This window comes from Osmerus mordax, chromosome 2, assembly GCF_038355195.1.
Source record: "Osmerus mordax isolate fOsmMor3 chromosome 2, fOsmMor3.pri, whole genome shotgun sequence".
Classification (NCBI taxonomy): Eukaryota; Metazoa; Chordata; class Actinopteri; order Osmeriformes; family Osmeridae; genus Osmerus; species Osmerus mordax.
The window spans coordinates 7,397,647-7,469,228 of NC_090051.1; the positions used below are offsets into that span (position 1 = coordinate 7,397,647).

General features: G+C 42.9%; 3 protein-coding genes across 10 annotated transcripts; all 3 read right to left on the reverse strand.

Moving 5' to 3' along the window:
• Positions 1-10,229: 10,229 nt before the first annotated feature.
• Positions 10,230-27,367, reverse strand: ppp2r3b (protein phosphatase 2, regulatory subunit B'', beta). 2 transcript variants are annotated; one of them, XM_067227556.1, is made up of 14 exons: positions 27,277-27,367; positions 25,299-25,684; positions 16,554-16,739; positions 15,376-15,479; positions 13,843-13,945; positions 13,470-13,544; positions 13,176-13,262; positions 12,854-13,010; positions 12,617-12,665; positions 12,392-12,481; positions 12,130-12,305; positions 11,938-12,050; positions 11,725-11,828; positions 10,230-11,195 (listed from the first exon to the last, which is right to left on the reverse strand). In XM_067227556.1, exons 2-14 carry the CDS (start codon positions 25,650-25,652, stop codon positions 11,054-11,056), a joined length of 1,740 nt encoding a protein of 579 aa, XP_067083657.1. In that variant the 5' UTR covers positions 25,653-25,684; positions 27,277-27,367; the 3' UTR covers positions 10,230-11,053. The 2 variants fall into 2 exon arrangements, with proteins under 2 accessions (XP_067083657.1, XP_067083658.1); XM_067227557.1 differs by lacking the exons at positions 25,299-25,684; positions 27,277-27,367 and adding an exon at positions 19,562-19,857.
• A 158-nt stretch (positions 27,368-27,525) lies between these two features.
• On the reverse strand, positions 27,526-41,587 carry si:ch211-269e2.1 (cohesin subunit SA-2). Of its 6 annotated transcripts, none has more exons than XM_067252624.1 (30): positions 41,380-41,587; positions 39,843-39,906; positions 39,539-39,703; positions 39,095-39,191; positions 38,876-38,952; positions 38,679-38,750; positions 38,239-38,443; positions 37,948-38,099; positions 37,737-37,810; positions 37,505-37,628; positions 36,742-36,840; positions 36,505-36,584; positions 36,319-36,426; positions 36,114-36,231; positions 35,884-36,028; positions 35,590-35,693; positions 35,141-35,233; positions 34,722-34,808; positions 34,341-34,541; positions 34,176-34,252; positions 33,970-34,057; positions 33,767-33,847; positions 33,449-33,541; positions 33,197-33,371; positions 30,142-30,269; positions 29,713-29,814; positions 29,384-29,538; positions 29,115-29,243; positions 28,748-29,026; positions 27,526-28,458 (listed from the first exon to the last, which is right to left on the reverse strand). In XM_067252624.1, exons 2-30 carry the CDS (start codon positions 39,843-39,845, stop codon positions 28,341-28,343), a joined length of 3,429 nt encoding a protein of 1,142 aa, XP_067108725.1. In that variant the 5' UTR covers positions 39,846-39,906; positions 41,380-41,587; the 3' UTR covers positions 27,526-28,340. The 6 variants fall into 6 exon arrangements, with proteins under 6 accessions (XP_067108725.1, XP_067108734.1, XP_067108751.1 ...); XM_067252633.1 differs by having other exon boundaries at positions 35,905-36,028; positions 39,843-39,910; XM_067252650.1 differs by having other exon boundaries at positions 33,970-33,982; positions 39,843-39,910.
• A 22,453-nt stretch (positions 41,588-64,040) lies between these two features.
• si:ch211-218d20.15 (uncharacterized) lies at positions 64,041-68,603 on the reverse strand. Of its 2 annotated transcripts, none has more exons than XM_067261664.1 (8): positions 68,366-68,603; positions 67,969-68,078; positions 66,422-66,482; positions 66,186-66,253; positions 65,582-65,684; positions 65,237-65,355; positions 65,001-65,146; positions 64,041-64,857 (listed from the first exon to the last, which is right to left on the reverse strand). In XM_067261664.1, exons 1-8 carry the CDS (start codon positions 68,427-68,429, stop codon positions 64,749-64,751), a joined length of 780 nt encoding a protein of 259 aa, XP_067117765.1. In that variant the 5' UTR covers positions 68,430-68,603; the 3' UTR covers positions 64,041-64,748. The 2 variants fall into 2 exon arrangements, with proteins under 2 accessions (XP_067117765.1, XP_067117757.1); XM_067261656.1 differs by having other exon boundaries at positions 67,960-68,078.
• Positions 68,604-71,582: the final 2,979 nt, after the last annotated feature.

A 71,582-nucleotide genomic window follows, 5' to 3' on the forward strand; every position in this document is an offset into this window, starting at 1 on the left:
ATACTATAATGTATAAAATAATCTGCACTATAAAATAAAGAGAAAAGAGAATCCCATCTGGACTCAACCCAACCCAACCTAGCCTAACCCATACCAGCCAAGTCCAGCCCAACCCAACCCAAACCAGCTTCTCTTCCAGTCCAGCACAGCCCATCCACTCACACAGCCCAGCCAATTTGCGTGAGAGTGTGTGTGTATCCATGTGTGTGCTTGTGTTTATACTCCTCTTGTGAGGAAATGTAAAACTTCTTGCTATGTTATTTTCTCCCTGCTGTTTGTTCTTTTGATCTGTGTGTACATTATCCCCCACTCTGTCATGTACACTCTTTTCATCACAGCCGACGCTCATTGCTCTAATAATATTCGACTTTTAAGTCACAGTGGAATGCTAATTAGATTGCTATTTTAATTAATATGTCCCTACAGGTTTCCGTAGCAAATCAGTTTTAACACTGGATCGTGCACTTTGAGCCAATAAATTACAATAACACTCAAAAATAAAAAATACTTCAAAAAAGGAGAGAATTTTTAGGTGTACAGGAGCAGAGCTCATTTGAACTGTGTTTACATAAACTGCTTATTGTTGTCTAATAACCTGCATAACATTACCCACACGTCGGGATGCTGAAGATGCTGATGGGGTGAGGCGTTTTAATACTTGTTTCTATTTCCATTGATAAATCCATCCATGCAGCTGCTGTTCAGGGCAGAGTGCTGTTAAATGTTCCTTAAACAGGCAGAGACACATGGAGCCTAGTACTGGGGCGTGTGTGTTTGCAAATAATTGTGTTCATGTGTGTATCAGTCTGAGTTTGTTTGTGTCTCTGTGCGTGCGTGTCTGTATGAGTGTGTGGGTGTCTGTGTGTGCGTGTGTGTGGAGGCAGGCCTCCTTAAATGCTAGTTTTGTCCAGCAGCCGTTCTCTGTCCCATTCATCATGCTGTACTTGCCCTGCTGCATCCCTCTCTCATAAGCACAGGTCACACACAGGGCTGGTTGTTGAAATTGCTTTACTTCACAGAGCAACACACACACACACACATACTTGGATGTAGAAAAGGAAAAAGGAAAAAGGGAGACAAAAAACATGATGAGGCGAGGATCTCACCTGGATATTTACTTATAGTTTGTCTATGATCTGGTTTTTATTTTGTTGATAATAATCCTCCCTTCTTTTTTCTACATTGGATAATCATTACACAGATGACTGGAAATGATTTTTACAATTTTTTTTTATTAACTGTCAACGGTTATTCATAGTAGTGTCATTCAGACGTTATGCCAGGCGTCATGATGAAATATATCAAGTTTCAGACAAATATTTGAAACTTTTAAATCCAACATCTGTTATGTTTAACATACCCCTTTAAAAACATATTGGGCCATAAACATAATCGTGCCATATTTCTCCAGCCATGTCCAGGTTAGCTATGACCTAGGTCCCGAGCTCCAGTCTTACCTGATAGTGGAGGCTGCTGCACACACAGCTGAATTATATTCATGGACAGGGAGAAGAGAAATACTATTTGGGTGTTTATTAGACTTTAAAATGAAGTGTGGTGCATTCTGCTGTGAGGTAATTAATCCTGGGAAATGTTGGATTAGTGGAGGGGTTTCTGACACTGTGGCAGCCAGGGGGGGTCGAGGGGCTGGGGGGCTGGGGAGGGACACTGGTCTCCGAGGTCTGGAATATTCTCAGCATATCCCAATTAACACCATGGATCTCCTTTTATGTTAACTTCAATTAAGAGCCTTTACAATTTTTAAGTTCTTTTCTTCTCTGTAGTTACAGGATGTCAGAAAGCCAGATCAAAGCAGATGCAGGCTAGCGCACCATAGGTAACGTTGCTTTGCATAAAGGAATCTGCATATTGCTAAGAAGGTTTCCATTTCATTTTGCATGAATTAGAATGCAAGTGGATGCTTAAGGGTGGTGTATGTGTGTGTGTGTGGGGGGGGTATTCCTGCTCAAACATGCAAACACACACATACTGTACAGGTACACAGTGCATGATACACATGCTGTAGTGGTACAGTAGCAAATTCTTCTTTCTTAGATTTTGATTACGGAGAAAGAAGAGAGGAAAAAATTAGGACAGCTCTGTTGAACTGGTTTGTAACTGTATTTTTAAATACTTTTTAGTTGCAGCCTGTCACTGGCTATTAGGTGTGTCAATAATGTTAGATAAGGAACTCTGCAGAGTTATCACCCTATAACACCAGCTTTAAAGGTAATCACACACATGTTAATGGCCTTGTTAACCAGACCTGGACTAATAGCCCTCACTCCCCTCAGTTTGTGTCTCAGTTTTCCCTTTCCCCCTCTCCTTTCTCTCGTCCTCCATCCCTCTCTCCTTATCTGTGTCTGTGTTTCCTTTCTTTCTCTCCATTCCTTGCCGTGAGCCTTAGGACTGCAGGTCCAGAGTTGGAGTGGAATGGAATACAATGAGTTCCTCCCCTATCTCCTCCTCCCATTAGCTAGATTCCACTTGCACTGCCTTTAAAATAGAAATGTGCAAAGAGTGTGCAATTGTGTTTGAGTGTGTGGGAGGGTGGGGCTACAATAATAAACACTGAATGTGCTGCTACAGTCTCAGATAGATGTTTAGGACAAACATTTTATCAGAACTCTTGTCAGAAGTTTTTATCCAGCACACAGATCGCTGATCACTTTCACATTAGTGAATTTAATTCTGAAGCCTGTTTTTGGTCAAATTTCACTTGTGAGTGTGTCTGGTACTTTGAGAACATGCATTTTATGCATGGTCCAAAGCCTTATAAAGAGGTGAATTGATTATTATCAAACGATTTTGTCAGCAGTTATTTCTTTGTTTCCTTGTTTTGGTGGAAACCCCAATGTCTGGAAGCATTAACAACTGAAGACTTCTGCTGTGTCTCACCGTGTCAGAGCTGGATGACAGCACTGTCCACAGAGGATATACCACCATCTAGTGGTGGAATTATGCCAATACATTCTCAAAGTTCTGGCTTTGTACCTAATACTGCATGCTGTCACTTACTGTCCTGGAGAGATACCGTTTACTAGGGCTGCTGAAACATATTATTCAACAAATGTGAAACTGAAGGTGTTGATGGTTGTTTGTTGGGGTTGGTTGGCACCTGACAGGGTTGCCAGCACACACCATACCTTTCAGAAACATACTGAGCAGATCAATGAGAGGGTAACATCCAGTGGAAGTCTTAATCATTTCAACTGCAGTAAAGTCTTTTCTTCACTGCTTTGCAGACATTAATAGGCATTAACAGACAGATCATGTTTATATGTATTCCACAATTTTTTTGCATTTTCCTTACTGATTATGTAATGCAAATGTAAAAAAAGGCATGTTACATCAACTGTATTCTACGTTTTTTGTGGCAAAAAGAAAATATTCGCAAATATTTAATTATTTCAGACTACATTTAGGGGACCCACAAGAGGGTACAAGCTTGTTGTCACAGGGGGCCCTGGTCAGCCATGCCCCCTGCCCCCTGCCTCCTGCCCCCTTCTGACAGAGCCGCATGTGGTAACATCTAGGGAAGATTGATTAGGTTACAGGTTATCTAGGTTACAGGTAGCATAGTTACAAATAATAACTGGGAAAATAATTGTAATATATGACTAGGTCATAAATAATGTCTGAGTAATGGAAGATGAAGTTATACATAGAAAATGTTTAATAGATAGATAAGGACTAGGTAACAAAATAAAATTTGGGTTATAGAGAATATTATCGTTAATAGATTATGGCTGGATGATAGATACAACAGCATGATAATAAAACAATAATGTCAAGATAATCAGCAATAACTGGGTAAATTGTAGACCATTGTTGAAAGCGTGCAGTTCCAACAAGCCTTTAGAGACAGATTGACCTATCTCTGTGAGAGGTATGTATGACAAGGCATCAGCTGGTAGAGTTAATATATCTGGTAACTATCCACACTGTCTGTGACTGCACTTTCATATTGGTCTTTTGTTCTCTCCCATTTACTGTACAATCATTGGAAATTGTGCTGCAGTTAAAATATACAACCCAAATAAACAACAACAGCAAACAAATGTGTGCATACAGCAAACATGAATATGTATCTGCCTTCAAACAGAGACTCAGAGGGAGGCCCAACCTGTTGGTCGCTCAACCCCTTTTCCCCTGCTGTGAAAACCCAGCTGTTTTAATAATAAACCATGATTATGACAATGAATTGAAAACACACACACCAAGCAGTACTATTATTATTAATATTACTAGTAGCCTACTATTACCTTGTTTTCACACATAGACACATACATTCATGCAGCACAAATACAGTATATTTTCTTACCGCATGTTACGGTACATTTTTGTTAGAATATCCTTCACAGTATGTTTACCCGTAAGTCAGTATGGGATGTTACATTTGCACCCAGCCTATCAAGTTCAAGTAAACACAACAGCATATTTTTTCTTCTTCCGTATAATACTGAAACTAAAACCACCAAAAATTTAAGACAGACAAGCAGGCAGAAAGGCAGGTCAGGGCAGCTAGGTAGGAAAGCAGACTACCCCCTCCTTGGCCCTGTAATTCTTTTTATGCAGTCTGATCATTTTGGTTCCTCTCCAGATCAGTGTCTGCGTGAGATATGTGGTGTCTTTTCAGCATGTACTATAAAACAATCCTTTCTGTGTGGGACAGTACTGTACACAGAGGAGGGAATATTCAGCCATTCTGTGAAAAGATTCCACCCCCCAAAACAGGCATGTAAATTAGCCCATATTAGTGTGTGTGTATATATATTTAGATAGAGGACTACAGACAGAGCATGGGGCATCACCGGAGACTCACACACTCGTAGAGGCAGTACCAGCAGTGGAATAGGAGGACAGCCAGTGACGCTGGTCCTGTTAGGACGTGAAGCTGAGCGCCTCAGTGAAGTGAGGCCAGGCCCATGTGTTTTGGCAACCGCTTCAATGCTACAAAGAGCTGGAGGAGGTTGAACGATCCACTGGCGTGTTTGAGTAGGGCTGCTGAGCACATACCTCCAGAAAGACATGTACTCAGAGGCTTTCACTGTGGCCTACCCCCCAACCTTACTACACTGGAGCCATCTGCCTGCAGTCTGGCACACACACACGCATATACACACTGTATACACTCCATAAATCATACTTAATATGTGGTCTAGTTGGGGAGAGTATCAAATCAGTCTTCTCCTACTCTTCCTTTCTCGTCTTCCTCATTCTACTTCCTCCCCCTCACACCCAGCATGCGACAATGAACAGGTTGCATTTAATGAGATGTAAAATGACTGATGAAATTCAAGGAGCCCAAATGAAAGACAAACTTGAGTGTATATGTGTGTTTGTGTGTGCAATCATGCATGAGTATCCACGAGTGTTTTACTATGTGTGTTCATTTATAACCTGTAATGTTACAGTAATGTGTGTGGCTGTGTTATCCTATGTGGGTGAATTAATGTGTGTGTTTGCATGTGTGTGTGTCTGTGTTCAAAGATGAGGCCTTGAGTGATATCGTATAGGTTATTTTATCCCTCAAGAGCAGAGGAGGGGGAAAAAATAGCTGTGATGCCCTTGGTATAATGAAGGAGGCTGATTTCCATAAGTGCTGCTTTTAAGCCAGTGTTCCATCTATGAAGTATTGGGGAACAGAGGCCTTTGTCTGACCCGACGTTAGCAAACCTCTCAGAATTAAACCCAAATCAAACACTGACTCCCATGTTTGAGTCGTTAAGGCCCAGATTATAATCTCCAGACAAAATAATAGATGAAACACGATTTTCTCAACGGGTTTCTTGATTTTTTTAAGGGCACCAATTTAAGTGCAATTGCCCTAATTCAAGAAATTTGGAAAGTGATGTAATGCCCATTTCTTCTTATCTTGAAAGTAAGAGCAACATCTGGTGTGAGACATCCAGCCATTAGGCCTTCAAAGCAACATCTCATTCCACCAACGGTTGATGAAGAGAGGGGATTGACCTCCAAATGTGATTAGACTGCAATTAATAGAAACATAACAGAGAAATAAACAACTCCTAATTTCTGAGCTTTTCTGAAGAGATGCCAGCACATACAGTATATATGTCTGCATACACAGTATTAAAAAAATTATTCACAAAAACTGACTGAACCAAACCAATCATTTGGGTTTGCTAGATTGTATTTGTGTGTTGCGGGTGGCCTTACACCATGGCCTATAAGGGTAACCTTAGGCAAAATATGAAGTCTTCAAGTCACAGTTTTATATTGTATATTTGACATATAGACCTGAGACAACACAGCCAAGAAACTTGAGAGGTTCAGCTTAATACATTTTCAGCCAGGTTCTCCAGGAGCAGAGGAGAGTACCGGCTGCAAGACTACAGTGGTACCTCCACCATTAATATGTGATGAGAGACAACGTCTCAGCAGGCCTCTACATGCACAGATATTGTTTCTCTGTTTAAAGTCATGTTAGATGGAAGGAGGAACTTCAATGAGCCACCGGGCTCCACTGAAGTGTCTAATGATACGAGTCCCTCCTCTGCGCCTCTATCTCACACGAAGGATTAGGAATCTAAATGTCGACCGAAGAGGGTTTGATTTGAGCTCTGTGATTCTCCAAAGGAATAAGAGAAGTCTAGTGTGTTTAAACTGTAGGAGGAGGCCGCCATCACACAGAAATGTGGGAGGGTCTAAGTGTCTCACCACTTCTCACACAGAACACAGCACAACATCCTGGAGGGAAGATCAAAGCATTTACAGTAAAAACAGTGGTAACCAAACATAGATTGTAAAGATTATTCTCAATACGATCCGCTAGAGCTTTATGTGTGTGATGGTGTCTGATTTGTATTCTTTATTTTGCCATAATTTAGATGCATATGTCTCTTGTCAGAAGTTATCCTATGAAATACAGATAATACAAATACATACATTTCCAAGCAACCAAAGTCAACAAGAAACAAAAAGAAACACCAACAACAAGTAAGCTTTGGATAAAAGTGTCTCCTAAATGATGAAATGCAATGTAAATATAAATGTGAAGGACTGACACAATCAGGAGAAACATGATGTGAGAGCTCAACACAGCTACATACTGTACATCAGACAGGTGCCTTGCCACCATCCTCTGTAGAAATGAGGACTCGAGATTCCACCAAGAGCGATGCCAAAACCAAAAGCCATTTCCAATGGAACAATACAGGGGAATGTCCAATGTGTCGCGTTCTGTGGGGTGTGTAAGCTGGTGTGTGTGTAAGGGTATGTGATGGTGTGTATTTGTGAGGTGCAGGTGTATAAGGTTGTGAGTGTGTAAGGGTATGTGATGGTATGTATAAGAGAGGGTATGTGATAGTTTGTGTGTGTGTAAGGGTGTGATTAAAGAGAGAAGTCCTAAATACCTCGGTTGCTCATCAGTAATTATTCTTAACTGATTGTCCTTTAGGCTTTTGGACGCATGTTCAGTAATAATCCTGGCTGATATTTCTCACTGGATGCAACACTTGAGTGTCCTGGCACATTATACTAATGTTCATCCCATTCTATGGAGGCTCAATTCTTCATGTTAATGCTAACTCTTTATGATTTTCTGACTGTAAATGTCCTAAATCAACATTTCCAAGCTAGTTTTGCATGCATCTTGTTGAATACAACACTAATCTGCTGCAAAAACCTAAACATTGTGTACACAACTTTAAAGGAAATTATCTTGGAGTCCTCAAAAGGGATGAACTCTTCAGTGTTCACAGTCTTACATACACATAACCATGAGGACGGTGCTTGTCCTACGCACCAGCCTGTGTGTGAGGCTGACCAACATAACCCGCTCAACAGGATTGCTATATGAAACAACAAGGCAGATGTTTCAGCTGACCACACATGCCTTATTAGAGCAGATAGCTTCAGCCTACTTCAGAGAGTCCACGGTTTAACCGACGAGGAGGGAGCTGTATGCACGAGCCCCGTGCTAACACGTTCCTACGGTAACCAGATGTCCCCCGTGGATTCTGCCCAGGCAAGAGCTTTGAAATGTCCTTCAAGGCCTGAAAAAACACAACACACACACAGCATTGGGTAAAATCCTATTTGTACACTGTAATTAGGCTTTGAGAAGTTACAAAGTTTAAGGTTTCAAAACCTTTACTTTCTCTTCTCGGGTATCTGATATTGATTAGGGTCTAAATGAGGTGCTGTGTAGCACAGAACAAAGAGTGTCTGATTACGTCCCTCGCCTCAGTAAAACTTGGAATGTTTCAGATTTTACTGACTGCTGTTATCAAGGGAAGCAATCAGAGGAATTCTGTCAATAATTTTCAAAACAGTGAGACAACATTATATTGCTTTTGATAAACAAGCTACAGGCACTGTGGATGTGTGTGTCTGTGTGAGAGAGAGAGACCTTGAGGGATAGAGTATAGGCATCTTTTTGCTCCATTGAGATATTTATAAGATAACAGAGGCTAAGTCTTCTACATACTGTGTGATCTGCTGAACCATGTTCACACATAATAAATCCTAAATTGAATGATTTCTCAAAATAAGGAATGTTCAGTGCAGTTCAGTCACCTTTATTGTCATTCAATTTCACTTTCCAGTTAAAATTTGAACTAAATGTTGTTTCAGTAGGCTCAGGATAGTGCAGGAATGCGCTTACATAAAAGGGTATATACACTATGTATCAAAAACTATGTCTACAAATATATTTACATATATTACAGCCAGTTAGTTACTTTAATTATGTAAAGAAATGCTAACTAATTATATTATTCTTGCACAGTCCAGTGAAGCAGTCCTGTAAGGCTGTGTGAGAGGGGGATTTATTTAGGATCACAATGCTAGGTAACATTAAATCTAACTAATATTGATAGAACATTAATCCTGGTATGTAAATACGCTATTGGCAACAGCACTGATTAGTATTGATAAGGATTTATATTGGATTTATACATTCCCTTTGCATTATTAAAAAGAATGTCGTTAGTCACTCTGATTTTAACTAATATGTTGAAACATTTAGACTATGATCTACTGACTTGCCCAGAGAAACTTTATAGTAAAACATTTGTCTAATGTCACAAACATTATTGCTAGATATATATATATATATATATATATATATATATATATATATATATATATATATATATATATATATACTGTATATCTTTGGGGATTATTGTTAATTATTAAGATACACAATGTCAAAGCCTGTGTATAGTCTTCTTTGACCTCCAGTAGTTGTCCAAGTGATATAGGATGGAACCTTTGTGTGCGTTGCCCTGTTTCACAGTCCCAAGCTTCTGCACTGGCAGGGCTGGAAGGCAAGATGGAGGGAGCCAAGATGTCTGGACCAAGGGGCTTCGATGTTAATGGTCTGGACCCACACATCTCTCCAGTAATCAATAGGAGTCTGTAAGAGTCTAGCAGCTCCCAAGCCTGCTGAACCAAACTCTATCTGTAAGAAGAATTAGAAGAACAAAGAGAAGGGTGAATAGAGTGAGAGAAAAGAGAGTAAGACATGGCAAGAGAAGTGGAAGAAGGGATCAGACACATGATTCATTGTTATTCATTCAATGAAGCAGGATCAGATTTATAAGGAAGAAACTGAAGGTCCTAGGATGGATTTAATAGATAAGTGGGGAGCAATTAGGGTATAAAATAAATCTGGATTATGGCAGACACAGACCAAAGCATTACAACACCAGAGGCATGTTGGTGACATCAGAAAACACAAAAATGAGGTTTATACATGTCTCCACTCCCTCACATTGTCAGTAGAGTATCTAACAAGTCAACATGGGGCCTGCTGTAGTCTACCATCCTAGCAGTACAACCTATGGTCAGGGGTATCCAACATGATCCATTACCTCTTCTTCCTTCATTTGATTTACACATTCTGTCTAATCTTCCTTTCTGTTCACTTTTAAATGGCCCAATCAGTGAAGTGTGTACCAAAACCCCTCAAGATAAATTGTCACGATACTTTTTATCATTACAATAATTTATTTTTCTCACACAATAACTTCACTGGGCAGTCTGATGCACTTATAACCAAATAGATTCCCTTCCTTGATGGAATTAAGGTGGTTTACCTGTCTGTTTGCAAAATAAATAGACACAAATACATTTCCAGTTGAATGTAGAGCAGCTGGTAGAAGACCATCAGTTGCTGCCCTCTGGTGGCTACAAACGCATTCACTCACATTGTCATTTAATTTCATTACTGAAATAAAAACAGTCATACATTAATAATTTGTATTCTTTATTTGGACAAAAAAATAATAATTAAAAACGGGTTCCTTCTTGACTGTATGAAAGTACATTGTTAAGTATTTTTCAGAAAGAAGAAAACGTGAACATGATATATCTAAAACAGTTTACCAACTCATTTGCAACACAGCAAGCACACAATAAATATTTACAGCTGTTTATAAATATGCTAATAAAAGGTATGCAACCCTCACACATGAACATCTTTGATACAGAAGGAGAAAGGCAACATTATTACTCTTCATTTGGGAGATTTGAGGGATACTTCAAAGGAAGTGTGTGTTTATGCATCTGGTATTTAGAGTAAACTTCAAGTCTTACCCACAATACACCTGAGTTAGTAGTGGTTTAGTTACTGTGGTTAAAATGTGTGTATGGCACCGTATAAGATACTGTGTAGCACTTCTGTGGCTCGTGTGAGTGACCGTGCAGGGAAGCAGCCCTGGTGACAACAACCTGGCCTCACGCTGCTCCAAGTCACAATATCTATAGAGGTGAAGTTGGTTGGGTAAGGAAACAGGAGAAACAGGGTGAATTTGTGTGTGAGGGTGTGACGTCAGTGTTGACTTCTATCAGAGGCGGAGGGGCACACACAACTCGTGGTCTGACCCCACAATAAAGATCGAGGAGTCACTTCCTGTCCACCGTTGGAAGTTTCCTGTGTTGATGTGTTTGGCTGTGTTGGTGTCAGTGTTTCCTGTCCTGTGTGCAGGGGAAGGCATGTTGTGCTGCTGTCTCAGTGAGATATTTCAGTTGGACTAGTTTCTCTGCCCTAGAACAGAGGGGACGTAACGAGAGGAAATGATCACTCAAAGTCGTCCTGATATTTGTACTGGTCCAGGTCACAGTGAGGGTTGGGGATCTCAAAGAAGCACCGTTTGTCCATCCTCAGACCCAGATCACTGGAAAGATGCTGTTGTTGCATAGGGCTCAGAGGAGGGTCATACCTTGGGGGTGAGAAACAGCAAGGATTGTAAAAGACTTGTTAGAATCTCAAACTTCAATGGATTCATGTTACTGAGGTAGTCAGAAAAAACAAGGGAAACATCATCACATGACACCCTTCAAAGCTGTGGGTCTGTTCAAAGGAGAGTGAGTGAGCGTGCAAGTAAATGTGATAGTCCTCCACACTTCTATGACTGTCTCAAGATTATCAAGAAATTTCACTACCAATGCAGAAGCCATGTGGCTGGAGTCCGGGGTCTTAGAACTGGGCACACATGGAGAGATGGAGAATAGAAGAATATAGTCTGGATCCTGCTGATACTTTGTGTGTCTTACCTGCCCAAGTAAGCAGCCAGTCCCTAGCCAGCTTGTCTTTATAAGTCTGTGGTGTTCCTAAAAGCGCCACACAACACACCAATAAGAAGCTGTATCCCTCAACCAGCACTTGGAGACCTTGGTAGTGATATCCTATGGTACGACTGTTCTTTTAAGTCAGAGAACCAGCCCACGCTGCCAGAGGGTCAGGCTTACCCATCATACTGGTCGTTAGCAGTCTCCTCTGCCACCAGGATGTCGTATTCCTCTGCTGCATACTTCTCCCAATCAGACATGTCCTGGACATCAGACTCTGCCTCCTTACAGAAACACCAGAGAAACAGTCAACACCTGTATCTGTAGCTGCCTCAGAATCATATTCAGGTGCAGGGATGTCAAAATTTCGTCACATGCCCCTATTCCCCTTACAACTGAGAAGGGGTCCTTCTGCTCATGGTCCAGGTATTTCACGATGTTAAAGAAGGTGTCGAAGAAGATGTGAGTCATCTTGCACCTCTTGAGGTCTCTCAAGGTGATTTTACCTGCAGACACAGACGAGTGCCCTCAGATACAAGCTACAGTGCAAAGACGGATTAAGTGTGTGTGTGTGTTATGACGGACCTTCCACCTCAGGCTTAACCAGGTCTAGCATCTGGCAGAGGCAGTCTTCAAAGGGCAGGGGCTCTATAGCCATGTTCTCCAGCTTCTGACACTGCTCCTCATAGAAATACTCCAACTCATACATGCTCAAAACCCCGTCTCCATCAAGATCCATACAGCGGAACCAGTACTCTATACTGCAAGAGGGGATGATTATTCAGCACTGCACAAGTACATTCACAGAGATGTATCAGGACCACCAAGTGTGTGTGTGTGTGTGTACCTGGTGTTGGTCTTCTTGTCCTCCTCTGAGATGAGGAACCACACAAAGTCAGCGTAGCTGATTCTGCTCTCCTTGTGCACTTTTCTGTCCCTGAGAACACCAACAACAATCCTTATGTCAGCATGGCTAAGCTCTAACACTGGAACACCACAACACTAAGCTGTTGAAAGACAGGAGCTGAGTCTGTGCGTCCAGGTTCTGGACAGTGACGGCTGGATGACTAGCCTGGAGACACATCCTGAGAAGATCCTCTGGACCATCCTGTGGGAGATGGCTGGAACACACAGAGCAGAGAAGATGTGTGGAGATCCAAGCAGGCCTTCGGTAAAGGCTAATGTAACAACGTAACACATCTGTTCCACATACAGGGAGCTTCAGTCTTAACTCAAACACCAAAAATTACAAAAGATTGTGGAGGAGTGTGAGAAAGGGAACATTAAGGAAAAGCTATTGTGTGTGTACCTTGGTCATTGTGTCGTACAAGGTCTTTCTGGTGGATGTATAGGTCGTGGTCTGTGTCCAGCTCCCAGAATTTGCAGTAGATGACATAGAAGTGTTCATAGGAGAAGAATTCTGTCAGCTGGTTCACATCCTCCTCCTGCTCCAGTAGAGCCACATTCTAGAAGGACAATGGACAACCAACCAGTCATTTAACTAAGTTAATCAATTAACAAACCAGTTAATAAGTCAATTAACTAGCCACTCCACCAGTCAATCAACTCAACAAATTAACCCACCAATCCTGTCTGGCAGCATTTGAGTTGTCACCAGAAGTGTGTCCTACCTGCGGAAAGCTGCTTCTCCTAAGTTCTGAACAGGTGATCCTGCCACTCCAGGATCGGTTCACATTGTAGAATATCCTCTGGACCACCTGTACTCACACAAGCACACCAACACTAGGTTCCAGCCAGGAAAGTACTTCTGACAAAACACAAGTGAACTCCCAACAAACTATGCTTTAGCCAACTGGTGGAGGAGAATGGTGTTAAACACTGAGGAGTGAGTTTAACCAATTAAGCTCAGTGTGTGTGTGTGTGTGTGTGTGTGTGTGTGTGTGTGTGTGTGTGGTACAACTTACCGTGGTAATGTAGCGTGAGTGAAAGTCAGAGGCTTCCTTCAGAAAGGCCAATCCAGCATGAGAGTTTACCACATCCTGAAAAGCACAGGCAGAACTATATCTGTCTGACTATGTTCGCATTTGCAACACACAGGACATATCCATCCCAGCACTGACAACAGTGAAAACATTAGTTAACACTGTGAAATCCATTTTCAGGTACTGTAGTGTGGAAGACAGTCTGCAGTACCCCCAGCAATTCAATTGAATTCACCTTAATGAACCAAAACAAAACTCAGGCGTAATCCCCACCAATAGTTCCACATCAACTACATTCAGCACTCTCCCCTCCACCCAAGGTCAGAGAGCTGTGCCACCCCACACACGTACACACCTGCAGGAATGGAATAAAGTCTTCTTGTTCCAGATAGTTACAGCCAGGTTTGGCCAGGAGTTGCACAAACTTAGACACCTCGTCGTGACAAGTCTGCAGCGTTCTGGAAACGGAAGAGACAACAGAGACATCAGGCTCTAATTTATCTGTCTGTCACTCTCCCTACCTTTCTCTCTCATTAGGAGAGTAGTACTGGGAATGCTCTAAGTGTATTCACGTATTGAGAAGGATTCTGTGAGCCGAGGTGCTTGGTCCGAGTTCACATCATCTTGAACCCTGCCATCCCGCAACCCTTCCAAGTAGGCCTGAACGATTAATTGCATTTGCGATAATATTACGATGTGACAAAACGAGATTTTGTAATCGCAAAGGCTGCGATTTGACTTTGGTCACGTGACACGCGAGAGTAACGCAGTTTGCAGACAAAGGATCAACTTTGCACGTTACGCTTTACCTTGACCTGTACGATGACCTCAGGCTCGACAGAACCTGACACTAGCTGCGCAGTGTCAAGTATAGTGCAAAACCTGCCTGGCTAACGTTGCTACCTCACGGGGCAACGTGAGGTAGCAACCCCCCCCCCCCCAAAGCCTAACCATATTAATGTACTACTAAATTACTCAAGCAGTAACAGCGTTCATCACGAAAGATATGATGCCCCTCGGTGATACACATACAGTAGGATCACTATGGCTGATCGTGCCATACTGTTTTTTTTTTACTTTGTGTGTTATGTTGCTGACTGGAGATCAGTAGGCTAGTATATATCTATATTAATAATAGGCCTACATCATATAATAATCGCATATTAAATCGCAATTGCAAATTAATTAAGATTATGTTATTTTCCGAAATCGTTCAGCCCTACTTCCAAGTCAGGGAGTAAGGTCAGGGGTCAGAACCAGTTCTATGGATACTGACAATAGTCCTACTGCAAAATCTAACTGAGTGTGATAATTTTGCTTTTAGATTGTATATCTAGTTGGACTTGCTTCGAGGATAAATCAGAATCAGAATGGGATTTATTCGCCATGAAAGTTTGCACAGACAAGGAATTTGCTTTGGCAGGATGGTTTATCTAAAATGGTCTATCTAGTGACTTATTTTAAGTTAACATCACATAATTTTATAAAGTGATAGTTTCTTACTGCACTGGCAGCAAAATGTATTTAATGCAAGTGTTAAGCATAAGTAAGCTTATATATAAAAAAAAAAGCAATTTCATTTGATAGGGAATTTTTTCAGGTACACAGCAAAGATAACACAGCTCAAAGCACAGGCCTGCACTGCTTCACCAAGCCACAGTCACACACAAAGAGCCTGGACTCTCCAGTCTCACATTCAGTCCTTTGCAAGACTTTATCCCTGGAGACGGACCACTGTAGAAATAACCAGGCCTCTGAGTATTGCTGTTCATCTCTGACGTGGGTTTAAGGACTGCAATGTGTCCTGTAGAGGCAGTGAGGACACCTACTGTGGGAGTCTGTGCACACATTGTCTTACTTTCCCCACATAGCAACACCATTGTCTTACTTTCTCCACATCGCTATAAACTTGTGAACGGACACAAAGCCCGTCCTGTCGCCTCCTGCAGAGTAGAACAATGGAGCCTTCCAGTAGAGAGGACACTCACACGCCTGGAACGGGGGGGGGATGGAGAGAGAGCGGTGGGAGAGGGAGAGAGAGAGAGAGAGAGAGAGAGAGAGAGAGAGAGAGAGAGAGAGAGAGAGAGAGAGAGAGAGAAGAGGAGGGAGAGAGAGGTGGGAGAGAGAAAGAGATGAAGTAACACAGACAGAGAAACAGTGGGAGAACCAGTTTTAGACAAGTTGTTTAAATTCTTTTTTACAAGGCAGTCACACCAGGGCAGGTCAAACGAAAGGCTTTAGTCGCTTTAAAAGTGATGACATCACCATAAGGAATAAGCTGCATAATTTCTGATGTGAGCATTCACAACAGCTAAAAGGGGGTCAGATGGCTGAGCGGTTAGGGAGTCGGGCTATTAATCAGAAGGTTGTTGGTTCGCCAAATGATGTTGTGTCCTTGAGCAAGGCACTTCACCCTACTTGCCTCGGGGAGAATGTCCCTGTACTTACTGTAAGTCGCTCTGGATAACAGCGTCTGCTAAATGACTAAATGTAAATGTACTTAATGTAAGTCACTCTGGATAAGAGCGTCCGCTAAATGACTAAAAATGTAAAATGTAAATGTTAAAATGTAAAATCTAAAAGGAAACAGCATCAGGCAAACAGGAACAAGCAGACTGCTTAGCAGACAGTTATCTAAAAAGTACTTTAAAGACTAGTGTTTCCTAACCCGGGCTGTACGTACCCAAGGGTACATGGGCAGTGTATAAATGTTGCACAAGACACTAGGAGCTGTCAACATCACAAGTAGAAAGATGTGCTTCACATGTATCAAGCTGCTAGTGTGGTCACAAGCTGCTAACACACAAACCACAGCGGGCAGAACTAGTCTGGTCAGTTGACGAAGTTCATCCAATAGCACAGCTCATGCCGACATTCACTACCTTTAGGAAACCTATCTGGCGTCTCTCAGGTACCATCAGGTCATGGCTTATGAACCTCAGGGGGCCAGTCATAATATTACTTTATGGGTAAGGACAGTTTATTCAGCTAACATTGGTTCAGTCAGGGGGGCTAATGGTGCTAATGAAAACCATTAGCTGGGAGGCAGTGGAGCATCACTCTCACCTTGGCAACCTGCCCCATGTCCTCAATGGTGGCCCTTTCATTGGGGAATTGGGAAAATGTTTTTTCAATTTTGGAAATGAGGCTGTCGATGTTAAGGTTGGCTTTGGGCCTCCCCCGCGGGAAGTAGAACTTTGGAATGCTTTCACTCAGCGGTGTGGCAACAGGCTCCTCGGGCTTCACCTGGACCTGAAGGGACAGGACAGAAATAAACATGGTTAGGTCCAGAGGCCAACATACACACTTCCCAGGCCCTTCATAGGTTTAATATGTCATAGTTGAGACACCAGCATCATCACACTGCACAAGTTTCATGGGACCAATGGTAAACACCAGAGAAAGCATGGAACTTATCACTTATAGCTAGCAGCGACAGTAGTTAGCTTAATTGTTTAATTGTCTCGATAAAAAAAACAACCTTAACACCCAGTTATGACACATTTCCTTTACAGAAATGTATTAGATACAGTGAAATTATACACTGTGGTGTGACCGTATTTCTACATCACCGTAATTCTACATCAACCGTAATGCGACTAGCGACATGGGACTAGCTTTCAATTCGTGAAAGCTTGTCCCATGACAGTGTCAATGACTTTTGCTAAAAACGCAAACCCTCATGGGTAATTAATTTACTTCATATATTCAACTTAAGACTAGAGCATTTACTAACACTAGCTACTAAGACTCATCTTAACACCTAACCCTCTTTCCCACAGGCCTTTTAGAAGGCAGTTTAGGTTTCAAATACAGTCATTTTCCATCTATTTTATTCATTCTAAGGTTGTGATAAGGCCCAAAGGTTCACAGAGTTAAAGCAGTATCTGTTGAACGACCTGCACGGCTTAGCAAAGTGACAGATAACAAGTGACCGGATAACCATTGTTGCTGTGACCATGGCCATTTGACCAACACAGAGGGGAGGGGGTAGAAGATCTTGGCTAGTCCTAAATACCATGTTAAATTGGGGACTGACAGCAGTTGCTAATGACAGCTGGAGAGATCTAGACCAGGCAGGAATGTAGTGCCTGTCTATAGAGACGTTTCTCTCATTGGCAGGACCAGGTAAAGAGCCCGGGCTAGTTTGTGTTCGACAACACCCTTGTCTTTGCCCTCTGAGTCTAGCATTCCTAATCCTAACTAACTCAGACTGTCAATGTCATTCCAAAGTACAGCAGCCCACAGTAACTTAAAACTCCTAGTATGCCAGAGCATAAGCACAGCTGTGAATGTGTGTGTGTCCAATCAGGACACAGAATAACAGCTTTGTCTGCTGAGACCAAGCCTTCACTAGGCACCGCAATGTGTGTGTGTATGCGTAAACTATAATCATGTCCATGGAAACAAATCTTTCTCCTTTAACGTATCACTTTACAAAGATGACATCATGCAACATCATTGGATCTGGCCGAGCTGTCACGATCAATTTGATTCCAAATGTAGCCGTATGATTTACATAGGCATAACATTCATGACAAACGTGCAGCAAGAATATCATGTTTCACCTACGCCCACCAGCAGTCAGCCCAGGGTTGTGCTTACCCAGCCCCTTAGTTAAGTGTAGTAAAAGAAGCATTTTTTTTAAACAGAAACTGTCTGATCTGTGTTGTTGTACTACTCACATCTCTCTCTTGTACTAACTGGGAGCTAAACACAGTCTGGCCAGCAGAGCAAAGCTCTAAATCAAGGTCTGATTCCCACACACTACTTACACAACTCAAGAATGTATCAACTGGATCAGTCTTTAATATGTTGGGTGTTCCATGTGACTTGTTACCCCCCCCCCCCCCCCCCCCCCACACACACACACATGAAGGACTCTCCACTTAGAGATACAAAATGGCATGCGTTCTTGTGCCCATTATCAGATACATGGTTAGCTGCTTCTCTCATCATCCCACAGGTCTGGGCAAACTTCATGTTCCATGAATACAAACTTTTCGAAACGATCCTACTATGGCCACACAGAATTAAATCCTACATAGCCTACAGAGCCATATAAGAGGTACATCTTACTCAGCTTGAAAGACCTTTTTATGGCTGGTGCACGCATGTTTGCGTTGAGTGGTTGTAAATGTTAAGGCCTTCAGTCGGAGGGATTCTGTTCAGTGTTAAACACAATGATGCATCTGTGATTCTCTCTTACCCCTCTCTCTCTTTCTTGTCTCTGCGCGGGTGTCAGTTATGGCTATAAAAGGACACGCACATCTCCTGTTGGCTTGCTGAACCGCATGCTCTCCACTTTTCTCTTTTTTTCAGTCCCTCTTTCAGCCCGTCCCCCCCTTTCCTTTCCCCTCTCGTCACCGTCTCTCTCTTTTCATGCTAACCACTAGCAGAGCTTCTAATCCCTTTGCTATTCCACACATTTACAAGGAGGACAGCATTCCTGTAAGGATGCTCATAACCAGGATGAAGGGCACCTCCACAAGACCAAGCCTGAACTCAAAACATTGCCTATTTACTCCTACAATACCAGATATACAGACCTACCACAGTGCGACTGGGGCTAAGGTTGCTGTAGACAATGCTACAGCTGTGCTTTCAGCTATGGGGACATGCAATCAGAATCAACTTTATTCGCCAAGTAAGTTTGCACAAACAAGGAATTTACTATGGAAGGGAGGTGCAATAAGCCACAGTGGGAATGTCTGATAATGTAGTGGTCTAATTTGGCCTGGTCCTACTTCATAAAAAACTACCAGTCTGAACACTACGGTATTCATAGTGCCATGTTGGTTTTGGGACATATGAGTAGAGCAGACTGTTTCAACTATTAAAAAGCCCAGTCCATCAGTGGCCTGCAGCCAGCACATCCCCTGACCCCTCCAACAACAAAGCCCAGTCCTCCAAGACCACAGGCTCACAACCAGAAAGCATTGTACCAGACTGGCACACACACATGCTGACTAATAAAACCATGGGCAAACATGCTGAATTTGCAAAATTAGACAAAGATGCTGACTGACAAGACAGAGGGAGAGACAGAGACAGATTTAATGGGAAGCACCTGCCTGTCCTTGCTGGAAGGCTCGGAGCCTCTTCTTGAAACGCGAAGGCAGGACAAAGTCACAGCCACGCGCCAGCAGAGCCAGCTCCTTCCTCAGGTCAGGGTCCTGACGCAAGTTCAGCTCCTTCATCCTCATCCTTGCGTCAGATAGGATGGGACTGCTTAAACACGCACAGGTACACTCCTATGTACCGATCCAGTTGCAGCAATAGGCACGATTCCTCTGTGTGTATGAGTGTGTATATGTGTGTCAGTGCTGGTTCTCTCTCAGACTGGAAGCCTCTTAATGCCGAAGAGCAGCTGCTGCAGTGACTCTCAGCTCAGCTCTAACCACACTCTGCCTACCGACTGTCCTGTCCCAGAGTACACACACACACACACACCCACACCCTCCGGGGTCAGGGAGCCCCAGCCTTACTGGAGAGATAAGGGAGTGTGTCTCCATGCCTTTTTGGCCTTTTCAGTTAGCATTACTCAACTCTCGTAGAAGGTTGGGTAAAGAGAAAGACTTGTGGCTACAGCAGATGCCGCAAATTTGGGGATGCAGCTGAAGGAAAAGATAACATGTTGGTCATCACCGCTGCCTTCCCATTTTATGAGTCAGAGAAAGATGCTTCCGAGATGCTGGGTGTACATCTCCACACCACTCACCTGCTAACCAGTCAAGGCTAATAAAAAGCTGAGAAATCCAGGACTGACTGGCAGACCATCCACCTGAATAAGTAATTGAACCACTTTTCAGGGGACTGAATTCATCTGACATACCAGGTCTACTGAGTGAGATGAACCCAAGACATGCTGGCCTGCTCCTCTATCACTTAGACAAAGGTGTACAGTACAGTAAAGAAGAGAAGAACGGCATCCTTAAGACAACTGATTAAGAGGAAAAGCATTAAGGCAGCCGTGTTCTCCCAGCCCTTTCAGCTCTGCCTGTGTTGTTCTTCCTGTGGCAAGCTTGGGCTGCCAGCCATTCCTGCTCTCATTCTAGCTGACTGCCCGTGTCGGACACATGGGGAAGTGTCACATTCAAAGAATGATAGCCAAACCAGTCTGCTGGCCTATTAAAAGTGCCAGCCTCGGTTTGGGAGGAACCAAGAAACCAGATCTGGAGAAACAAGTGTGTATCTTTAGTCCCTCACACAAACATCCGCTTCTGTCCTGGACTGACAGCAATTATATAAATTCCATAAACAAGCTGATCCAACAGCAGCAGCAGGCTGTCTGCCCACAACAGTGAGCAGGAGAGGGACCAGCAGGGCTGAGTGCAGTTAGAACACACACACACTTTAATACACACAAGAGGTTGGGAGTGTAGCTCTGTGGTGTGTAAACATGGCAGGTGTGAAAAAAAAAGTATTTTTAGATTACAGGATCACAGTCCACATTCTTCCACTGGTTTCAGCTCAAACCCACTTCCTGTTGTCTCCCTTTTGCAAGATGCTGTAGTCCTTTGGTAAACCATTTGTGTGATGGCAGTTTATGCTATGGCCTTACGTTGTTCCCCTACACTAGTCAATTTACAGTAAAAGTTATTTAAAGACCCCCTGCTCTGAATAATTCGTTTTTCATATGTGCCCTAAAATGTCTGACCTTGACTAATTGAATGATATCTGTGCAAAGTCTGTCACTAAAGAGGTTTTTTCACAATCCTCTAATGAAGTTGGAAGTCTACTGTGCACTTCTGAAAAATCTGATTGAAACGGTCCTATGCTATTGAGACTTGTGTCATCATATATTTGAGCCAATCGCTAGTCATATTGCTAGCCAATCGTCAAGTAATATGCAAATAATGCAAACCATCCCAGAAGCTCCAGCGCAGAGCAAGAGTGGAATTTTTAGGAAAGGTTTGTGATAGCTGCAAACTCGCACATAATTCACACCGTTTACATACAGTTAGCCGACTGGTTTGCCTTGGTAAGTGTTGACATACTTGTAAAGAGCATATTTGCATATTCATAGAATCCAGAATTGTTCAATGAGGAACAAAGAGTAGATGTGCTTCTAGCCATATTTCTGAGTTAAATACTTTTTATGTGGGGAAAACCATTTTAAACAAAATATGAATCATAACAGAGTATTTTTGGATTGAAACAACTTAGTCCAACAACCTGAACAGACAGATTGAAATTAGTCAGTGTCTAGTGCAAACATCCTCTAGTCTATGGTATCGTCTGTAGCAACAGCCAGGCTAATAAACAGAAGGAGGCTTTTATTGCATGCAAACCTAGATACATTTTTCAATAAGTCATTGACCGAAACACAGTCTAACACACACAGAAGAGAACAACAGTCTGCCTTCGTAGAGCGGGAGCAGGCCTACTAGGCTAGTACCGACTATGAGATTCAGGCATTCATTATTATTAAATGAATGTGTCCTGTCTGTGTGCACAGAACTACTTGATTTTGACACTGATCCACTGATCCACACACAGGCACACAAAAGAGAAAGGAGTCCAGCCTAAAAACTGGTGAAGCACAAGCCCTGGAAAGACAGAGGATAAACAAGCCCAACATACAGTACCAATCACCAGTTGAGCCCAATCACAGCTGAGCACCAGAGATCATACAAAGAGACGATAGACTAGCAGACTACAAGCACCAGGCCCGAAACCTTCATCTTCACCTTCACCCTCTCACACACACACCTCTGGGGTTTGCAGCAACTATCAATACAAACCTACATAGAGTGACCCAGAATAGTGGAGTCCTCCTGACTGTAGTGGATCTACCCTATGGTACAGACCTGACTGGGAACCACATGGCCTTTCAGACCGTTTGGTTTGGAATTCGCTAAACCTAGGTCTGATTTCTCCATATAGTTTTTCCCAAATTGTGAAAGTTTTTTCCCCCCACATTTTAACCCAAAAAACGAATTGATTCTAATTGTTTTGGAGGTTTTTGAACTTTAGAATGACTTATTTCAACATGTTTGTCCTGCTTCTTAAAACAAAAAAGTGTAGGCCTATGTTGTGAACCATATGCTCACAATTTAGATTTGATTGCCAAGATAGGGACAATAGATGGGTTAAGACATCACCTACTGAATTGAATCCTTTAGAATGAAAAATATGAAATACATTTGGAGCACTGATATTTCCAGTAAATAACAACTAAATTCAGTTATTTTCAACATTTACATATCAGATATTAGGGGTGGGAATCTTTTGGTACCTCATGATTCGATTCTCGAGGTCACGATTCGATAAAAAAATCGATTCTCGATTAGTCAATTTTTAATAAATAAAAGAAAAATCGATTTAATCGATTACAAAATTTAATCAATTTTTGAAATTTGTGAATCGCTTGAAGACTGAATCACGATTCATATGTGAATACATTTTTTCCCCCACCCCTATCAGATATCCATTTTAATGTCTGGATCTTGTGATTCTATCCACATTTTGGGCATCGCAGAATATATAGGGCCCTACGGGGCACAGACATGGTTAGAAAACTGAGCAAGTCTATGGGCAGAGGTGGTTGGAGGCCAAACATCTACAAGCAACATGGGCACAGAGGTGGTTTGAGCACATATCCAGAGAGCCGCAGCCCAATCCTCTCCAATCTCAATGTCTGAGACTAGGATTTGAGATACATGTGAACCCAGGCCAAAAATAGGGCCCGTTTCACTGGCTGCCTGGTGGGCTTAGAGACCGGCACCTAACAGAACATGATGTGATCACAAGAGCAGGCTTACATAAGAGAGATAACACCAGGACGTAGTCTTCATGGAGGGCTTCACTTCAATCCATAAGGCTAATGTGACAAACAGAACTGGAGCAAAGGAACAAGAGCTGGCAAGACCAACATCAATAGATTGTAGGACTGTTGCTACCTACTAAAGAGCTACACAGAGATTACAATATATTTCACCATAATATTTTACTGATATAGTACATAATACAGTACATGATAATAAAGACTTTCATCACTTACATAGGTAAGAGCCTGAGCTGATTAGAGTTTGATCTTGAGTGTTGTCAGCAGGGTGAGGGAGCGAAGAAGCCTGTTTAGCACCAGGTTGGATAAATCAGACTGCCACTTACATGACCCCTTGTTATGGTATTCGTAGGAAATGAGGAGGCAAATGCAGTTTTGATGGTTCTTTTAATGACCCTCAAGGGAATTACGATAACGGAGGCACATAGCTCAGAATAAACAAAAATACATCGGACATGAGAAGTCAGTAAGTAAGTGTAACGCATAATAACCGACAACCAAGTCACAGAAAAACGCAGGCATAGGGGAACAAAGGCTATGTATATCAGTGTCCAGTATCAAACTTGGACCAGCTGTTGCAGGCAGCACCCCCATGACTGACTCATTTAATTTCTTAAGGATTTGTATTCTGGAATTCCACTGTCTGTCTTTAAATAGATCATTACTCTAGTGCTGACCCCAGACCTGTTCATAATGCCTCATGTCACATCAGAAGACCCAGTTGCCTGTCCTGCAGTTGTCTAAGGAACAGAGACATCACCAGGAGAGGCAGAAATCGTGGCAAAATCAAAGCATTTCTCTCACATGTTTAATCTTTGACCATCTCAACACAGAGCCCAACTTTAGGGAACCCCACAGAGACAGCCTGTCAAAGAGATTCATTGCCAACAGATGTCTCTCGTGTGTAAGGCTATAATCTGAAATCCTCAGAAATGCAGCCTGTTGTATTACTCGTTCTCCCCTCCTAGCCACCATCAACTATTCAAGCTGTAGCTCTCAATACTTCAAAAAAAATTATAATATACAAAACCAAATGAATGCACACCCTCTAATTAATGTAATACTAATGGTACAGGAGAGTGACACAAATGTACAATTTGTAAAATAGTGTACAGACTAGAATGTTGTGAACGTAAGTCTGATCTCATTGTGGTTGTGTGAAACCACTTCTGAAACCATTTCTGAATCAAAGGCAGGGTTTCCCGCAGCACTTTGTAGCTAAGGCGGCCGCCTAAGCAACACACGCCTGCCGCCTTAACAACGTTGTCACCCTTTCATTCCAAACCGTAACCAACGGCAGTCTCCCTTCTCTGCAGAACGCATTAGTCTAACGCATTAGTCTATCGCACAAACTAGCCCCCCCGCCGGTCTGACGGCAAACCGTACCACCTTAACTAACACATTTTCTGCGGGAAACCCTGAAAGGGATGGATATTACAACAAAACCATGTCCGTGACCCAAGGAGAGCCAACTCTCACCTCTGTAACATGCTAACAACATATGTGAGGCAGGGACTCCTGGCACACACAGCTGACCTCAGCTGTCTGAACCTCTCACTGTCAACACATCACACCCTCCACTACACTGCGCATTCAGGAATGTCTTCCCCTCCACAGCCCCACACTGCGCATCCAGGAATATTTTCCTCCTGCTTTGCCTTTCACTGCCCTTCCACGAATGTTTCCCCCTTCCCCTAGATCCCTAGTTTGGTAGCGGATTTCATCTAGTATGGGAAGAGAGGCCCTCTCTCATTGCTTGTTGATTAAGAGCTACTTATTAGCATTTACTAGTTTTTAAACAAAGTGGAAACTTGGGAAATTATGGATAATAATGAGCTGCTACCAATATTCAAAGAGGCATAATTTGTAGGATAATACTATTGTAGTTTGAACATGAGTTAGCAGTCAACTCAAGGTACTGTCTCTCTTTCTCTACATGGACAGATAGTGCTGACAACCAGCCTGCTGTGAACAAGGCCAGTGTGGACAGATCGTAAGTCACGAAAACACCCAGGCATTACCTTCTTGGTGCTGAGAGACCTGCGCAGGGCCCTGCCGTTGGCCCCCACCACCCTGCCACTGCTACCACTCCCCGAGGGAAGCGTGTGTGAGGAAGGGGGGCTTGAGGGGTTGCTGAGGGGGGCAGACCCCCTCTCTGCCAGGCTCCTCCTGGACACCCGGTTGTTGTTCTCATTGAAGGACAGTGACCGCTTGTCCCTTGCATCCCCCAATCCTAGGTCAATGCTTTGTCCACTCTTGATGAGGCTCAAATAGTCTTTCAGCACACCAAGTGTGGCCGGTTCACTCAGCCAGGTGAGGAACAACTGGTCCACCTTCATCTCCAAGACAGGCTCGAGCACCTGATGTGACGGCATGATGACTCCACTTCATCCACTAACAACTACACCTGCAGTGAGAGATGAAGAAGAAAAAAATAACGACAATTAACTGACAGATGGAACATTAAGGCTATTCCCATTAAACATCTGCTTGGCAATGGTATCACTGCCAAATAAGTAATGAAAAACTAACAATTGCACCACAATAGTAGTAGACTAACAGCTAATGAATGGGACTTCCTTATTGACCATATAAATACCCCAAATTCAGCATTGGGACAGCTACAACTAGCTGCTTTATAGCTCGCTGTCAGTCATTTGATCCACAAAAACAGCAAGTGTGTTTAGACGGTTGCTGCTATTACAAATTTGCACTTGTTTTACTGTTTGTCAAATTGACAATTTGCCAAAGAAAATTTTATCCAACAACAATAGCAATTACCAGATAGTTCTATACTCTGTACACCTACTTTTAACAACCTACTACAACAATTTGAGGTATTTTCCAGTACACCATATAATGTAGGTATTGTACAGCTCGTTTTTTATCACTAGTTTCAAGCTTATTCGTATTCTAGATAGAGCTTATATATACAGTAGGGTTCAAAATCTGAAAACACATTGAATTTTTAATAGGGGAATTAAAGACTGAGAAAGTCAAGCATTCTGTGATATCAGAAGAAGTTCTTTAGAACATTGTCAAATCATGTGTCCATGTACGTTTATATTAAAGCAAAAAGGGGGGTGCGTATATACTGTGTGTATACTGTACATATATATACGTTTCTTGGCTCTGGCTTTCTGTGCTCTTCTGACAAAGCCAAGAAACTAGTCACCATCCTTCTCCTTTTGGGAACCAATGACCAGGACCATTATCCCACCCAATAAGCATATTAAGTCACTGCAGTATTTCCTGTGCAGAAATGTGATGGTATTGATTGGCACATTAAATTAGCTCTCAATCTCTTGTTGCTCCTTGGTTGTTTGAATAGGCCTACCCATCTGCAGTGGGGATGGAGAAGAGACTGTGGTGTAACGAGGGAAATAAAGAGTCAGAAAATGATCCACATGTAGCGCTGAGGAACTGAGTTCAATCACTTGCAAGTAATTGCAGCGCGCGCCAAAAAAATCTAATGTCAGTGAAAATTCTAATTGGACCTAAATTACAAATATATCTCAGTTTTAAAGGCCAATGCTGCTACTTAACGCTGAAGGATATAGTTTGTCTCAGTACTTTTAGTAGCTAGTCACATTTCGTGACGAAGTATTAACTAGTAGTAGTAATAATGTTACTAACGACCCCATATACGCTGGCTACATACGAATAGTTTTGCATAAATGTATCCATGGCTACCTAACCTAACTAGCAAATTACTGTACCGATTACCACTAGTTAGCTAACGTTACAGAAGCTACGACAAGAGACAAGTAACAGCTACAGCTAGCGCCAGTTTTCCTAGCTAACTACAGTAGCACTAGCTAGTACTAGTAGCCTACTGTACAGTACTGTTGCACGTCTAGCTAGTGCTACCTAGCTCTAACTGCTAACAAACCAGCTAGTTCAACTCATTAGCAACAGCGAGTACGTTCTTTGGGCAGAAAGTTCAAAATGCATATTATTAAAGTTATACTCAATTGCTGATAGCTTACAATAAATCACCTGAAAGTTTGTGCTATCGAAGTTGACATTGGTTTTGTATTAGAATCACCGGTTAACCCGCTTCAAGTCAAGCACCAAATCTCGTTCCCTTGGTAACCAGGAAGCGTTACTAACGCGAGAGCCTCTTTCCCACCTCCCTACCGTAAATGTCCTGAGAAGGGTCTATTCGAGAGTCAAGGAACAATATATTTTTTTATTCAATTTAGATCTAAACCCAACGAACCTTAATCATTTACCCAATCATTTTTATCATGCCAATATTTATTTAAAAGAGTCTGACAGGACTTCTATTAAGTGTAACAATATTAATTTATAGAGTAGTTAAGACCCAGATGGATGAGTTATTCTTCTATCAGTATAACACCTGAAACATCATAAACAACACCAAATACTCAGATATAAAGAAACTATGGAAACATGGCATAATGTGAGGTTTGCATTCACCGAAAAACACATCTTGGGTCTGTCATTTGAGTGGCACAATGTGATGTGATTTGATAAACAAAACCAAAGACATGACTGATATAAACAGTGGAAATATAACTGTGTGCCATGGGCATGCCAAACTTAACACCTTAACTCTATAATAGAAAAACGGGGGTCATATGAAACTGACAAAACCAGAAGAGATGACAGAACAGAAATCCACTAGCACAAAGATAGGATTCCAATGCGTGGTATTATTTACAGAAATGGCACCACCCTAACATCCCCACACAACCCCAGAACAATAGCAGTCACAATAAACAACAAACATATAGAATATCCATATTATTTCATATCCGGCAATTAACAGGTCCTTTATTTCATTTGATGAATTATTAATCCAGATGGGATGGATATTACCAGATGTGGTGACTTCAGACCCTGTAGAACTAGCAGTCAATATCAGTTGTTTGACGCTTTCAAGACAGCACTAAAATATTACATGTGCAACTGAAATGTTCTAGCAGCTTGTCAAAAAAAGACTGACTAATTTGGTTCATATAAACACACTTGTAATAAAAGTGGTGCCTCTGTATGCTGCCCAGCTAACTCTTCAAAAGTCCATGTGTGCTTTAAGATCACAGATCAACGTCCACAATGTCCTCTTCCACCACCTGGTTGATGGGGCCCTCTGAAGTCAACAGTGTGTCCCAAACGACAAGAGATTGGGCCTCCTCTACGTTAATCTCCTCAAGGCTGAAAAAGACAGAGGCACAGAAATTGATTTGCTAGAGGGACACTGCTGTGTACTACTTCTGTATTCTGTCTATACTCTGGCCTCATCTTGTGTTGCTCTTTATAGTCTGCCTCTTGTCTCTAAATAGGGTCAAAATGTGTGTCATCTATGGGTGGCATTATTCCCTGGTCTGGCACTACTTAGTCTGAGTCTCTTTTATCTGTTTCAGTTTCAAATCTATCTGTAATCTGGCTCAGTCCCAAATCTGTCCTTCGTCTGTCAATCTAGTCAATCTTTAGTCTTGCCTACCATGTAGTGCTGTTTTCTCTCTGGGCTCTCCTCCCCTTTGTCTCAGTGGGGCTTGGGGCAGCAGGGGCATCTGCCATGGGGGAATGTCTGACGGAGGGCGAACGTGAGCGATTGGCCAGAGAGGTCTGTTTCAGTGTATCAGAGCTGACGAAGGACAAAGCATCCTCCCCCTCGGCCCCAGTGGCCAATAGGGAGGCTCGGTAGTAGATGAGTGGCTGCCAGCCCTCATCCCTGGTACTGATGGCTTGATCTCCTGCACATCTCTGCAGGTAGGAGTACCTGCATAGAAGAGCATATGTTTACACACCCACTCACCATTTACATAATACAGAACATTAAGTACGTAGCACACACACACAACACTTACACTGTCCTCTTGTCAGGTTTAAGCAGCTTGCTAGAGAACTCACTGAGGATGGTGAGGTATGAGAGATACGGAGGTGTATGCTTCTCTGGGCTCTGGACAAACCCCTGAAACGCAAACTCTATACCATCCCTGTAGGTATAGAGTAAACAAAGGAATGATTTGTTTTTACAACCTCTGTTGGTGAATATACAGCTTGAGGTTTGAGGTTGATGTGTTAGCTTAGCCTCCTGCCCTGGTGATCATGGCTAACAGGAACCTAACCTCCATACCTGTGGATCATGGCAAGGGACTGGCGGGACTTGATCTGCTCCCAGCCAAAGGTGAGAGAGAAGCGTCTAGCTAGCTCCTTGATACTACTGAAGGTCTGGACTCCTGAACTGCAGCTCCCCCCACTGTCTTGCTCTTGCTTCAGCCGCAGAAACAACTGGACAAGTAAAAAGGAAGGAGGCAAAACATTAACTTCCTAAAGTTAAATACGGTACACCTACTTCCGAAAGTTAAACTGTTACAAAAGTCCAGGGTTGCAATGAGAGAGGGACAGAGAGGATGAGAAGAGAGAGGAAAGAAGAATGGAGAAGACGAGCCAGCCAGGCAGTACCTGCTGAAGACACAGCACCAGCACGCGAGCACTCTCCATCTTATCCTGTTGCCGGGTCCTGCTCAAAGTCTCCTTCAGGATGTCCCCAAAATCATTAAAAAACTATATTGAGAGAGGGGTAAAAATAACAAAAGAAATAGAGTATGTACTGTGTGTTCTATTTCTGAGAAGGGTACTTGAATTGTCATTCAATCGATTGAACTTCTATTGGAAGTGAGGTTGTATTCTCATGTATTCTCTCAAATGTTGGTTACATACATACAAACACTCATACAAAAGCCATGAGCTATATTTATCACAACTGAGTTTGAAATATACTATTGACTTTTACCATCCAGAAGGTTACACTGTGATACTAATGTATGTATTTTTTAGTAAACTCTCTGCATCATATAGAGCTGGTATCACCCTGTGATCCTCCTAAAATACCTTCATGTAATACTTGAAGATTTCTGCTGCCATGCTCATCTCCAGCACCCCGTGGATGATGAGCTTACAGAAGGCTGCCAGAAGTATCCTACGTCTGTGGAGGTCCTCCAGCTTGCCCACATCACTGACTGGAGGGGTGGGGGGAATTAAAGAGAGCAAGAGAACAAGGAGGAGAAAAACAAGTAAGGGGAACTTAGTTTACTTATTTTCTTGGACAATGGATTTAACAGATGGAAATCAAAGACAACATAAGAGTTGGAGAGCTATGACACCTTGTGGCTTCAATCTTTCGCAAAGCTAATAAAAATGCCAGCAAGGTGAACCAGAGTTAACACTATTTTCTCACAGAAAGAGATTTTCCTTATTTCATAACTTAACTTCATGCCTTAAACCTGAGAGTGATCTCAATTCCACCACCTAACAAAATACAGATCTCCCACACTGCAACAGTTATGAAGCAAGTCTAATAAAACTATATTTTTTATTACATGTTCAAAGCCAATAGTTCAATATTGCATTAGTCAGACCATCAGATAGGTTCCTTCTAGGCCAGTTATTGATGTAGCCATCATGTGAAGTCTCTCTAAGAAGCTGCTGATGGAGATGTCCTCCCCAAATATGCATTCATCCTCCTACCATAGACAACACAACTGTTCACAGTTACATGACAGTACATTACCTGTCTGTAATTTTTGTTCTAGTCAAGTTTTAAGGATAGGCTGACACACAATAGGCTAAACACATTTTACAGAAAACCTGAATGTTCTGCAGCACATGCCATTTTGGGCTAGTTGGGAAGTGAATATATTATATAATTTTCAATGTATTTGCAGGTGTCATTTGTGGGTCCAATTTCAAGTCTGAAGGTGGTTTGTGAAGAACAATAGGTTTGACTACAGCTGAGCATTCAATATGTACTGTGTATCCTTGATCATGGAACATGAGGAGTGACTCCTGGAGAGAACAGGCAGACAAACACTGCCACCAGCTGGACAGAGATGGTAGTCAGTAGAGATTAAACATTTACAGTCATTGTGAAAAGAGATTTTGAGATTGCCTTTCTGAAGTGTATTGCAGGCTGCAGTTTTTCTAAAAGGATCAAAAGTAATTCGACAATTGAATCAAAATCTGTTTCCTGGACAGGTGTGGACTATTCTTCATTATTTCTTCATCAATTAAGCAGGTAAAGGGCCTGGAGTTGATTCCAGGTGTAGCATTTGCATTTGGAAGCTGTTGCTGTGAACCCACATGTGGTAAAACAAGCTCTCAATGCAAATGAAACAGGCCATAATAAAGCTGCAAAAGAATTAAATAAATCTGCGGAGTAGCAGGAACATTAGGAGTGGCCAAATCAACAGTTTGGTAAATTCTGAGTAAAAAAGAATGCACTGGTGAGCTCGGCAACACAAAAAGGCCTGGATGTCCAAGGAAGACAACAGTGGTGGATGATCGCAGGATCCTTTCCATTGTGAAGAAAACCCCTTCACAACCTCCAGCCAAGTGAAGAATACTCTCCAGGAGGTAGGGATATCATTATTCAAGTCTACCATAAAGAGAAGACTTCACAAGAGAAAATACAGAGGGTTCACCACAAGGTCCAAACCATTCATGTCTCAAGAATAGAAAGGCCAGATTAGACCACCAAAAAAAAACATTAAAATCAAATTACGGAACAGCTTTTTTTGGACAGATGAAACTGAGATCAACCTGTACTAGAATGATGAGAATAAAGAAGTATGGAGGAGGCTTGGAACAGCTCATGATCCAAAGCATACCACATCATCTGTAAAACAGGCACTGTGATGGCATTGGCAGTGTGATGGCATTGGCATACATGGCTTTCAATGGCACTGGGACACTAGTGTTTATTGATAATGAGAAGACAGAAGCAGCCGGATGAATTCCAAGATGTAAAGGGATATATTGTCTGCACAGATTCAACCAAATTCAGCAAAGTTAAATGGATGGCGCTTCACTTTACAGATGGACAACAACGACCCAAAACATACTGTGAAAGCAACCCAGGTGTTTAAGGCAAAGAAGTGGAATATTCTGCAATGGCAGTCAGTCACCTCTCAACCCGATCGAGCATGCATTTCACTTGAAGACAAAACTTAAGGCAGGTAGACCCACAAACAAACAGCTTCAGTAAAGGCCTGGCAAAGCATCGCAAAGGAGGAAACCCAGCGTTTGATGTCTATGGGTTCCAGACTTCAATCAGTTATTGCCTTCAAGGATTTTCGACAGTGTTACAAAAATATACATTTATGATTGTTAATTTGTCCAATTACATTTGAGCCCCTGAAATAAGGGGACTGTACATTTGAATTAAAGCTAAACGTCTGCACTTCAATTGCATCTCAGTTGTGTGAGATGCATTTTTGTGGTGGCGTAGAGCCAACATTATGAAAATTGTCACTGTCCAAATATTTCCAGACCTAACTGTATAGCTCCTTCCTGTTCATTTTCTGATTAAAGGCCGAAATATACTACTCCGTTTTCACGGAGACGGACACAGGGAACGCCCTCTCCGATGTGGAACGCCCTCTCCGAGCCCCTCAGAGAGCTCTACGTGCACCTCCTGATTTTCCTGACTATCCGTCCGCTAGCTTTTACGGATACCCCTTGGCTGTGATTGGTCCGCAATTGGTTCCACACACAAAGACGTCATGTGGCAGGCTTCAAAAACGTTGCTCCACATACTTTTCTGGCGGTGAATTGTTTTCAGCACCCACAGCCTTCGGAGTACTATAAATTCAACGAATCCGTCCGACTCCGTCCGTCCGTCTGTCTGTCCGTAACAGAGTCGGAGTAGTATAATTCGGCCTTAAGCCCTGGTCAGCCTGTCAGCCATGTTCATCAGGACAATGCGTTTTCTGTATGACTGTTAAAAGACCAAGTAAATGGTAAAACTGCAGTCTACAACTCCACAATTTACCCATGATACACAACACTTTCAAATCAAGAGAATCAAACAGTTTTTGTATAAAAGGAGGAAGAGATTGCGACAGTGAAATAACAAAAGCAGAGTCCGCAGTCCCACGTCTAGCCTCACCCCTACTGTGGCTGTCATGTTCTGCTCCAGTGAAGACCAGCTCCTGGATGAAGAGAAGCAGCGCCCTCTGCAATTTTGGGTCAGGAGTGTAGAGTAACGGACCGAAGGAGGCAGGGTCCCAAATCTGTAGCTGGTAGTTGTGAGCTGTCAGGACGTCGCACAGAGACAGGAAGGCCTGTGGGCAGAGGGGGCATGTTAGAGGGGCAGGGGTCTACTCTGCCGTTTCAGTCCAACCCCCTGAGCTTTGCCTACCTGCTCCTTGACCATACGCTCTGCATGGGAGAGACAGCCAAGACACTTCTCACAGAACACACTCAACTGTCTCCTTTGGGCTACTGCCTTCTCCTGAAAACATACAAATACATGTTAACCTACCTAACCCTATCCAGAGCTCACAGAGACTTTGGCTTTTACTGGAAATTTAGAACTTAGAAACACAGAGCTGGAGTGCATTGAATTAAATTTAAAAAGTAAAAGCCACACTGTCCACCGGCTGTTTTTGTCCCACTCTTTCTGAGGGGTGATTATGTTAACTTATATATTACATTCTTTAAACAGAGCTGGACTCACCCTGGAGGTTAGGGTCTCTCCACTGGTGCTGAGGTTCCACAGAACAGAGTAGCTTACACACTGAAGCACCTTCACTGTCACCTGAAGTGTAATAGGAACACAGGAAGACTGTGTGTGTGTGTGTGTGTGTGTGTATGTGTGTGTATGTCCGCACACCCGTGTGTGTCGGTGTGTGTGTGTGCATTCATTTGTGCAAGTGTTACCTGGTCAGGAAGTCTTCCATGTTTGAGGTCCACAGAGAGAAGAGGAGACAACAGTTCATACAGACCCCAACCAGACAGGTCTTGTCCACTGACACCAGAGACAAGACCAGAGACACAAACACAATAAATGGACAGAATCACATATACAGTATTTATGGCCTGCATCTATACACAAACAACTTGTAAAGTCTCACTGAACATCTCACTTGTGAAAAGCAGTGAGTTTCTTGAGCGTGGTCAAGACCTCTTCTGTCTGCTCTTCCTCAACCTGGGGAAGATCATCCTAAGGAAGAACAGAGAAGACATGGTTCCCTCTGCACCTCTGCTAATGCTGACCAGCCACTGTGTGTACTCATGCCGTCTATGCCCACCTGCAGGGATTTCCCCAGCAGTGCTGCCAGCCTGTCGGTCCAGCGCTGTACCAGCGCATCCCTAGCAGGGCCAGCTATGGGGTGCCAGGGCGTCTCCGCCCTACAAAGGATGAAGTACGAGCGGGCAGCCTCCTCTAGCAACTCAGGGTGAGAGTGGAGTTCCACCACTGCCTGCATCTCAGTCAGCAGCACAGACAACAGCTGGAGGACACCATCAGACAAAACACCAGCGATTTGGAAGTGCCTTCCTGTTTACAATCCTTCAGCTTTTTGTTGTGTGTATGTTTGTGTGTGTATGTGAGTGAGCGAGCGAGTGTGTGTGTGTGTGCGTGCACATGTGGCTGTGCTGTGCATGTGGCTGTGTTGGATTTTAGGACTTACTTGTGTGTTCTCAGCACCAGGGGAGTCAGGGTGGAAGTACTGAGGAATCTTCATTAAGCTGGCCACTGTATGAGGGTTCTTAGAGAACTAGGTTGATAAAACATTACCTAATCAACAACACAACCAGTTCACAAATATAACCATATCACTAACATCCTCTTTGTCACTGGAGCCATCTGCCTCTCAATTGTTGCTATAACAACTACCTCCATCATCATCATAATCTTCTCAGTTGTTTCCTTACATCGTGTATATACAATCCTGCACAATATACCTCCCTCATTGCAAAGCTTAAAATGTGATTCAAGGAACTCAAAACAATGTTTTTGCAGAGCTACTTAAGTGAAATTAGCTGGTCTGCTGGCTGGAGAAGACTGTAACGGTGAGGTTTAGCTTGTCTGGAAAAGAAAATGACCAACTTTGGAGAGCAGTTGAGGAAGCACTGGGAGGATGAACTCTGTTAATTTGCAACAGTCATCCACCTGAGTCCTCTTCTCTTTAGCACTGAGTACCTAGGACAAAGACACAGAGAGTTATGATTAGGTAAGGTTGTGTATTGATGGCTATTTGATGTGGCATCCATGTGTTTAGATACCATCGTGGATTGGCCATTCCTGAGGGTCACACAAAGCACACAAACTTGAGTATGAAAGAAAGCAGGCTGTTCAGCGGGGTCAATGTTGTAAATCATTTCCCACCTGCGCTCACAGGTGGACAATGTGGTGGACACGGTGGCCGAAAAATACTTGGATCAGTGTCAAAGTAAAAAGGATAGGATTTATGAGGACGTCCATCTGTAGAGTCCCTAGTGTAGTGTGAAAGACCCTCCAGACTGGTGGATTATTCTCATTCTCTCCATCTCACCAACCTTCTTCCCTGAATTCCTGCCAGGCAGCACAGCTCCTTCTGCAGCTTGACGCATTGATGCTACCATTACCTCCACCACCTCGGACTGCTCCTCCTGGGACAAACCTGAAGTAATACACCCCACACAAACACATACACACGCAAACAAATGCAGGTACACATTGTAATACTTATTACTAGAACCAAGTGTAATGACATTTCCCTGTGGACAAATTATTTGAACAATTACTTTGTTACATGATCTTAGGTATTTTTCTTATTTAATTTTACATAATGTCAATTTCTACAGACTGACATTTTGCACACACGCACACACCCTGACTTGTCCCCTGTGCAATAGGGTCTTGCAGAAGTAGAGTGGTGAACAATGCCCAGTTCTTCAGTAGAGCACCAGCACAGTCCCACAGACTGTCCACCAGGTAAACCACATGCTGATGCAGCTGGAAACACACACACACTTTGGTTAATACACACACAAGGTAGTGTACATGCACTATAAAGAATAAACATGCAGTTCAGCATCACCTGACTTTCACGGTAGAAGCTGAGCAGAGCTCTCAGCCTTGCAGCGGGGAGAGTGTTTGAGTCTTTCTCTTTGGTTGTGTCCTGGAGGTCAGGGTTCAGGGGGTTGCTGCTGAGGAGCCTAGGGGACCAAACAGATACAGGCACCGCCTCAGTCTTTCTTCCCATCGACTAACTTTGCATGCTTATCGCTGTAGGATCTGCTGACCGTGAGTGGAGCAGTTCTCCAGCAGTGACTGCTAAGGGGCGCTGTGAGGAGTAGACCAGCTGGAATAACTGTTTGTAGTCCTCAGGACTCAGGACATCCTCACAGGACCTTGGGAGAGAGATGGGGGATGAGAGGTACTTTGTAATACCTTTGGGGAAATGAGAGGAGAGGAAATTAGAGACTCACTCGGAGATGAGTATAAGGAGTTTCATGGCCTGGACTGCCACTTCATGGTCCTTATCCAGGGTCATAGAAATGAGTCTGTCCTGCAACACACACAGCATGGTCATCACAGACACACACACACACTTTTTCTTTCAAAAAGGGTGAAAGATTAATATTTGTCACGCAATTGGTTGACTAAATGAACACTGACGCAAACCCACAAATGCCCACAGAAGGATGAATCCTTGTCAGTGCTACCTTGAAGCGGCTGGTGAACAGGTCCAATCTGGGCAACAGCAGGGGGTCTACATACAGGCCTTGGAGACCCAGCACACACTTCAGACGCACGTCAGGAAACTGTGATGTCACATGTCACATGAATGAACACAATGTACAGGTGTGCTCTGATCTACATTCATACCCTAGAGCGGGGGTACTCAATAGACGGACCGCGGTCCAGATCCGGACCCAGACGCAATACAATTTGGACCGAAGCCTAAATCAACATTCTAATTTAGTCCATCTGATCCAAGCGAGTTTTCATTGGTGCGTGATTTCACGCCCATATTGTTTTCCTACTAGATGTGGTTTCTATCTTCTGTGTCCAATCCAAAGATCCAATCAGGAGCTGTAATAACTGTAATCACCATGACAACTCACTCACTCAACGTTGGCCGCAACCTCTGTAGGTCACGCAGGTTGTGTGTGTCATTCGCAACAACGCAGGCTAATCGATTTGCTAACGGTACCTGTTTCTTCCTTAGCAAAAATCATGGTGTAACAAAACCCAACAAAAAGCTAAAACTTGATTCCGAAAATCGCACACATACTGTAGAGCGTGACACACAAAGGAGACAAACTACGCACACAATTATTCATGACCACCAAGAAAAATGTACAAAAGAACAGAGTTGTTGTGAGCATGGACAGTTTTTGTGAACATGGACAGAGTACAAATACAACCCTTGAAACTATCTGGAGATATGTATTGACTGTCTGACTGACTGTTACTGGTGTTTACCTTGTCATGCATCATCCAGCCCATGTATTTGAGGTAGCTGTCAGTCAAAAACACACTACTGCAGAGTCTCATCCACATTCCCAGCTCCTCCATACACATAGCGCGGATCTCTGGAAGCACATCACTACACACACCAAACAGACAAACAAACCCACACACACATAACTAGAGCTACATAAACAGAGACTTGTTGCACATAAAGGAGATGAGCAGTAAAGAAAGGTATCTCTACCGGTATCGCTTCAGGAATACTCCTTTGAAGATATTGTCCATCATATTCTCTATCTCCACCCTCTTGTCTTGCAGCTAGAGAGAAATACAGTCACATGGTGATAATCACAAAAGATTAACAAGTCAGTCAGATGGATAATGAATTAGTCAGTAAGACTAAGACACACAGTAAGACACACACAGCAAGACACACACATACACACAGAGGGTACCTCAGTTATCTTTCTTTGTATCCTCTCTAGTCTGGGTGAGCCTCGACGTGATGAGCTCTTGGTCTGCTCTACCTCGTACAGCTTCTGGCTGTTCTCCACACCCACACTCAGGCTCAAAGCCACGTCCACTAGCGAGCTCAGCAGCTTCAGCGCTGGACACACATGTCAAAGGGCAGAGGTGGGAGTGCGGTGCATGTGTTTCTGTAAACAATGGCTGTTTTTCATCAGCATGTGTGAGTGACCTGTAAATGTGTGTTGGAGGTGGGTTGTGTTGGAGGTGGGTTGTGTTACCTGCGAGTGTGCAGGTGTGTCGAAAGGCCCGTATGTAAGAGTCAGAAAGCTGGGTGAGCAGGGAAATGAGTGTGTCCATCAAGTAGCTGTCGAAGATGACACTGTACTGACACTGGCTCACCAGCACCGATACAAACTCAGAGAACTCGGAGCGGAAGCGACGCCAATAAGGACCGGACATGGTCAGAGGATACTCCCCACTGTCCTGGATGTAGAGGACGGACTGTCAGTCAGAGGCTAAACCCTGACTTTGGGAGACAAAACATGCCTGGTAGAACTGCCAAGACTGTCAGGATCAGAATCTGACTCAGAAACACTGAAGCCATGTATAATAAGACAGATAACAGACAGATCTATAGAGCTAAAATACCAATATACTAGATGATAGAAAGTCTACAACAAAGATTGACATATTTTCAAATAGTGGAACAGAGATTGACCGTGTCAATGGGCCAGGTAATAGTGAGAATCCAGGGAAAGGCCAAAAACTTCTTATACTGCAGCCCTGAGCCCTGAAATAAACACATATATATGTTTTCACTCAGAGAGAAAGAGAGAGAGAAACAAGAAAAACGGGAAAGAGAGAAGAAAAGAGACAGAAAGTGTGAAATAAGTCCCCGGATGGCCCAATTCTCACCTCATCCAGCTCCTCCACCATCTTCTGCATGACTTGACTGTCCTGTCTGCTATGGAACATCTCAGCTGTGACCACTCCTGAGCAGGAATACACACACACACACAGTGTACTTCTGGTTTCCTGTCTAACCTTTTTCTTAGACATCCCAACCTGAAAGCATAAAAAGTCAAGCGGCATTTCGGTGTGTATGTGTGATCATGTGTGTGACTTTATCTTTACCTTTGCATCCAGAACACTGGATGAAGAAGCTAATGAGGTCCAGAAGGGCGGAGTCTCTGTCTGTCAAGTAAGCCTCGATCCAATCATCAACAACTGCCTGGTCATGTGACACACATCCAGGGAGTGACAATAGGAGGAATCAGTGACTTAATGAAGGGCTTAATTAACCATTATGTTTTCGTATTTCGTATCTGCTTTCTTATAGAGATTTGGTAAAAATGTGCTAATGTAGTGTTCCCTTCGCCTATCACAGTACTGCCTTTTTCCCTTAATAAAGAAGTCGCTTTATATCAGCCACGCCTAGTATTTACCAGTCAGTCTGCCTGTACAGGAGTGACTTTGCCCATATACCAGTCTCTATACCCATGAGTCTGACAGTTAACCAGTGCATCTGATTGTATACCAGTGAGTCTGCCTTTATATCAGTGATACCACAGTCCTTACCTGCATGGCGCCCCTGCCCATGGTGACCACCTCAAAGAGGGTGACGGCCTCAATGTCTGCATGTTTGAGATGCCTGCTCCCTGGCCGGCCCAGACTGACACAGCTGGTCTTCACGTGCCTGCGCTTGGCATTCTCTGAGCCCTCTCTTGCCCTCTTCTTCCCTTTCTGTGCGAAACAGCGGCGCACACGCACACACTTATGCACAGACATTACACATCTATTTCATGTCTCTGATGTTTCTGAAGCTCCAAGCCACTTGAGAGCGTGCGATTAGTATGTAAATTAATTTGTAGGTATAACTCACCATCCTCTTCTGTCTGTACTCATCCCTGGCCCTGCCCCCTTGAGTGGCTCACATCTAATGAGTTCTGCCTGAGTGAAAGGAGAGAAACAATTTAGGAGACAATACTAACAGACAGGAAACTTCAGTAGTGACCACACTGCTGCTGGTGTTTCTGATTGGCTGGTAGGTGGCATTTAACTCGAGACAGCTCTCAAATCTGCAGAAAACTTCTTTATGCTTGCGCCTCGTCCATTAATTGTATATAGTGGGACAAGGTATCCCTTACTTCTCAGCTTTTTGGTCTTTTTAAATCGAACTATTTGTATAATCCGTGTACTTCTCTGTCCATTATAAAGGCTATCCTTTCCCGGTTTTCTGCAGCCACATTGCGCGCGCATCCCGAATGTTTACAAACAAATAATTGGTCTATTCGCACTCTGATACCGATCAACCAATGGGGTTAAGGTGACACCATGACATACATTGATTGACAGCTTACCTCATTAGCTTAAGGACAAAGAAATACAGAAATAAATGAGAACATAAATAAATAAATACAGAAATAAATGAGGAAAGAAATAAATTAATACAAAAATAAATAAATACAGAATTAAATGGCCATGTAAATAAATACGTAATAATATTTTTTCATACATTTATTTTTATATATTCATATTTTTTTAATGTATAAATACATTTATTGATACATTTATTTATTTATTCATTTATTTTTAATTTTGGCAGGTTTGGTCCTCCATAGTATGAAGTAGGCTTATGTCGTGAAATAGGTTTTTAGGGGTGGGAAAATAAATAATAATAAAATAATATATTTGACAGAATATAGGTTGCGCCTTGCCACAGGCAGGCACACCCAAGAAATAATTTATATGAGAGAGAATACATAGGTTGGTCCTTGCCAAAGCAATCACACCCAATAAATGTGTTTACCGTTTATGTATTTAGGGAATATAGGTTATAACCCTAACCCTATATAAGCTGTTCTTACGAAGATATTTCTGTAAATGTTTCGTTGAATTCGTCAGACATTTTTATATACCACATACGATCCTAATTTTTCAAAACACTGTCTCTGCACTCATGGAAGCTAATGCGCGATGGAGGAAGCATGTCCTTTTAAACAGACCATTGGCTACTTCTACATCAGTAAATATAAATAAGACAGTCTGATTGGATAGTCTGAGGAGGCTAGATCACTCAGGATGTGCGGTCCCTCCTCTAGTTTCCCCCAGTGTTGCTCTCTAAAGCAAAAGCTTTGTCCTCATCCCCCATGCCTGTGCTCATTCCGACACAGCCTCACGGCCAGACTGAACCTCACCTTCACTCATAAATGCTGATTTTGTATTCACGGATATACAGACTATGTACACAGAATGACAAGCTTTGTTTGGGGTGGTGCGGATAAACCTAGCTGTCGGAATAACTGGTTAAGTCTCTCATAATGGGTGGATTGTGGTAATATTCTTACATTCTCTTAAAGAGATGTGATGTATTCCGCGATTTGCAATGTCAGTTATAACTATAAAGAGTTTGATCTTACCAGAGGAATATGAAGAGTCTAGAGCCGTCCATGTTTAGTCCAGATGCTTAAGTTACAGTGCCATTGCGTAGCATGGGGTTTAACAAGCGTGAAATAACTCCTGATATCAGTGCTCCAGGTCTGCAGCATAAACTATACATTGACTTACATATTAATAGACACAACTAGATTTTTCTTCCAAGATGGCGTCCCCATTCATTTCTATGAAAAGTGCTCAGTGGCGCAGTGAGGCAAGCGAGAGCGCAAAATGGACCGCGCCATCTTTCCAGAACGACTCGTCCGGTCTTCCCAGAAGTATGGAAGCCCATTTCCGCCAGTAAAAAAAAGAAAAAGATGACAAATTAAGTCATAATTATGAGATACTAAGTCGAAATTATGATACTTTAGTCATAATTATGAGATACTAGCTGTCCAGATGACTTTGGGTAATGTTGGACTCATTTCATGTTTTTCTCTATGTTTGCATGTTTCATTTATATGGTTAATGGGTATATGGTTTGCCACCCTCTTTTCTTTTAAGTTACCCATTAATAGTCCATCCTCAGCCATCATCGAGTCCATCCCATCAACTCATCCCAACTCATCAATCACAGTCTGGTTTGCACCTCCACTGCCAAGGACCAAGGCAGACTGCAGAAGATCATTTGGTCCCACCCTGACCTGTTCCACTCCAGCAAGAGAGCAGGCAGGATCATTGCTGACCCTTCCCATCCAGGCCACCACCTCTTCCTATCCAGCAAAAGGGTCCGGTCCATTAAAGCCAATGGACTCACAAACAAGAGTCAGGTGGTTGAGCGGTTAGGGAATCGCGGAAAGGAGGGGGGAGAAAGAGTGAAGAAAAAGGAGAAAAAGAGAAGGGATTTTTATGGCCCAGACCTACATCACAAATGTTTTTTAAATGTTGAGGTATATCAGGAATCACAATTAATTTCTATAGACATATATATGGGATAAAAGCTAATCCCAAGGTTCTGGTTTTACTAAATTGTTGCCAGAAATTCAAGTGGTTAATTTTTATTCTTGGAAATCACAATCACTGTTTGGTTAATAACAAAACAATGATGATACTAATAACTGTTTAGTGAATATTTAAAATTCAGTTGATGTATTTAGCAGAAACTTTTATCCACAAAACACACAAACGAAGCATAGGAAAATACATTTCTGTTGTGATCAAACTTTAATTTTCAGTCATCACAAAGCCATTATACAGTAGTATGTGAATCCCTCCATTCACTTATTCAACAGTAACTATGGACAATAACTTAAATATATACAGAACAGTAGTGAATCCCTCCATTCACTTATTCAACAGTAACTACGGACAATAACTTAAATATATACAGAACAGTAGTGAATCCCTCCATTCACTTATTCAACAGTAACTACAGACAATAACTTAAATATATACAGAACAGTAGTGAATCCCTCCATTCACTTATTCAACAGTAACTATGGACAATAACTTAAATATATACAGAACAGTAGTGAATCCCTCCATTCACTTATTCAACAGTAACTATAGACAATAACAGAAAACATTAACAGAACTATTGACAAAATTAAAGTGTTCAGTGTCCATGCCTCTGGGAGGGGGGTAGAGGGGCCCTAGCCCAGCGTCCATGCCTCTGGGAGGGGGGTAGAGGGGCACTAGCCCAGCGTCCATGCCTCTGGGAGGGGGGTAGAGGGGCACTAGCCCAGCGTCCATGCCTCTGGGCAGAACACCCTCCAAAGGCGGTAGGGCATCCACACCATCAGCCGATGGGTGAAGAAGCGGTCGGGTGTTGGCGTTTGATGATATATTAGTGCTGGAACAGGGGCTCATACCACGGCTTCAAATCTGGCCGCAGTTTGCCAGAGTGAAATAGGGTGTTGGAAATCCACCTGTGATCTTGAACAGGGATTGACTTGCTCAGCTCACCCGGCAACCAGACAGAAGCTGTAGCCCCAGTAGCAGCTGGATGGATTTCTCCTGCCCCATCCTGTTTGGAAGACAACAGCAAATAAGAATGTTTTTTTGCATTCAAAAAGGCTACTCTCAAGATGACTTGAAACATAACCAGACAAAAAGGAGATGCTGTACTCACAGTGGCTACTTCCAGGCTGGTGCTCACAGCAGGGCTGGGGGTCCTCACAGAGGTGGTAGACGGGGTCCTCAGTGAGGATGGAGGAGGAGCAGGACTGGGGGTCCTCACAGAGGATGGAGAAGGAGCAGGGCTGGAGGTCCTCACAGAGGATGGAGAAGGAGCAGGGCTGGAGGTCCTCACAGAGGATGGAGAAGGAGCAGGGCTGGAGGTCCTCACAGAGGATGGAGAAGGAGCAGGGCTGGGGGTCCTCACAGAGGTGGTAGACGGGGTCCTCAGTGAGGATGGAGGAGAAGGACTGGGGGTCCTCACAGAGGATGGAGAAGGAGCAGGGCTGGAGGTCCTCACAGAGGATGGAGGAGGAGCCGGGCTGGGGGTCCTCACAGAGGTGGTAGACGGGGTCCTCAGTGAGGATGGAGGAGGAGCAGGACTGGGGGTCCTCACAGAGGATGGAGAAGGAGCAGGGCTGGAGGTCCTCACAGAGGATGGAGAAGGAGCAGGGCTGGAGGTCCTCACAGAGGATGGAGAAGGAGCAGGGCTGGAGGTCCTCACAGAGGATGGAGGAGGAGCGGGGCGGGGCTTCCTCGCCACAATATTGGGCTTCACTGAGGCAGACTGTGACCCACCAAAGCGTGATTTAGTGAACTGCAAGGAGAAACAAGAGTTAATTTTGTTATTCAGCACATACAAAATTATTTATACAAAACATGAATAACTAAGAAAATATTTACCATTGACACAGTCAGAGGGGGCTGCAGGAAAGAAGGCTGGGCTGCAGCACCAGTGGGCAAGTCTGAAGCCACAGACTGTGGTGCCTGAGGTGACTGAGTGGCAGTCTGCTAAAACAACAGCATTACATATAATGTAACAGCAACATCATTGTAAAAGACATGAGATGCAAGATAGTCAGATGTAATTTTTTTTATACATCACCTTAACAGCATGGAATCCACAATTACAGACCATGGACCCTCCAAATAGGGCGGTCTGTCCACGAGCCTGCATGGGGAATTTCTCAATCTGAAACAATCAGAATAGTTACTCAGCCAGTCACTCAGTGTACAGTCCATTGTCTGATATTATCTGCACCATTGTATTGACCCTTTTTCATCAAGTGACCTGCAGTCTAATGACTGTAAGCAGTAATAAGCACATATTTTGCAGTACTTTACCTTTTGATAGAGGTCATGCCATTTCCGCTGCCTTGGGGCAGGTCTATTGCCTCCTCCAGCAGGCCAAACCCCTGAGCCAGCAAATGCCCTCAGCCTCGCAATCCACTCTCCATCTCCCATGGAGATGGAGAGTGGAGGTTATGGCTCTTAGGCTTGGTGCTCATCTAAAATAACAGAGATATATTAATAACCGTAGTTACAACTATGTATGGAAGCATGGTGTGCTGAACCAACTGTGCATACTCATAAGTACAGTAACATAAGCAAACTAGACTGATAACGGTTTTTGTTTAGTTTTTAACAGCTTACTGTATCTACAATGATTGACAGCTGTCATTCTTACCAAAGCTTCAGGTAGGATCATTATAAATTCCATTATTCATTGGAGGTAGACCCACTTTAAATGAATGTAAGTAGCTAAGTGGCTACAGTAAAGGACTAGTTAATATTTACACTAAAACCATAAAAGTTTAGACTAGGTACTGTAAGCAGACCCCGCAATGTCGACAAGTTAATACTGAATGTTGGTTACGTTACTGTACTGCACTGCACTGTACTGTAGCTAGCTACCTACTGTACCTCCGCTTGTCAGACGTAATAAACGTAGAGCTATAGCACGTTAACTAGTTAAATGATGAAGTAACCAATACAACTAACGTTATAATAACACTTACTTGAATTATTGCAAATATATCCTGCCTGTTTCCTCTCACGATTACATTAGAAACTAGAGAGGGTACCATTTCTGGGGAAATTGTAGGGTGTGCTTGCTTGCGTCGGTTGCACAGGGGTCCGTTTTTGAATGACATTTTTACAACTGATTTCTGTATATTTTATATGAAAATGCATACTTATTTATAAAGATTTTATAGATTTAAAAGCATTTTTTTTTTGCTGCTCATTTACAACTGAAAATACGAGTGAAGTGTAGAATGAAATAGATGTCTTCTCATTTCCCCTGCAAGAGGCAGCCTCATCGTTGAATCAAAACGAATAAATGTGTCAGACCGGTGTAAAAATTGACCTAATCTCTATGACTTAAACGTCCTTTTAAGTTTTTCCCTTCTCGTGATATTTTCAGGCATGTAGCCTACTCATTGCATTCATTCATTAATAAAGAACCCCCTTTGAAGATTATTCTACGACGTTACCCGGCAGTAGAAGATGGAATCGCGATTCAAACAGTACCATCTGCTAACTGAAAATATGCCCCCCAAAACGTAAATAAGCTTGACATTTATTTAGTGGAAAATCGCTCATTCATAAAAAGCTCACTGGTAGCGATCATTGTCAGTAACAACGCAAAATGCGATATAGCCCTGTGTGGAGAAGCTGCCCCGGTAAATTCTACTACTACAGTACAGTACAGTACAGTACTAGACTACTGCTGTGTTCGTCTTGGTAGCGATTGCGTTGGTTGAATTTGATTTAACGTTCCGTTGTACGGTTTAGGCTGAAATTAATTATTTTCATGAACAGATTGACAACGTTTAGGCTGTGGCAATGAAGTTCAGGTTAGTAGTTACATAGACTTTTGATTTAAGTAATGGGGGTGCCGAACATGTTCTGTCGCCGTTTGACTTCCTGATGTTTTTGTAGTGTCTCGTGTAAGCTACAGCTTTGCAGTGAGCTACACTGGTTTGAAACCACAGGTAATGGTAATTTCACCAACAAATCGTTTACTAATGTCAGAATAAATCCTACAACGAAAATGTATATGTGAGGAATGTTTATTTTAACGATTGAAAACAGATACATCATAGACCACTGTAGTATTTGTTGCCCGGGCAACACAGGCTAATGTCATGATGCTAATACTTCAGTGAAATAGTAGACTACTGTTTCCGAAAGTAGATGTACTTCCTTAATAATATCAGCTTATATTGTACATTACACATCACAATTGTGTGTCATATCACAAAGTAAAATGAGTAAATAGTTATCACCCTGGCCTCTTTGCTTGTGGCGTTTCTGCAGCTGCCTTGCAATAAAGCTATAGTTAGCCTAGCTATCCCCCAAGTTAACAGATGCGAAACGAATGTTCTGCCAAAGGTAGTCACGCGTGTTTTCGTGACGTTAGTAACGTCAGTAACTGTGGCTAGCAAATTAGCCACCGTTAGCTTCTTTTTTCGCCACAATGGGGCGAAAATAAATAATAATAAAGGGGGGGCGAAGGTCTGAAATGTATTTTAGAGAGGACCTGGAGCTAACTGATTAAAATGCTTCTGCAAAAAAAGTTGAACTATTGTGGGTAGTAAATAAGATCACGCTACATCTAACCAGCGGATCATCTTGCAAGTGTGTCAAAGTGGTATTTTTACAGACTGTATTAACACCGTAGGCGTGAATAATGCGTGCATCGTGATTGTCATCCATCTGTAGCCGAAGTAAAGCTAGAGAGAGGATGCATATCTACTGCTTCAAATTGAAAACGGAGACCATCTTTTGATTAAAGACAAGTTCCTTAACCTATATATAGTATATATGCAGTTTCAAAAACGTGTTCCTTCTGCTTTCCTGGTGCTTTGTTTGGTTGCCAGGGCGATGGAGCTGTGATCGCTAACGAGCTGGGCAGAGAGAATAACAGAAATTTACCTAGAATCCACACCTCAAACAAGTTAACCTAAACGCAAAACTATACGTCCAATCCAAAAAATATGGATATTTTCCATTAAAACCTGATCTGAAAACGGAAGAGAAACTGTTCTTCGGTTTAACTCCACATTTCAGTGTGACAAAGTTTTAGCGCTTTGCACATGCTTTCAGGAACTCATTCATAACGTTGTTCAGTGTGGTGGTCAGATGCCAACTAAACTCAGACCTCACAATGTGATGGTATTTAATGTGAACTCACCTCCCCATCCCCAGTTCCCGAAGAGCGAGAGGGGCCAGGCTCCGACGGATCAGGCCGTGGTCCAGCAGGAAGGTCTTGCAAATAAATGAGTCCTTGTCCGCTGAATCGATATCGCTCAAACAAGAACTCATCCGTGTGAAATAAAGTATCTTGGCAATCGCGAAGAACTCTATTGGTATGGAAAGCTAATCGAACTAAATTATAGCTCCTTGGTCAACTGGGTCTCTCAAAAAGGGAGCTGCCATGTTATTTTCCGGGGGTGTGGCAAGCTTATCCAGCTACACTTACGTTAGCCTGCTCTGGAGCAGGTTAGTGCTAATTGATATGTTACTATGGTGATTTATCGAAAGTTGCTTCCACGAACCAAAAAGGGGGGCATTTTTTATCTTAGCCTGAAAATTAGCTCGCTAAACCGCTTAGCGAGCTACGACGAATACCCCCCTGGCGTCTTCCCAGATGCCTTCAAAACAGCTGTTGTAAAGCCCCTATTAAAGAAACCCAAATTGGATAACAGTCTACTTGCAAATTACAGACCAATATCAAACCTTCCATTTATTAGTAAAGTACTGGAAAAGATAGTTTTAGTCCAATTAAATTATTTTCTTGAAGAAAATACCATCCTGGAAGTCTCGCAGTCAGGTTTCAGGAAATATCACAGTACTGAAACTGCTCTCACCGATTAGCGACCTCAGACTAAACTCTGATGCAAATAAAGTGCCACAGCCGTGCCCCTCTGTTGTTTTTGGTTTTGCCCTGCCCTAGTGTTTCCCTGTCTCATTGTCTTCACTTGTCTCGTTGAGTTCTCGTTAGTTTCATTGTGTCCACCTGTGTCTTGTTTGTTTCTGTGTATTTAGGTTCCCGTTTTGTGTCCAGTCTTGGTCTTAGCATTACCCTTTGTCGCTGCGTGTTACCCTGTCTGTGTCCCGGTTTTTTGAGTAATAAACCCTTTGTTTGACAATGCCTGCTGACTCCCCTGCATTTGGGTCCAACCCCACCTCACGTCGTGACAATGCTAAGACCCAAATTGGACCCATCGGTGAGTTCCCCGAACCCTTTCATGGGGACCCGGCTTGCCTTTGGTGGACCCCAAAGCCTGCAGCGGAGGGCCCACCCTAGGTCCTGGTTCCTGCCTTGGCTCCAGCCCCAGCCCGAACCCCGACTCCAGCCTCAGTCCTGCCCTGTGCCCCTGCCTCATCCTGAGGTTGTGCCGCCCAGTGCCCAGACGACCAAGGTTGTGCCGCCCAGCACCCAGAGCACTGAGGCTGTTCCTGCCGGGGAGTCTCGGCCGCCGGTAGCCAGCCCCGTTCCTGCCCTGTACCCCAGCCTCGTTCCTGCCCTGTGCCCCAGCCTCGTTCCTGCCCTGTGCCCCAGCCTCGGTCCTGCCCTGTACCCCAGCCTCGGTCCGGCCCTGTACCCCAGCCTCGTTCTTGCCCTGTGCCCCAGCCTCGGTCCTGCCCTGTGCCCCAGCCACCGCCTCCTCCGCCAGAGGACATCTGGCCACCTCCTCCTCCGCCAGAGGCCGTCTGGCCACCTCCGCCCGAGGACTGCTGGCCGCCTCCTCCTCCGCCCGAGGACTCCTGGCCGCCTCCTCCTCCGCCCATGCGCCCCCTCGCCCGCGCTCCCAGGCGCCCCCTCGCCCGCGCTCCCAGGCGCCCCCTCGCCCGCGCTCCCAGGCGCCCCCTCGCCCGCGCTCCCAGGCGCCCCCTCGCCCGCGCTCCCAGGCGCCCCCTCGCCCGCGCTCCCAGGCTGGTTTTGCCCTGCCCTAGTGTTTCCCTGTATCATTGTCTTCACTTGTCTCGTTGAGTTCTCGTTAGTTTCATTGTGTCCACCTGTGTCTTGTTTGTTTCTGTGTATTTAGGTTCCCGTTTTGTGTCCAGTCTTGGTCTTAGCATTACCCTTTGTCGCTGCGTGTTACCCTGTCTGTGTCCCGGTGTTTTGAGTAATAAACCCTTTGTTTGTCAATGCCTACCGACTCCCCTGCATTTGGGTCCAACCCCACCTCACGTCGTGACAAAGTCTATCCTTATCCTGTTAGATCTGTGCAGCATTTGATACCATTGATCACGACATCCTAATCAATAGACCGGAAAAGTTTATTGGGTTCATGGATAGTGTATTGAACTGGATGAAATCATATATCACAGGAAGTTTTATGTTAGTTTAGGAGACCATAGGTCCAAGAAACATGAGAACTGCTACGGGGTTGCTCAAGGAAGCTGCTTAGGTCCATTACTTTTTTCTCTGTTACCACTCGGCAACATAATCAGAGAACATAACATAGATTTCCATAGCTATGCGGATGACGCACAACTATATATATCCACTGAACCCAACGATGCAACGGCCATCAATTCCATTACCAACTGCCTGTTGGCAATAAACAAATGGATGAATGATAACTTTCTTAAATTAAATGAAGACAAAACCGAAGTCCGACTATGTGGCCCCAAATCCAAAAGAGAGATGCTTACTAAGAATCTAGGAGGCTTAACCCCCTGTCTTAAACCAGAGGTGACGAGTCTCGGTGTAATCCTGGACTCAGATTTGAATTTCAACTCTCACATTAATAAAGTGACCAAAACAGCTTTCTTTCACCTGAGGAATATAGCAAAGGTACGACCATTCATAAACCAAAATGATGCAGAGAAGTTAATTCATGCTTTTATATACAGCCGGCTGGACTACTGTAACGCACTTTTCACTGGTCTTCCCAAGAAAACCACTGAAAGACTACAGCTCATTCAAAATTCTGCAGCTAGATTATTAACCAAAACTAAAAGGAGAGAACACATTAGTCATGTCCTAGCTACTTTACACTGGCTCCCCGTTACCTTCAGAATTGACTTTAAGGTCCTTTTCCTCACATACAAAGCTCTACACGGACAAGGACCTAGCTACATTGCTAAGTCCCTTATAAACTACACACCAGCTAGAACACTGCAATCATCAAATGCAGGCCTATTAGAGGTCACCAGAAGCAGTCATAAGAAGATTGGTGATTCGGCCTTTGTCAATTACGCCCCAAAACTATGGAACAAATTATCCATAAATATTAGGGAAGCAAATACGCTAGACATTTTTAAAAGACAGCTTAAAACCTACCTTTTTACCGAAGCATTTAAGTAATTTTACTGCTTTTATTAGTTATATTATTGTTTTTATAATTTGCTATTTTAATTATTACTTTTATCACTTGTATTATTGTTTTTATTGATTTTATGTAAAGCACCTTGAGCTACAATTCTTGTATGAAATGTGCTATATAAATAAAGTCTTACTTACAAGGAATGCTGAACACAGTATCATTTTATACAGAATAAAGAGTTACATCTTTAACTTTTCTGATAAAGAGATAGCCAACATATGTCACCTCTGACCTGTGCAGACAGTGGACATTGTGGTGACATGTTTAGATTAATAATGGAAACAGATGTGAAGTTGGTCACTTGAGATAGTGATCAATCCATTGTGGGGCATCAGAACTTGTGAGATGCTGTTTGGGCGTACACTACTTCTGATCCCATCTGATTCATGGCCAGATGTTTTTGTGTTATTGTCTTATGTTTGTGTGTTGAAGATGGTTGTTTCTGTGTTCATTTGTTTGTTCGATAATAAATACGTATTTGAAAGATATCTAACCAGTTTGGATTACGCATTGATTGGTCCAATTACCACAACTAATTGTTCCTTTCTGAAACCATAGTGAATAACTGACTACTAATGAGCGACCATATCAATCTGGCAATCCAGATTTTAATTTAGATTTGTTGATCTAGATCTGGGCCCCGTTCGTCGTAAGGGTTGAAGCTAAATTAATCAATTGTCCCTTTAGCCCGTTAACATTAGCGAGATGAGTGAGAACAGCAAATATCGGTTCGTGAACGGCTGATCCGCATCCAAATCATGTGGTTAATTTCAATCAGGCTAAATTTATCAGGGAAATTGCACGTGCACGTCCTACTTCAAAAGGCAGGAAAGGTCGATCACCAAAACCGTGATTTTCTAACGGTATGATGGCGGAAAAGACGAAAGAGAGAGCGGTGATAGGCTATTGTCGCCATCCGAGCAAACCATTATAATGAGTCTCTAAGAAGACAATAAGCATATTATCATGGCTAAGTCAAACACCGCCACCGCTGCCAGAGCAAGACAAGCAGCTTGGCAAAAAATTGCCGATAAGCTAAATGCGAAAGTTTTGGGGAAATGTATCATCTTAAGTGCCTCATTACCCCAATCAATCAGATCACATTTCTTTAAATGTGCCTGCTGGTATAGGCTTAATGGAAATTAATAATCGAATGAGATCTTGCTAGCGAAAATAATGATCTCAACTCTTTCAGAATAAGTAGGCTAGATAAAAACAAGGCCAAAGAGTATCTAATTGATACGAATTCATAGACAATTATGAGGATATATGTAGGCTACTGCGCTTATATCATGTACTATATATGTGTATATGCATGTAGGCCTTGAAGGATTCTAAATCTTTGTGTCTATTCCAATATGTAATGATGGTATTCTATGACACAAATCTGTGTTCTAGAAAGAGTGGTCTGGAGTCACAGAGGTCCGATAATCTCAGCTTTAATGCAGCAGTTGGAAATCAACAAGTACAGAGCTCTGGGGCTGTCTACGTTTCCCTACCCGCAACAGAGTTTGGGCTGGTTCACTAAGTCCAACTGGCTATCTTTCCCTGCCCCAGCATATAATATGCAGTGCAATTAAAACAGAAAGATGAAAAGAGGGTTGAGCTTGTTCTCTCGTGCATCAGGGAGTTGTTCTTGCCTCCGCGTCCCACCTGCTCGGGTGCCATCTCCACCCAGATTCAAGGTTGTTTCTGAAAATGAAAAGATAGAGACACAAAGAACAGCCTGCTTCCCACACTCAGTGTGAGACCCAATGTTTAAGCCTGAGCACACTTCTAAGTTTCATAACTTTAATAAGCACAATGCATAACTTTAATAAGCACAATACATAACTTTAAGACATGCCTCCTTCATAAATCCTGTTGTTATATTCACTCGTGCACAGTGCCCGTGATGCATTCAGTGATTAAAATGCCACACATATTAATAACTGGGATCATAGTTAGTGCCGTGCCTGATATGCAGCTGGTGATTACAGTTCTAGAATATGTGTTGTAATGTATTATACATTCTTTAATCCCTCTTTTGATCTCTGAAAACACCAGAGATCAATCAACATAGCCCGGACCAACCACCGCCTCCTCGTCCTGGTCAGCCAGCCCCAGCAACGGCATTTGGAACCCCTTCGTCGGGTTATCCTCAGCCAAGACAATGATCCTGTTACACAGGGACCTGATACATGGGATACAGCAACAGTCATGTTGATATTGATATAGCACACTCTTAAGTAAAATAGCGGAAACCTTCTTAGTCCAGTACAATTCTAGTGTGGTCAAGCAGTATCACTCTTGGCCTTGTCGTAACCCTCTTTTCCGGACTCTCACATTCGTAGCAATAGCAAAAGGTTCACTGGCCCTTCTCCACCAACTCCTGCAACGTACAACTGGATTCTGGAGCAGCACAACACATGCTCCAGTGGTACCACGTACTTCCTTTCCCCAGCACCCTTAGGGCGTGCAAGGTTCTCTCGATGACCTTGAATGGTCCTGTCCATAAATGTACAACAGGCTTCTCCGAACATCGGATGATGTATTGGGGCAGGTGGGACAGGGTCTTCAAGGGGAAGGGGTATATCATCCAGTGAGAAAGGGGGGGACATGGTCTCCAGGGGAATGGGGCCTTAGAACAGGGGTTAGGTAGTCAGACCCGCCGGTCTGACTCGTACTGAAGCAGAAAAGAGTTACAGTCCCAGCATCACCTTATCTCCCATGATCCCTGATCAAGCAGTAACTGAGTCAAATGAGATGCGAACAGTCGAACACCAATGATTAAACACAGATATTGAAATCAAGAACCCATTTAAGGATTTAAAGTGGATATTTTTAAAGTTCAAATAAATCCCTCCTTTCACACCCTTTTAGGGTGTGACAACAAACACAAATAAAAAAATATCCCATTACTGATTACACAATGTTGGCATACAAATCAACAATAATGATGAGACTATGCAGCGTTATGGCCAAGTGGTGAGGACACACTGGACACAGTGGGAAAACCCTAATGATGTTATAGGGGAAAACCCACCGTCACTCCACAGAGTGGACATTCGACATCCATGTATCCACGGCAGACCTGGACATGCTCACAGGCCCCCTTCACCACATACATACAACTTCAGCCAAGCTTTTAGAATTGTAATAAAATAAAATAAATTCGAAACAAATAGAAAAACCAGAAATTAGACAGGATATTTTAAAGATTTCATAAGATCCCTCCTTTCATTGATAACTTTAATCAATACCCAATCTCCTCGTTTGACTCCTCCACTCTTTGGTTTACTGCTTCACCTGGAACAGAATTTAGCAGAAGACATCTCTTTTCTAGTTAGCATTTTTTATAAAATTGGTTAACCATTTGATTCGCCTCTTCATCATGCTATGTGAAAGGTTTAAGTTGCGGTATTTCATATGATCTCCAATAAATCAATTCAAATGGTGTTATGCATCTGGTATAGGACTGGGAAAGACTTCAATTCACATAGTAAACATACTGTATCTATAATTACCAGGCAGTATTGACCCTTCAGTTTTCTTATTGTTGAGCAAACACATGTAACAGCATCTAATAAGACCATACATCATCATTTGATAGTCAACTCCTATTAGTCATGCCTAGAAATGACAATCTGTTTCTTTGTTCCCTTCTTTAGAAAATCAACTGTTAGTCTAATTTCTTTCACTCCAAAAAACCTTTTCTGTCTTTTAAAACAGCTAAGTTTAAGACCAATATTGTTTTAGATTCTCTGTTTTACCAAATCACAGCTCTTTTTATCAAAGATATGATCAAAGCAATTTTCATTATGCCAAACCAGAATCCGTATGCTTCTTAAATGAAATATAAACCAAATCATGTTCTTAATGTAGCTATTAACCAAACATTTTTCCCAACTATATTTTCTATAAAGGTCAGATAGGTAGAACTTCATAACTCGTTTTGCTGCAGTTCAAAACGAGCCAATTAGCTCAAACCATCATAACCACAATTTATCAGACTTGATGAGTCTTCCCAAATTATTTCAGAACTGAATGTTATAATAACCCTCTTCATAATACAACATTATCACAGCCTAACTGTTATCCCAAACAGTATGCCAGGCTCTGATAAAACTCTTAAACAAAACTTAAAACCAAATTATAATTAAACTCCAAATAAAAGTACATTTATTTATTTTCTCTTTCTCATTTTTAACCAAATTATATCTAATACCTTTATCAAAACTCTTAAAAACCCTAGATTTTACTATTTTGACTTAAAATGTTATCCCATATACCTTCAAAGTATATTCGTAGTTTCCTCTTCAAAACATCAGTGTTTAAACCAATCATCTCTTCACATCCACAAAACGTTCTTGTTTTATTTCATAACCTTCCATGATCCTCTCTAAACCAATCCTTTATGTAACTTTCCAATTGCTTCCTCATAATTTTTCACATACATTTCCTCAAACCATTCTTTGACCAACACAGCTGTTTAGCGTTTACCGTCTATTCACTTAATTTTGCTCTAGTATAACTCTTCCAATTGTATTAGAACCTATTTATAAACCAGGGGTATACCCTCTGGGATAACCTTTGTAAGATCTCGACGTAACTGACTCTTTTAGCCCCCACCTTTCTCCAACTCTCCTCGGGATTTCTTTAACTTCTTGGTCAAAGGAAAAAACACACCACACTCCTCTTTATTTTTATTAAACTCAATCTGACTCCACACAAATAGACAGTGTTCAGGGATTCTAACCCTTGGAGAGGACTCTAACCTCCCTCTGGACAAAGACAACGAATTTAGGGACTCTAACCCCTGGAGAGGACTCTAACCTCCCCTTGGACAAGACAACGAGTTTAGGGACTCTAACCCCTGGAGAGGACTCTAACCTCCCCTTGGACAAGACAACGAATTTAGGGACTCTAACCCCTGGAGAGGACTCTAACCTCCCCTTGGACAAGGACAACGAGTTTAGGGACTCTAACCCCTGGAGAGGACTCTAACCTCCCCTTGGACAAGGACAACGAATTTAGGGACTCTAACCCCTGGAGAGGACTCTAACCTCCCCTTGGACAAGACAACGAATTTAGGGACTCTAACCCCTGGAGAGGACTCTAACCTCCCCTTGGACAAGGACAACGAATTTAGGGACTCTAACCCCTGGAGAGGACTCTAACCTCCCCTTGGACAAGACAACGAATTTAGGGACTCTAACCCCTGGAGAGGACTCTAACCTCCCCTTGGACAAGGACAACGAATTTAGGGACTCTAACCCCTGGAGAGGACTCTAACCTCCCCTTGGACAAAGACAACGAATTTAGGGACTCTAACCCCTGGAGAGGACTCTAACCTCCCCTTGGACAAGGACAACGAGTTTAGGGACTCTAACCCCTGGAGAGGACTCTAACCTCCCCTTGGACAAGGACAACGAGTTTAGGGACTCTAACCCCTGGAGAGGACTCTAACCTCCCCTTGGACAAGGACAACGAATTTAGGGACTCTAACCCCTGGAGAGGACTCTAACCTCCCCTTGGACAAGACAACGAATTTAGGGACTCTAACCCCTGGAGAGGACTCTAACCTCCCCTTGGACAAGGACAACGAATTTAGGGACTCTAACCCCTGGAGAGGACTCTAACCTCCCCTTGGACAAGACAACGAGTTTAGGGACTCTAACCCCTGGAGAGGACTCTAACCTCCCCTTGGACAAGGACAAAACACAAAAACGGTTGATTTCCCACCACTGTTGGTTTGACTAGGTACGATGAAACATAGTAATTGTCTAAATTTGGTTCTCAGTTCCGAATAGCAGTACTTTGAATTAACAGGTGTCTGCTTACCTTTTTTTTTTTTATGTTGAGGCGCCTCTGACGATTACGTCTGCCTCCTCGTACCGGTGTATGGATCTTTCTCCCGATCTGTCGGTCGGGCCGGAACCCTCTGGACTCCCTCTTTTCAGCGTCGGGGTCACCATTTGAAGGATTCATTTATCTATGTGTCTATTCCAATATGTAATGATGGTATTCTATGACACAAATCTGTGTTCTAGAAAGAGTGGTCTGGAGTCACAGAGGTCCGATAATCTCAGCTTTAATGCAGCAGTTGGAAATCAACAAGTACAGAGCTCTGGGGCTGTCTACGTTTCCCTACCCGCAACAGAGTTTGGGCTGGTTCACGAAGTCCAACTGGCTATCTTTCCCTGCCCCAGCATATAATATGCAGTGCAATTAAAACAGAAAGATGAAAAGAGGGTTGAGCTTGTTCTCTCGTGCATCAGGGAGTTGTTCTTGCCTCCGCGTCCCACCTGCTCGGGTGCCATCTCCACCCAGATTCAAGGTTGTTTCTGAAAATGAAAAGATAGAGACACAAAGAACAGCCTGCTTCCCACACTCAGTGTGAGACCCAATGTTTAAGCCTGAGCACACTTCTAAGTTTCATAACTTTAATAAGCACAATGCATAACTTTAATAAGCACAATACATAACTTTAAGACATGCCTCCTTCATAAATCCTGTTGTTATATTCACTCGTGCACAGTGCCCGTGATGCATTCAGTGATTAAAATGCCACACATATTAATAACTGGGATCATAGTTAGTGCCGTGCCTGATATGCAGCTGGTGATTACAGTTCTAGAATATGTGTTGTAATGTATTATACATTCTTTAGCCTATGTGTAAATCCCTCTTTGATTTCATTGACTGGGACATGGCCAGGGAATATGATGAATTGATTCATCAGTTGGTTAAGCGCCAAGTACACTTTTCTTACAGCAACGTTATATGTTACTATGGTGATTTATCGAAAGTTGCTTGCACGAACCAAAAAGAGGGGCGTTTTTTATCTTAGTCTGAAAATTTGCTCGCTAAACCGCTTAGCGAGCTACGACGAATACCCCCCTGGACTGTTCATCAAAATCTAATTAATTGACAACCATAATTATTAAATGGGTTGAGGAAAAACCTTGTAAGTGCACTTAGTGCAGTAGAGTTAGGATAGTGTGGTTATTAAAATGTCCTATGTTTTATAGTTCTTTCCTCACAAATACATAACATGTACGTTTTTTTTGGTTTGCTGTTTGTTTTCTGTTTGTTTTTAGTAGTCATACAGTAATCAGTGTGTAGAATCACCCTTTAGTTGACTAAGTACTAGTGCTGCAACACACAGATGAATCAGTCTCTTGTCTGTTTTCAACAGTGAGGAGGACAGACCATGTCCCCAGGACATCGTCCGGGTATTGTGCGAAGGAAGATACATAATAGACAGAAATATGGGTGTTCCCCTTCTCAGCGGTTTAAGGTGTCACAAAACTGTAGGTATGGTCGGTGGACCATAGTGTCCCCAAGGAGAGACAACAGAAACAGGCGGCGAAGCTGGTACTGCCTGGCTTAGGACAGCTGGAACCTTCACACAGCGGGACAGCGAGGCAGGAAGAGAAGGATCTGGAGACAGACACAGTGGGGAACCCTCACCCCCAGCCCCAATGAAAGCAATGAAGTTATAAAAAACGTGACTTATGAGATCTGACTACCTTTCATTTGCTTTTTGGTCACACTCCAGTGTCTCAAGTTGACTAGATGCTGGACTGTGATTGACTATGAGATATCACGGTGGAACAGTGTGTTATCGTCAATGTCAGTTCTTTATATAATTTCATTTAGACATTTTTCTTCTTCATTTCATTTCAATCAACCTTTATTTAAATGATGAACACAGTGACTGTGGGGGACTGTATTGACACATTAGCCTCAAGATGGAAAAACAGAAACGTGTACTGTAAATCCCTTTTCATTCTACAAGTTTCCTCCCCTTTAGTCTTCATTAGTCAAATTTGTGGAATATGTTTGGTATCCATCAAACTCATGTTGAAATCACAAACATTTGGTTAAATATTGGAGTGACTGATGTATTTTAAAGCTCTCTAAGTGCTCTTTCACACAAGACTATGTGAGATCCATTGCTCTGCTATGGTCTAATTTAAATCATGATCATGTGACTTAACAATCAGGATACAATCACAACCTACATTACACACGATGATGGAATGTGATCGAGTATTACCAAGGGTTTCAAATCAAATTACATTGCATTTGTATTAGGGGAGGGGGGAAAAATCAATTCACATTTGAATCGTGATTCAGTCTTCTAGCCATTCACATCGATTCACAAATGTAAAAAATCGCTTTTTCGATTTTTTTGTTATGTTATAATTTGCTTAGATTTTTTTTGTAATATATATATTTTTTTTATGATAAAAGATTGCAAAAAATCGTGAATCGATTTTTAATCGATTCATGACCCCAAGAATCGAATCATGAGGTACCAAAAGATTCCAACCCCTAATTTGTATGGACCTTCTTTTCTTAAATTTTTTTTACAACCAATGTCATAGCTTCAACATTACTCAAATATTAACGGTGACATCCAGCATAAACCCTCAGAGAATGCAACACAAAACTCTAACTGTTAGTATTAGTAGCAATTGTTGTCAGAGAGACAGAGGAGTTCACCTCCAGTTACCACACTAGGGTAGAGAAGGCTCACAGGAGACCATGGCATTTAACCTTGTGTTATCGTCGGGTCATTCTGACCCATCAGTCATTGTGACCCACCGTCGTATTGCGACAACTTTACCACATACAAAAACAAAGTGAAGCATTTTCTTTTAACCGGTTGGGCTGTCTCAGACCCCCCACATTGCAAAGGTTAAAAGAAAATAATTTTTATTTGTTTTTGTATTGGGTAAAATTGGGTAAACACAACGATAGTTCCTTATGAACCTTTGGGTCATGTGACCCGAAGGCAGCACGAGGGTTAAAGGAGACAGGCTCTACCACAATGATTCACCAACCCCCACACCTATTGCACATGCACAGCCCTACCTCTCCACACACATAGACAATGGCTAGGCCTGGCCTGGAGGTAGGATTAACATTTAGCATGTAACCTCAACATGGGCGTTGCTAGACCCTTTTTACTGGGGCGCGTGCCCCAGTATAAATCTGCTGTGTCCCAGTAAAATCTCAAATTTAAGTTTTAACAATTTACTTTATTAGTCAGTGCATTCATTTAGATTGATAATCCCAGAAAAAAAGAAATGCAGTATCCCAATCAATGCTTGTAAAATCAAAGCCGTTGAACCGAAAACACAAACTGATGCATGCCCGCAGAATTCCATATCCATGCGTTCTTCTGGGCTTGCTATAATAGCCACTGCAGCGCTCACACAGAAGTCCAGGTGTCGGCATGTCAGAATTGAGGTAGGCTAAGAAAACATTCAGAAACTAAAGACGTTTCTAAATAATAGGCCTACCGATCATTTTATTTAGACTCAAACATAACAACAATATTACATGAAGCTCCAAAAGCTTTATTTTCGCTCCAATTAATGCGAAAAATGGGCATGTGCTCACATTTACTATTAATGTCCTGGCAAAGCTGATATCAAATTTATGTTCCTCAACTGTTGTATAGTGGGTTAACCCTTGTGCTGCCTTCGGGTCACATGACCCAAAGGTTCATAACGAACCACCGTTGTGTTTACCCAATTTTACCCAATACAAAAACAAATAAAAATAATTTTCTTTTAACCTTCACAATGTGGGGGGTCTGAGACAGCCCGACGGTTAACAGAAAATGCTTCACTTTGTTTTTGTATGCGGTAAAGTTGTCACAATACAACGGTGGGTCACAATGACTGATAGGTCAGAATAACCCGAAGATAACACAAGGGTTAAGCAAGGGTAGTTTCTATAGTGCATTGTGTTGCACACATTTTGTGTGCAGAAATCTTGGAAGAAACAAAAAGGGATTTTAGCAGGGGCCTGTGCCCCAGTAGAGCTTTAGCTCTAACAACGCCCCTGACCCCCAATCAGAAAACAAGGATTACTGTTATAATTTTTCTCTACCGTGGTATTGTATTGGAACCCTCTAGGCTTGTACAGTATATATTGGGTGTCTAAAACTCACAGCATGTGGTAACTTTTATAAAAGTTGTTGTTTACCATGTCATCTTTGGATCATCTTTGGCATATCCAAACAGCATATAGTGAAGGATTGCTGTGTTAAACTTTAACATTCAAATTCTAATAATATATATTTCTTAATTATTTAATTGAGTTCAAACTCAGCCATTCATAACTGACCTAAAATGGGAACTGATTCAATAAGGTATATGTTAAGGTAACTGTAACAGTAGACCCCTGGCAACTGTTAATGATTTAATTTAGTTGAAACTCAGTCATTCATAACTGACCTAAAATGGGAACTGACTCAATAAGGTATATGTTAAGGTAACTGTAACAGTAGACCCCTGGCCGTTGTTAAGCATGGGAGTGGGTTACGGAACCAGAGACGATTGTAGATCCTAGAGATTGTACTCCAGAGAAGTAACAATAAGTACTGTAGAATAACATGAAGGACTTTTAAGACTTACCTACTTTCACATGCAGTGACTGTAACTGTGCCTTGACTGTAACATATCCTTAACAGAAGTGTGTGTTTGTGTATTTTTACACTTTTATTCTCTCAAAGGTTACCACTGCTATGGCTGGGGTGTTTGTGTGCAGTGCTGGGACATGGCTCTTCATGTGAGTCGACCAAAAATAAAACGTCAACCTTCTTTAGCTCTCATTCAAGTAGCTCATGATAACCGACTCTCTCCTTGTAGTTACGGACCCCCTTGAATGTGCGTCGCGTGGCAGCCCCTGTCACGTCAACATAGACTGCCACAAGACCAAGGACATCGACGAGTGCCAGACGGAGAACGGGGGCTGCCACGGCAACGCCCTCTGCACCAACCGGGATGGCGGACGCAACTGCCAGTGCAGAGGAGGCTTCACGGGGAACGGGTTCTAGTGTTCCGACATAGATGAGTGCACACAGCGGGGCATATGCCACTGGAACGCCACCTGTGCCAACAACCCTGGCTCCTATGTGTGCACCTGCAACAACGGTTACAAAGGCAATGGGAACTACCTGTGTCTGGACATAGACGAGTGTTCAGAGACTCCCGGGGTGTGTTCAGCCTCGCTTGGCTACAAGGGCTGTAAGAACCTTCCGGGCAGCTACCGCTGCATCTGCAGGAGTGGTTACCAGAGCAACGAACAGACGTGTCAGGACATTGACGAGTGTGCGGACAACATCTGCAGCCTGTTTGCAATCTGTGTGAACACCGTCGGCTCCTACCAGTGTACCTGTTCTCCTGGTTTCCTAGGGAACGGACAGACCTGTGTTGATGTTAACGAGTGTAACGGGCAGAATGCTTGTCACCCCAATGCGGTGTGTATCAACTTGTTGGGCAGCTATGAGTGCTCGTGTCGAGGCAGTTTCCTCGGAGATGGGAGGACCTGCACAGACATCAACGAGTGCCTCGCGCCCGCCATCTGCCCGACGTCCGCCGAGTGTGTGAACACGAGCGGATCGTACTACTGCGACTGTGGCACTGGATATGTCTTCAACGCCTCCAAGTGCATCGACCTGGACGAGTGTGCCGTCGGCCGCTGCAGTCCGTACGCCACCTGCGCCAACTTCCTGGGCTCCTTCTCCTGCGAGTGCCACCCAGGGTACACGGGCAACGGCATCAACTGCGAGCAGATGCGGAACCCCTGCAGCGTGAACGAGATGTGCGTCAACACGGAGGGGGCGTTCCAGTGGCACTTCACCCTGCTTGCCTCGGGGGAATGTCCCTGTACTTACTGTAAGTCGCTCTGGATAAGAGCGTCTGCTAAATGACTAAATGTAAATGTACTTGATAAAGATTAATTTATCTAACATAAACCGTAGTTAGTTGTTTGTGTAGTCTACACAGCAACAATTGTAGCCAATAACCTTCCAGCTATACTGAAAAAAAGTATCCACCTTAAAATGTGTCTTTTAGTTAGCTAATCAGCATTTCATCCATAAAGAAAACCCTGCTGTGAGATCAGTTGTTCAAGTGCTTAGTGGAGCTCAGCTAAATGTAGTGTAGCCTATAGCAAGGCCGTAGCCATGGAGTCAACATTTGGGGGGACGAATACTTTTTTTAAAAGATCATTTCGACAGCGTGCGTGGTTGCCTGTCGTAGCATAGCACATTTATATTTTTATATCAATATATTGGGGGGGACATTTTGTCCAGATTTGAATATTGGGGGGGATGTGTCCCCCCACGCACACAGATTCCTAGCATTATTAGACAGATGTGTGCTGGGTGTATTCATTTGTTATGAGGCGTGGTAGAACTCTAGTAATGTTACCCTGACATAAAGGCCTACATCAGACATAATGATGGTTCGTTATAAACCTTTGGGTCATGCGACCCAAAGGCAGCACAACGGTTAACACCTTCCTGGAGACATGCCATGTGCCAGCCTATCTCAAGTCCTCCACCATCATCCCTGTGCCCAAAAAGCCAAGGCCACCAGGACTCAATGACTACAGACCCGTCGCCCTGACCTCTGTGGTAATGAAGTCTTTTGAGCGCCTGGTGTTGGCACACCTCAAATCCATCACAGACCCTTTCCTGGACCGTATGCAGTTTGCCTACAGACCCAACAGGTCTGTGGATGACGCCGTTAACATGGCCTTCCACTTTACCTTACAGCACCTAGACTCCCCAGCATCCTACGCCAGGATCCTGTTTGTGGATTTCAGCTCTTCCTTCAACACCATCATCCCTGCCCTGCTTCAGGACAAGCTCTCCCAGCTGAACATGCCCGACTCCACCTGCAGGTGGATCACAGACTTCCTGTCTTACAGGAAGCAGTACGTTAAGCTGGGAACCCAAGTCTGACTCCCAGTCCATCAGCACCGGATCTCCCCAGGGCTGCGTCCTTTCCCCTCTGCTCTTCTCCCTGTACACCAACAGGTGCACCTTCAGTCACCTGTCTGTCAAACTTCTGAAGTTACTACCCTCATTGGGCTCATCTCTGACGGGGACGAGTCTGATTATAGGTGGGAAGCTGACAACCTGGTGACCTGGTGTAGCCAGAACAAATTAGAGCTCAATGCTCTTAAGACAGTGGAGTTGGTTGTGGACTTCAGGACTAATGGCAATTACACTATGCATAAGCCACCTTTATCTCAGTATCTGATTGCACTTTGTTGACCACTCATGCTGCTCATTCTTATTCTTATATATATTTTATATTTCAATTGTTTTATTCTTAGACTGTTAGTTCTTAGAAATAGTTAAACTTTTGTACTTTTACTTAATTTAATATCCGTATATGTTTATTGTTTGCACCTCACTGCCACAGTAAATTCTGTGTTTGTATAACATAGATGGCGAATAAACCCAATTCTGATTCTGAAATCTCAACTTTTAAGGTAGACTTTAAAACAGTAATTCTGATCAAATAAGTAGCCTACAGATCAATTTCATCAGTCTGTCATCATCATGTCTTCTTTGAATACATTTGAGTTGATGCTAAACTGGTGGGCAAGCATGTTATTTATTGTTATAAATTCAAACAACTTGTATTCCAAAAGTGCCATAGCAGGAATGATTTTTAACCATGGGTCTAGTGTTTAAACCATTCAGCATAGAGTAGCCAAACACATCTCACATGCACACAGTTGGTGGTTCATAGTGTATTGATAATGGCAGAGACCAGTTGCTATTCAAAATTACCTGTGTATAAATGCTAGCTAGCAACGAACAAGCGTCTATTATTTACTTCTCTGATACATATAAATATACCATCTGTCAAACCCAGGCCAGCGCCCCCCTGTTCCATTATCTAGGTCCCTTACTGCCACCGATCAATTGAAATGTAGGATGAATGTATATAATTAATTTGAAAAAGCATTTAATTGAATGCCAAATATCAGATTTTACTGGACATTTGGAATATCATTATCATCAGTTTCCCAAGCCATGTGAATATAATTTATATTAGTGTGCAATGCAATGATTTGAAATTTTACATTCAAACTTTGATTCTATCATGTTATTGAGCACAAACAGCAGCTAATCAGAAAGGGGTAATTTGGTGCCTGTGCCTAACAAAAAGCGTTCTTATTGTTGTTCCAACAGAAAACAAGAGCCTATGGAGGAAAAGGGCTGAGGTTACTGGGGTGGAGGGGAGATACAAGGATATGTAGGCTATAGGATACGTAGGAAGAGAGGAAGAAAAGGGTTGGTGAGATGACTAGGAGGAAAGCTGGGAGATGAAGGTCAAGGCTGGATTCAGGTCTTCCATCAGCTCCTCAGGTAGAGAGGACACAGTGGACGTTATTGTCTCCATTACCTCCAGTATCCTGTCAGGAAGTAAATGACAGACGGGGTCTGACATTACTCAGGCTGGGAACCACGATTGGTACAAACATTTCAAAACTGACTTCAATCAATAAACATTTTAAAAGTGAACAAAAATCTTTGTCTATGAAATCAATGATCTCACCAGCTGATATAGTGTGCAGACAGCTGGGGCTCTTGTCTTGAACCTTCCTCTGTCACCAATGACAACTTCAGCTGTTTGAAGTTCATCTCAATGTCTTTCTTAAGTACCCACAAGGGCTGGATGCCTTTGAAAGAACTAATGACCTGCTACAAAACAGAAACATATAGATGGCTAGGACACAGATTATATTACTATCAGAAAAGAGAGGATATGAGAAGAGAAGATATTTTAGGTACATAGATAACTGAAAGTTGGTGAGTGATGTATTTGTGGCTCCCTAGGTGTTTGATGTCCTCCTGCAGTTGCTGGCTAAGTACAAGGAGCTGGTTCAGCCTGGAGATGTGACAGTAGTACTCTGCAACACAAACACCATTTTAGTTCAAACCCCATCAAGCCAAAAGAACACTCACCAGGGTCAGGGTTTACGCCAGTAGTATATTTTACCTGCGATTACTCAATCTACAACTAGTTGGAACCTAACTGTCCCACATGCTCATTAATAGGGAGTCTCAGACTCGGAACAGCATGTCAGCCCTCCTGATATGTAGGGTTAGGATGGGTGGGGGTAGCTTGGGCCTCACCATCCATTAGGGGCTTCTCAAGCATGTCCACGGGGCTACCCTGGAGGAGGAACACTTCCACTCTTGGAAATATTGCAGACAGCCCTACTATGTCCAGGTAGTCCTGGAAAAAAATCCACATTCACCCAAATAATAATATATAAAATTCCTTATCAGCAGGCCCAAACATAATACGCAGATTTTTTTCACATTTTCTGCGGTTATTCAGACTGAAAATCTGCGGAAGTCCGCTAGCCTTCCTGTTCTTATGTCGGAGCGACCGAACATGTTTCACAACAGTTTGACGCCGAATATGGTCGATTGATGCTGACAGACTTTGCAAAAAAGTATTGATCCATCCTCATAAAGATCTCCTGAAAACTCCCTGGCCCTGTCTCTTGCTGTAATTTTGGTCGATAAGTGCTTCCTTTTCAATTTTTAGCATTTTTGGCTAACGTTTTAATAACAGAGACGTAATATGAGTTGAAAAATGTATTTACATTTTGCCTCAGACCAATGATTTCTACTTGAACATTTTCGTCGGAATTCTGCGCCCGCGTATTCCATTTGGGCCTGCTTATCAGTATGTCAACAAAGTAAATTGTATTCAAGGTAAAACAGATACCTCCAGCTGAGGTAGAGGCTTAGGCAGATGTTCAAGGAAATGGAGCATCTGGTCAATTATGTCACTTCCTGTGTGGTCAGAGCAAACAGCATCACACTGTCAGCTGGACAGGAAACATGACACTTCTGACAAGACATCCCCCAGCTGTCAGTTCCAGAAACATCACTGGAAGATTGAGGAAGACGAGTTGAGGAAAGAGAAGATGAACAAATGGTAAGAGGGATGAAGACACTCACCCTGAACCTGGAATGTTTCTGACTCCTCTGGGCTGCAGTCTTGCCTTAGCTGCTCCTGGAACTACAAAGAGAGTAAAACACGTTCCGACTGTGCAGGATACATGACGCAGCCAGGTGCGCAAAGCAAAGAGTTGTTACTTTAAGTCAGGGTTCTCCAATCCTGGTCCTCGAGGGATGCTGTCCTGCATGTTTTAGATGTTTCCCTGCTCCGGCACACCTGATTCAAATGAATGGTCCACATTGATAACAACCCATTCATTTGAAACAGGTGTGCCAGAGCAGGGAAACATCTAAAACATGCAGGACAGCGGCCCTCGAGGACCAAGATTGGAGAACCCTGCTGTAATGCTGGGTACACGCCACAAGATAATCGGGCTGATTTTGGGCCGATTTCCCCCTTCCAACAATGTCCCGACAAGCCTAGGTATTGTCCCGATTATCTACAGATTATTTGATCAGATTTTCCCTTGGTGTGTGGTGTGTTAAAGGTGACATGACATGAAAACTTCACTTTAGGAGGTTATTTTCGATCGGTGTAAACCAAGCCCTGGGTGTTCTTCTCCGCCTTTCAGAAAATGAAAGCTCAATTGCTCTGTTTGAAAATCTCCTCTTTGTGACGTAACAAAGAGTCGGAAGGTTACCTCACCTCTCTCTGCTTTGCCCGCCCAGAGAATCTGGCCCGCCCATAAGAAACTGAGCTACGACCGTGCAAGTGTTTTTATCCTCGAGAGACATGGCTCGCAAACGAACGAAGCATTACATTTGCTCAGTTTGGATGTACAAAGGAAAACAAAAATATTTTTACAGTTTCTTCATCCGAGCCTCTGAAGACCCAGTATCTTAATTGTATTTTCTCTGGAAATGCGCCTACACAACTTCTGTTGTAGGGTTACACTTCTTTGTTATTTGGATAACCGTTCTGCTGTTGGTGTTATGGCGCGCGCGATATCCGCCTTTCCCTTCATTGAAATGACTGAGTGTGTACCTCTGCAAACCAGGGTTATCAGATGAGAATGGGAAAATTCGAGGCATCTTACAGCAACGGGGCTACAGCCATTGCGATACATCCATTGTAAACATTAGCGCATGGTGCCGCCCCTCTGCTCCTCATTAGCATTTAAAGCTACAGACACCAAAACAGCACATTCTGAAGAAAGCTCCTTGTGGGACTGCTAGTAGTGGCTGTAATTCTGCACCAAGGCTGAATTTCGGGAAAGAGACTTCTGATACAGTATTAGGGGACCACTAAGGCCTATATAAAAGCATCCAAAAACAGCATGTCATGTCTCCTTTAAGAGTGACCGAACTTGCTCAGAAGAACGTCAGAGACGCCCCGATCGCGAATTGTAAATATTGAATATTTACGATCCGAAATCCTGATGTGTGGGGGGAACCCCGAGGACAAACACCACACACTATAGTAGCAAAACAGTCCAATCTAGGATTTTTTTGTCCTCATGTTTGTGGTCTCTCACATTTTAAAAATCTTAAATGATGTAAAAAATATTTTGTGTGTACCCAGCATAAGTCAACCTTACCTGGTGTACCTGTGCTCTGATGAGCAGGTCCAGCTGTCCACAGAGACACAACATCTCAAGACCCACCTGCTGCGGGCTGAGCTGGACCGGCACCAAAGGCCTCTTCACGTGCAGCTCAACTGACCAGAAAAACAGAACCACACCTCAAGCCACAGATAAAACATTCTTTCCCCGCCATCTCCCCTCCACAACAAATCCCATGGCATCCACCTTGACCTATTACTCTAATTCAGCCAGGTAATGAGGAAGGAAAAGATTGGGTTGTAATGAAACCGATGCACAAATGGACAATGTCAAAATGACATTGTGCATTTACAAAGTAACTTCAATACAGCCAACTGTCCATATTTAATTGTCATCGTTTGCATGACTGGAATATACGACCATCAAGTAAGGATGAGTTTACCTTTGAATTTCTCATCGTAAGCGCACGGATGACAGAGCGGCTTGCAGACGCTAACTGCTGCCATGTGTTACATTCCAGTTACCGATTTCCTTCACAAACCGAATACGATTATATGTTATATGCCAAAATATAAACTAACATATTTTTTTAACTAGTCAAATGAATCACACCCGCTTGGTGAACGAAAGGATTCTCTCACAACATCCAATTAAATATATTTTTGATCAACGCGTTCACGTTTGGGGTGCATTCAAGAAGTCCAAGAGGAAAATTATGCTTAAAGCATTACGCACAAAACTGGGATGGCAAAGAAAAACATAAATAATTTCAAATGGGGTGTAGATTAAAGAATGGCTTTCCTTTTCAATGTAGAGAAACGAGTCGCCCGCGACACGCCCATGGTGTTCCATTCTTGCGGTCCTTTTTTTCTTTTCTTTTTTCATTCTTGCGGTCCTGAACCTCCATCCGGCATTTGGTATGACGTCACTGTTTTATGGCAATCCGTTTTATCATTTAACCAATGAATTCTTGATATCAACAATTCGAATTTTTGATATCAACAATTCGAATTTTTGATATCAAGAATTGCATTTTGCATATCAAGAATTCAATTCTGGATATCAACAATGATCCGGACCAACAATGTATGCTAATGAGTCCGTGTACCTTGTGGCCAATGGTTTTTCTATTTTGCAACCCGTGTTGACAAAAGTAAAATAGGGCCGTAATATCGTTTTGTCATTTTAGTAACTCAAACACACATTTAAGTATTACGGCTTATTTTTGGTTGTTTCGTTTTTTGGTGAATAATGAAATAACCATATAACACAAATGGTAAAACGACCCATTAATCGTTGTTTTGATTATTCCATATCCTTTATGCTGATATCTGCAAAAGAAGAAAAATGGGCTCGTAATATCGATTTGTCCATTTTGGATGTCAGAACCAGATGATGGAGAAATGCGTGGTTTCCGTTGTTTTGTTTCATTTTGGAATTACGGAATAACCATATAACACAAACGGTATAACGAGCCATTTAGCCTACTCATTTGTTTGATCGGCCGTATTATGCATACTGGCACAAGTGAAAAAGAGAGAGAGGGGGAGAGATGTGTAATGATTGGGGATGTTATTACTTTCCGAACACCAGAGGGCAGCAACGACTAGCTTTTGTTTAAAATTCTTCATGTGATCTGTAGGCCTACAATCTTGACGACATAGCAGCAGGTTCTTTAGTAGAAGACACACACCAAACTGGAGGCACATGTTGACCGAGTTTGCTAGTTAAATACATCTTTGATGGACCCAAGTTTCTTTAATATATATTAGAAACATTACAAGACGGGGCTCCAGCAGTGGCGGTTCTACATTGAAATCAAAAAGGCTGTTGTGGTCTGTTCTATACAGCTAAAACAGCCTGGGGTCAAATTGACAAACATAATAGGAGGGTTACATAAACATGCCCTTACACGCTAAATGTCTGTTATTACATGCTATATTAATATAACTTTTAGGGAGGAACACTTTTAGTTATGACGTTAAACTATACTTTGTCACGAAATATAGTTGTAGCAAGTAGCAAATATTCGTCTTTGAAACTACCTACAGATTTGAAAATTCCGTTGGCTAATTACAGGGCCTAACCTAAATAATGAAAATAAATAACTGAACTTGTAACAGTTTTGTTGCAAAGCACACTATTATGGTGAAATGTTATCTCGTGTTTGTTGAGTTAAAACCGAAATATTGTTGTTGCATAGCAAGTATCATAGCAAAAAGGCTAACAAACGTAAGAATTAGCTTATACCCATTTTTTTTAATTCGCCATTTCACACAATTAAAAAAAACTAAAATGTGCAGGAACTTTAGGCCTATATTTATAATATTATGAATTGTCCGTTTCATTTGGGAGACCCAGTCAGATGAGCTGTCTGTCCCTCTCCCCTTTTTTCACACAGCTTCTGTCCACGGCACCATCTCAGCAAGCAGGGGTGCCTGCAGCTGCCTGAAGGGGGCGCCAATTTGCCAATTCCCCACACAGTGAAATGATAGAAAAGAGAAAACCGCTTCGTGGCGCAGAGATTTTATTTATTTATTTTATGCTCGTGCGCCCCCCACGTGACATGTGGGGGGCGTGAAAAAGTGAAAAAATGCCGCCCCGGGCGGCTGCCCGGTCCGCCCGTGCCTAAAACGGCCCCTGGGCTCCAGTGTGTGTTCAGCCCAAAAGTGCCAGACGGTATCAGTTGAAAAAGACAATCACACCCGTGAAAGAAACCCTCCCCAACCCTCCCCCCCCCCACCTAAATTACCGCTTTTAGCTCTGTTGTATGTTTTAATGAAATGCATTGAGGCAATCATAGTAAGAAAGTTGAGGTCATGTGGGCTACCTTTGCAGTTTACATAGACACACAACTGACAGAGACTGTTGTGGATACTAAGTTCTGATCATATTCTATGTCCAAATTCAACTTCTTCAAAGTACAAAAACAGCACGGAGCAGCAACGAGAGGGTTCCCAGGAAAATCTGATTTCTTTTGTCTGTTCTACACCTTTCATATCCAACAAATTACACCCCTGAACTTTTAAAACAGATCTGTCCGTCATCACATGGGACGTATTTAAGTACACACAGAGAACAGGCTGACGGTCTGGACGTTCCTGAATGTAGCATGGTCAGCCAGGATCCTAGTTTGTATTTGTCGGAGTGTAATAGCGTTGTTCTCACAAACCATATTTACAATTTCAGTCTCCTGTTCGGCTGTGAAAGCATGTGTTCTTCCTCCACGGTGTGGTTCTCTTTCAGTCCTACAAAATACAAATACTGTGAGCACACTGTATTCTATTGATATGCAGTATTACAGTACACAAGAAAAATAGATTTTGTATCTGTTCTCCATCCTGAAGGTTCTAATGATGGCAGCAACTGTGAAGTGGCTGAGATTTGGTTGGACCCTCTGGCCAGCCTCCCTCATTCTCAAACCATGGTTGAGCACATGGTCTACCACAGTGGCCCAAATCCCATTAGAGATGACCGTTCTCCTTCTTTCTCCTCCTCCTCCTTCTTCTTCTCCTTGTCCTTATACTGCTCTTCCTCCTCCTTGTCCTCCTCCTCATCCTCCTCTTCATCTATGTCCTCCTCCTCCTACTGTTCCTCCTCCTCTTCCTTCTCTCAGTGCTCCTACTCCTCTACCCTCTCCCTTGTCCCCCTCCTTCTTG

What these genes read in the sequence shown, in the direction of transcription:
- ppp2r3b (XM_067227556.1), bottom strand. Translation starts at nt 25,652, where the DNA reads ATGCCGTCACATCAGGTGCTCGAGCCTGTCTTGGAGATGAAGGTGGAC. An exon ending in TTTATAGCGATGTGGAGAAA is followed by an intron (nt 13,946 to 15,375) that starts GTAAGACAATGG and finishes TTCCGTTTCCAG; the next exon opens with AACGCTGCAGACTTGTCACG. An exon ending in TTCTCAGGATGTGTCTCCAG is followed by an intron (nt 12,482 to 12,616) that starts GCTAGTCATCCA and finishes TGGTGTTCTCAG; the next exon opens with GGACAGAAAAGTGCACAAGG.
- si:ch211-269e2.1 (XM_067252624.1), bottom strand. An exon ending in AAACTCACTGCTTTTCACAA is followed by an intron (nt 34,058 to 34,175) that starts GTGAGATGTTCA and finishes CTCTGGTGTCAG; the next exon opens with TGGACAAGACCTGTCTGGTT. An exon ending in AGCGTATGGTCAAGGAGCAG is followed by an intron (nt 33,372 to 33,448) that starts GTAGGCAAAGCT and finishes CTCTGCCCACAG; the next exon opens with GCCTTCCTGTCTCTGTGCGA.
- si:ch211-218d20.15 (XM_067261656.1), bottom strand. Translation starts at nt 68,429, where the DNA reads ATGGCAGCAGTTAGCGTCTGCAAGCCGCTCTGTCATCCGTGCGCTTAC. An exon ending in TTACGATGAGAAATTCAAAG is followed by an intron (nt 68,079 to 68,365) that starts GTAAACTCATCC and finishes TTTTCTGGTCAG; the next exon opens with TTGAGCTGCACGTGAAGAGG. An exon ending in TCAGAGCACAGGTACACCAG is followed by an intron (nt 66,483 to 67,959) that starts GTAAGGTTGACT and finishes CTCTCTTTGTAG; the next exon opens with TTCCAGGAGCAGCTAAGGCA.